The sequence below is a fragment of the Miscanthus floridulus genome, unplaced genomic scaffold (genome assembly GCF_019320115.1).
Source record: "Miscanthus floridulus cultivar M001 unplaced genomic scaffold, ASM1932011v1 fs_477_4, whole genome shotgun sequence".
Lineage (NCBI taxonomy): Eukaryota > Viridiplantae > Streptophyta > Magnoliopsida > Poales > Poaceae > Miscanthus > Miscanthus floridulus.
In genome coordinates this window covers 1-60,000 of record NW_027096816.1, presented here as the reverse complement: position 1 = coordinate 60,000, position 60,000 = coordinate 1, and the positions used below count along the sequence as shown (strand labels likewise).

Below are 60,000 nucleotides of genomic sequence, written 5' to 3'. Positions count from 1 at the left end.
TACCTAGTCCATGCCGGTTCATCAAGTTGCGGCTCATCCTGGTTGTCGAAGTATTTATTCATCATAGTTGTTTGGTACATGTGCTTTCTAACGAGGAATCATCTGTGCCTCGTGTACACCATCTTGTAGGATCCCTTAAGGTAAGTGTAGTAGGTACTGTCGATGCAAACTACGCAATCGGTCTTCCCTTTGATTTGCCCCGACGGTGAAAAAAGATTAGGGTAATCGGTGATGGTGACAAAGATGATGGCTTTTAGAGTGAACTTCTTCCTTAGGGATGCATCTATCATCTCGACCCTTTTCTCCCATAGTATCTTCATGTCCTCCATGAGCGGCTCTAGGAACACATCTATATCATTATCGAGCTGCATTGGTCTAGAAATAAGCATGGTCATTAGAAGGCACCTGCGCTTCTGACATAGCCAGGGAGGCATGTTGTAGATGGTGAGGATGACTAGCCAAGTGTTGTGCGAGCCGCTAAGGTCATCGAACGGGTTCATCTGGTTGGTACTTAGCTCTAACCTAACGTTCCTTGCCTCTTTGCCAAACTCTGAGAACGTGACATTGAAATGCTTCCACTACTGGCCATCGAAGGGTGCAGCAGCTTGCCATCGTCCTTCGTGCGATCACACTAGATGCATGCCATGACATCAGTTGGGCATCCTTGGTGGCCCTGATACAGGATAAAGTGGTTAGGGCAGGCATCGAACTTTTTAAGTTTCAATGCCACTGGCCGAATCAACTTCTTCACCCGATAGGTATTGGCATGTACCTTGTTATCCTTTGGGTATGTGGAAGTAAGGATACTTAAGAGCTCATTGAAGCTAGTGTTAGACTAGCCATGCTGAGCCTTCAACATCAACATCTAGAGGTTAAAACATAGTGCCATCCACTGCTTCAAACAATCCTTATAGAGCGGATGAATTACTGCTTGCTTCATCTCTCTGAAATTCTCCAACCACCTTGGGCTCCCAAACAGAACATCATTGTGGTCGAGATGGTTAGCTATTTGCTCAAAAAGCTCCGCATCCTCAGGGTCCCTCATAGTAGCCTCCTCACCATCCCCATCGCCGCCCCACCACCGTCCTTGGCCATGTCTTGGAGTAAATCCTCCACCGTGATGTAATCATAAGTAGCATTATCGCCAGCTGATGCTATTGCTGATGATGATGAGCCAAGTTGTCCTACATGGTATGCATTGATTGTTGTCGATGACGAGGAGTTTCCTCTAGATGCATCGGTGCCACTCACATCTACTTTTTTGCCGTGAAAAGTCCAGGCCGTGTAATCCTTGATGAAACCAAACCTGATCAAGTGAGATTGCACCACGCTGTCTTCGTGGGCTCTCATGTTCATACAGTGAGAACACATACATATGGTTGTCATCCGATTCAGACTCTCATAGTGAGTTTTCGCGGCAGCAACAAACTTCCTCACATGAACCAGGTACTGCGGTTCTAGTCTCGACCACCGGTACATCCACTCGGACCTATCCATACCTGCGAACCTTACACGTACAAGCAGCGAAAAAGCAGTATTAGAAAGAAATAGCAGTAGAGAAGAATAGATCTAGACCTAAAGAAATAGTAGTTTTTTCTCTCCTCCATGAAAAGGTGGATCTAGATCTAGATCTAGAACCCCAAATGATGAAGAAGAGAGGAATGAGGATGGGAGAGCATGTATCTACCTCTCGTAGTGTCCTCCTTCAACAAATCCAAGGGCAAAATGTCTCCCCTTAAAATTTGCTCAATTTTTAGGGTTTTGGAGCTCAAAACCCAAAAAATTCGAAGAGGAGCCATGAGGAAGAAGAAGGGGGCGTGGTTGGGTGCTATTTATAGCTAGCCACAGGAATAACAGAGGTGAGCAAATTAAGTATGACCGCCTCTGTTAATAACATATTAATGGAGGCGGTTGAAATTGTCGCCCACCTCGGTTAATGGCTTAACGACCGCCTCGGTTAATGCCTATTAATCGAGGTGGTTGCGTTACGTGGCCCACCTCCATTAATTAGTTAACAGAGGTGGTTGATGTAAGGCAACCGCCTTAGTTAATAGGTGATTAACTGAGGTGGTCACCTTAAGGCGACCACCTCCGTTAAATATTAACCGAGGTGGTCGCTTGGTAGGCGAGCCTGGCTAGGAATAATGGAGGCTGGCAAAATGGATGCCCACCTCCATTAAAAAAGGGCAATGCCACCTAAAAGAAATCATGTAGTAGTGGTCGTTGGTGAACTTACTACCACTCGAACAGTGCCGCCATGACATCCCAGGACCGTCACAGTTCCGCCACGATGCACCATGCCTTGATGAGAGGAGCAAGAACCCAGCGACCATTCTTGGACGTGTCCATAGGAGCAAGGACAAGACATGGAGGGCCCACTAGCTGAGCTCACTAGCTTCTCCCTCCCCTCGGGCTCTCGACCACTCAGGTCAGGAGAATACTTCTCCTCTCGAGTTATTGCCCGGCCCCCACGATTATATAAGGGGAGACAAGCCTTCTTTTAGAACAATCGAATCCTCCTACCTTGAAACATTTCTCCCTGTAGAACCCTAGCTTGTGAACCCCTAGTTGTAAACCTTTGGAGCACTTGAATCGAGGAACACAAACTCAGCACGTCTCCACACTAGATGTAGGGCTCCGTCCCGAATCAGTATAGTTCTTTGTGTCTCAGGTGCCACCATTGACTCCCTTGAGCAGCGCGGCGCTAAATTTACTGGTCGGTCCACAAAACACTGACAGGTCTAATGGCGTAGACACAGGGTTGGGTCGGCGGTACACGTGTGGGTCGCGCGACCAACGACGATGCGCGCAGGGGAGCAAGCCAGTAGGGTCAGCGACCAATAGTGGCATCAGCAGGAGCAGGACATTGTTGTCATGGAGAAAAGCATGGGAAGGAACGAGGAAGAAGATAACTATTAGGGTCCACATGTCAGTGAGCTAAAGGGAGAGAAATGTAGAGGCGTAGTTTTGTCTATATGGACATGCCATGATGTCGTCATCGAGTACTGCAGCTGGGCCTAAGGCCTTTCCGAACATATACCATGGCATATTTCAAAGGGATAAAGAATTGTAATGGTAGGCTTTAGAATAGCTAAATAGTAATGATAATTTTCAAAAGTTGAATTGTAATGGTGTTGAGAAAGTAGGCAATTTCCAAATTAAACCAGAAATAAATCATAACAATCTCAGATACTAGTATAAGCATTGCTTGCATACTAGTTAAATTAAACAGCATAAAAACAAATACTAGTATGAGCATTGCTTGCATACTAGTTAAATTAAACAACATGAATAGATGTACTAGTATGAGCATTGCTCGCATACTAGTTAGATTAAACAGCATGAACAATGATATTGGATCACTGTGTGCCTTTCATCTGTAGAGAGAGACGACATTACTAGTGATGGAGACACTGTTGTTGATTGTGGTACCAAGTCATCCATGAGTGGTGGAGCAAGAGATCGGAGCAATTGACGACGAATATGCCAGGACGTAGCGCCGCTTGACTAGGATGACGACGACCCATCATGGAAGCTAGGAGCAGTCGCGCGAAGAGCGCTTCCCAAAAACCTTATTCGTCCTTTCCCGGTGCAGGATCACAAGGACGAGGGTTTCGGAGACCTGCTCTCCCGATCACCGGTGCACGTAGCCGCTCGGGATGGAGAGTGATGAGGACACGCCTATGATGTCCAATAAAATTGCCCAATCTTTCATGGTACTGATAATTGTTTTCGGGCAGAAGTTCTAGTCTTCTAAATATTTTATCTCTAATTAAAATATTCCGGAGTAAAATAATGTGTGCTCTTGTTCGATCAATGAAACCCAGAAATAACTAGCTTGTGCCGAAGGTACTCGCTGAAAACGTCCGTATCACTCACGTTCAAGCACAAGCACCAAATCTCAGATTCAAACTCAAAGCAATGATCCGATTGAATAAATAGCAGTAGTGCTCCTCAACGACACAGTAAATAATCTCCGTGTAATCAATCACAGCATTAAGAATAAGATAGGAGCAGCGACACAAAGCAATAGATGCAACAGCACAAACCACAAATTTGATATCCGGATGTCTCGGCAGCACCAAATATTTTCTTCTGATTAAAGAAACTGAAACGATAGCAATGCTAGATAGAGGGAACGTCTTACAATTAGATGCAATCCAAACCCTAGAAAATCCTTCCACCCATGGACATGACAGAACCACGGGCAGAAAACGAGGAACTCCAACATTCCAAGCGACGCACCCAGCTGGCAGCAGCTCGGTCAGGCACTCCACACAAATCCACGTGGATCCGTCAACACCCACTAGAGTTTCTTAAGTGACGGCTCAACGAAGAATAACTTCACGAATAAAATCCAATCTAAAACGTTACGAGGTTAACCATAGGCCATATATGTGCACGCAGGCTCACTACTGGAATCTCGTATTTTTTTGTGTGTGCAAAAACCCACGGAAAAATATAAATACCATCAGAAAAATATTTTTCTGACGGTGTACCCTTAGAAAAATACCCACAGAAATATAATAACAGAAAAATCGAATTTTTCTGTGGGTTCACCGTCAGAAACAATTTTTCTGTGGGTCTCACACGCACAGAAAAATTATGTTCGCCCAGATTAAAACTAATTTTTCTGTGTGTTAATCCACACAGAAAAAGAAATAAACGCATAGAAAAACACCCGTTTTTTTTCTGTCGGTCTAGGTAAACTCACAGAAAAATTTATTTCACCCAGATTAAAAATAATATTTCTGTGTAACCAGCCTCACATGAAAAAAGAGTTAAACACACAAAAAAAATTATTTTAAAATAGTAGCAACAGCATATTAAAATATATATTTTCCATACAGTAATTTATGTGCATGACCAACAAGGTTTCATTCAAATAATACACAAATCAGTAGTTTATCATGAATGAAGTCAACACTTATGTCAAAAATAGAATCAGTCTGATCTATCAGCACATATATCATATATACAGATATGATATCTGGTCATCTACATGTTCAACATGAATACTACAATGAATTCACAAATATGGATATCAAAAAAGAAACCAAACTATTTTTTCTTGTTCAACCAATTGTAAATTGCTTCACCTTGCACTCCATCTGATGAGGACATGCCTACTATGTCCAATAATATTGCCCAATCTTTCACGGTACAAATAGTTGTTTTTGGGCAAAAACCACTAGGGTTTTACGAGCGGCAGCTCAACAAGCTGCATAGATGAATTAAGTCCACGACCCCATAAAAATTTCTCCATGTCATCTTCCCAATCATAGTACTCAGCCGGAGATGAACGTCCATAAAGTTTTAGGACATGTTTAATATCTTTATTGGCAAGACTATAATCAGCCAATGAAAAAAAATCCATATGCACCATGAGCAACCCAGAAGCCGATACCAACTGATGAGGACACGCCTACTATGTCCAATAATATTGCCCAATCTTTCACGGTATAAATAGTTGTTTTTCGGCAAAAACCACTAGGGTTTCATGAGCGGCGGCTCGACGAGAAATAACTCCACGAATAAAATCCAATCTAAAACGTTACAAGGTCAACCATAGGCCATATATGTGCACGCAGGCTCACAGACTTTGACTCGACCACGACGCAACCAGAGTCTAACATGTGCGTGACTCAGCCCAACCCATATGAATTAAAATAAAGCTAATTAGTACTAATGCTGGCAAATATCTAAATATACATTAAAATATCCGGCCACAATACAAATCAAGTTGGTCCCTCGCGCATAGAGACAATCTGCACAGATATATCTTACCATGTTTCTTCCGAAAATTAATTCCTTCAAAAATTAGCTTACTTGGCAGGATGCTATCCTACACCTCCTTGACGTGATTCAGATCAATATAAAAAACACCGAGCTTCATAAAAGGCTGGTCTCTCATATTTTCCTTTTTGATAAATCAATTGAAGTAGAAATGTTTGACACATTGGAATTCTTCTTAAAAATACTAGTTGAATCTTTTTTTTTAAACCAAAAATACTAGTTGAATCTTGAGGAGCCAAGGGCTCATCATCCTCCCCTTTAAACAAAGCCGCCTTCGGCTTTGACACAATTCTAGCATCTTCCTTCATCTGATCATCATAAGCATCATTATCTTCAGACTTACATTGGGTAGCAACAAGCATGTTTTGTCCATTGCCCTTCACGTCAGCAATATGAGAATCGTCATGATACAAGACAGTCTCTTCCTCCAATATTTCCTTGGGTTAGCCATTATTAATTGAAACATCAGACAAGTCAATCTTAGCTGCAAATAGCATACCTTCTAGACCAACCAACTTGCCATTATCAGAAATAAAGAGAGAACCAAATTTGTTAGAAGCTTGTTCCGGAAACTTGCATGCAGATTCGGAATCAGAAGAATGCAAGATCTGATCATCTTCAAAAATACTAGTAGCTACTTTAGGGAGATGGCATGAATTCACAGGAACAATAATTTGAGAACCAACATTCACATCAGAGAGATTATACGGCAGCAGCGCAGCAGCGAAAAGAGGCAAAAACCCTAGCTCCGATTAGATACATTTTGGCATGGCCGGTAGGCTATTTATATAGGCCTGTCCAATCCAATCTCGTGTCGCGATCATGATCTAAACCGTATAGGACTCATATCTACAAACTTAGAGGCCAAGTAACCTAAAACCAAAACTGCAAAAAAGGCTAGCCGAATTTTGGTAGACCATTCACGCAGGAGCCGTGCGCCCGCGCCCTTCGCCCCACCCCGCGAGGTGAGACGAGCGGCGCATGTGGGCTTCCTTTTCTCCTCCTCACACTAGACTTGAGAAAAGTGAAGATGACTTCCATATTTAAGCATGGCTACCTCCACTTCCCCAAGCAAGGGAGGACTAAATGTTCCCATTCCTCCTCTCTTGCTCACATGAATGGGTCTATGAGATTTCTTCATGGGAAATTTTGAGTTTCTAATGGGTCAAGACTATTTATTACAACAATCCCCCACTAGATCTCAAATGCCCATTTAAAGATTGCATGTTATCGCTACTAGTACTGTTTGATATACTAGTGTTTCAGCAAAAACTATTAGTTGAACTTCCGCCTAGACCTTCAAATTACGCCCATCCACAACTTGAACAATGGACTACGGCTTGAATTCGCATGTTTTATGTGAACGAGTTTCACTTAAAGTCAAACTAGTATCTAGCTACCAGTAGCCTTCTCCGTATGTGGAGCATATAGGTCGTATTCCCTGGTCGCTTCAAGAACTTACTAGAGATCACCCAAGTCCCATAGACTGCGACGTTATACAATCAGGCTCAACAAATATGCTTTTCAAGGATACTTTGTAGGACAGCACCTTCACTTGTTAAAGAGAACAGAACACATTAAGGCATTCACCAACCTGCCTTATAGCGCCTCATAGCTATGAGAGTATTACATCTTCACTTTGAGAGGGTTATAGGTTACTTTCCTCAGTTTACTGATAGCCTGTTCTTCCCATGTCCTTGGTCACGGGATCTCCAATCAAAAAGGTTGGGTTACTACTACTGTAAACTCAGATGGGTCTCATACCCATCTCACTGGATGCATTTTCTATCACATTTCATGATAGTCCTTTTGTAAAGGGATCTGTCAGGTTTTTGTCTGTTTGAACATAAGCCACAGCTATTACTCCGGAGTTTCTCAATTTTCTAACAGACTTCAAGCGGCTTTTAACGTGTCTTGTTGACTTTGCATTATCCTTAGCATTGTACACCTTAGTAATCACCATTTGGTTATTATAGTTCATAATGATAGCCGATATTTGTTTTTCAACCACCGCCAAGTCCAACAAGAGCTCACACAGCCATTTTGCCTCTGCAAAAGCTGTATCCAAAGCAGTAAGTTTTGCCTCCATGGTTGACACTAAGCCACCTCGAAGAGTAAAAACATACCCAGTTGTGGTGTAGATCTTATCAATATCACATATCCAGTTTGAGTCACTATATACTTCAAGCATAGCTTGGCTACCCCCACTTCCCCAAGCAAGGTAGGACGTTCCCATCCCCCTCTCTTGCTCCTATGAACGTGCCTTCGAGATTTCTTCATAGTAATTTCTAAATTTTTATTGGACCAAACCCATTTATTCCTTAAAATGGTACAAATCCAAATATTACAAAACAATATTACACCAGAGCCTCTACAGATAGCATCATCGACGGGGAGCCGTAAATTTTTCTCAAACCAGCGATTGTTGCCTAAGCGCCAATCGTCACATCCGTCTCGCCGGGTGCGCGCACTGGGGCAGATCCGTCCCCTCCGGCAGTGACCGTCACATCCGTGTCGCCGGGTTTGCGCACTGGGGCAGAGCCGTCCCCTCCGGCAGTGGCGAGGGTTATGAGGCCCTTCTCCCGGCACGCCCGGATGGCGCCGTCGTACATGTCCTCCATGGTGTACTTGAAAGTGAAGCCATGGTCTAGGAGCTTCTTGGACGACATGCGCACTGGCTGGAGGTCGTCCTCGATCCCAGGGAAGCTCTGCGGGATGTCGTACTCGGGGTACCTATCCCTGAGCAGGGCGGCGAGGCCGTGTATGGTGGCGTCGTGCGAGGAGCAGACGTAGCGTCCGCAGGCGGCCGGGTGCTCGAAGAGGAAGATATGGGCGTCGCAGAGGTCGTCGAGGTGGACGAACTGCACCTGCTTCAGGATCGAGTAGTGGGCCTCGTTCCCCGTGACGAGCGCCAGCGCGGTGATCATGCTCGGCGGCATGCCCGCGCTGAAGAAAGGGCCGACCACGAGCGTCGGGATGATGGTGATGAGGTGCAGGCCGTGCTCCGCCGCGTACGCCAGTGCCGCCTTCTCCGCCAGGGTTTTAGACACGAAGTACATCTGCCGGGTGGACACAACACAAAACGCGCTGTCAGCGCGGTCGCCATATATATATGGGCCATGCATGGCCGACGAGCGACGAAGTTCAGTTGAATTGGGCGGCCGCCGGCCGCTGGGCAGAGAAGTCGTTACGTACGTACCCATCCGGTCATCTTGACGCGACGGCAGAAATCGACGTCGGTCCAGCTGTCCTCGTCGTAGACGGGCTTCCGCCGCTCCTCGACGTTGACCGTCCCGGCGGAGGAAGTGAAGACGATGCGGCGCACGGTGCCGGCCACCTTGCAGGCTCGCAGGATGCTTACCATCCCTTCCACCGTCGGCTTGATTACCTCATTCTGCAATGGAAACCATATGTATGTATGTACATATGTGCAGGTGCATGCAATGACGAACGTTGACTTGTGCAGCCAGAGCCAGAAAACTGACCGTACCTCAGGATCTTTGGACTCGAAGTCCATGGGCGTGGCGACGTGGAAGACGCCGGTGCAGCCTCTGATGGCGTCGTCGAAGCTGCCTTCCACCGCCAGGTCGGCTTTCCATAGGGACAGGCGCTCCGTTGCTCCGGGAAGGTCCAGCAACGGCTTCGCCTTCTCAACGTTCGCTGGAGGACACGACACGACACGACACGGAGCGAATCAAAGTTTGGCTGCTGCTACGGATGGAATTGGACGCACTGCGACGTCGATGCAGGACACGAGACAATGCAACTCACTGGGATCGCGCACCGTCGCCCGGACGGTGTAGCCGGCCTGGAGGAGCTTCATGACGAGCCAGGAGCCGACGAAGCCCGACGCCCCCGTCACCACTACCGGCCCTTTCGCGCTCGCGCCTCCGTTCACCGCCTCCCGCGTTGCCGCCGCCGCCTCCGCCATTTCGGTTTTTTCTCTGAGCTCTTGCAGGACTGAGAGCTGACTTAGCTTGCTTCTTGAGCTGCTCCTCCAGTAGCCCCGTCTGATGACGATTTATAATGCCGTAACAACATTGTTAAGGTTGTCATATATAGGTGGCGGTGCGGCACCGGCACCTGCGCCGATGACGACCGCACTGACAACACGTACGTTTTGTGTTCTGTGTCCTCCGGTTTTTTTTTTTTTTTCTGTGGGTGGGGGGGTGAGGGGGGAGAACAGCGCATCCTCCGTCCAAACACCGCACGCTGCACCTACCTCAGTGTCTGTGGGCGTTTGGACACAGCGGTTCCTCCGCTCAACACCACACGCTGCACCTACCTGCAGATCTGGGCCGTACATTTCGTTCCTTCCTCGTGCAGATCATGCTGCGAACATGCTAGCAAAGGCTTAAATCGTGTCTGCCTACTAGGTAGGGACCGATCTCCACTGCAGCAGATCGATGAAACCCTTTTTTTAGATCGATCAGCGTAACTTGGCAGGTGCTGTGCCTTTTCAGTCTGCATTCAGTAGTGTAAACAAAGGCAGCTATTTATTACATGGATGTTCCCGTAGTGAAAAGAAGAACCAAAAGAAGAGAAGTAGACAGGAATGAACAGAAAAGGTCAACAACAAAGATTGCAGTTCCTCCTGTGCTAGATTTCTAGAAGTTCACGTTGTGAGCGTGCTTCATTATTTATTTTTTGAAAGCATTTGATGCAGCCTTTTCACAGGAGGCAGGTGCGGGACGGGGATCGAACCCCGCCGGCCGGCTCCTCCCTTCACCACTGGGCCACATGCTCATCCGCGAGCGAGCGTGCTTTGTTACCGAATACACGTGTACTCACACTTTAATTTCCTCTCATAAGTTCCAAACAGTATACAGGATTGCCCGCTCCTTGCCGTTGCTTTGATCCTGCGGTTTGATTAGCAGTGCCCACCAATCCCTGATGTTTCCCCATCTCATTACCGCCCCTTGTTCACTACTCCATTCCTCCATAGTCCTTTAATTTGGCATAGCTGCAGTTCACAACCGTATGCAGATGTGATTCTTGTCTGCAGTGGCACAATTTGCATATTGTTATTTGCCTGTCCTCCTCGCTTGATGATTCTGTCTTCTGTCAATAATTTGGATTACAACAGTAGCAGCAGATAAACCTGGTGGGCCGTCCACAGGAGCATCTATCGTTGTTGTGGAATTCATATTTTTGCTGTGGCTTGCAGTTGGGAGGGCTTCTATTCGAACTAGTGGCAGTGACTATGATATGCGAACGCAAAAATTGTACCCTTTGTATTCTAAAAATATCATTAGGGATGAAAACGATCGATAGGAGGCCAAATCACTTTCATTTTTACATTTTTTCTCGAAAACAAAATCGATATGATATTGTCGGAGACGAATACAACACCGATATTCCTATAATTTCGAAAATGAGAGTAGCCAATCGGAAAATACATCGATAATGATCGGAATCCATAAGAGCAATATCCTAAAAAATGATAAACACACCAAACCGTAGAACATGAGAAGAGCCATAAAACTCAACCTATCTCACATGACAATAGTAATAAATAAAGCCATAATTGACAAGACCACAAACTAAAACCATAGTTCACACCATCTTAGATCTCAAACAAGCTAAACCCCATATTTCGTTCGTGTTCGTGGTGACTGTCTAGGGTTAGGTAGGGTGGTGCAGTACGTGATTGGCTGATTGCCTTATTGTTCCTATACGGATGAAATACTTGCCCTATAGTTCCTTTCCACAAAAATATTTGCCTTATGTGCTTGCGTGTGCAGATGGGATACTTAGATATGGGCCAACTGGACCTAAAGTATATGAATTACATAGTCTATAAATAAATTAGGATTCAAGACCTTTGAATTGGTAACTGCTGACGGTAAATTATCGGCTAAATACGACAATCTTCGAAAACGGTTGGACGAGGACAAAATCATTTTCGCTTTCGTTTCCGATTATTTTTATCGTTATCATTTTCGTTTTTTGTTACCGCTACCATTTTCATATAGGCCTAGAAATCAGAAAAAAAACTCAAAAACTATTTCCAAAAATTTAAAATTATCATTTTCGTTGTCATCCCTGAATATCATGTATATTAGCATAAACATGGGTCTGCTATCCTTCATGTGTCTGAATTTTTTATTTTTTGAGACGATCGATCTCAGCCGTTGGATCTTGATCCAATGCCCTAGCTGAACCGTGCCTGTTCATCTTCTTCCTCATGTCATCATTCTTCCAGCCCGCCTCCCGCCTCTCGCTGTTTACACCAAAATTTGGCAATTACTCTAGATAAGAAGAAATCAACTGATGGTGTCAAAAGCAAGAAAATCTCCTAATTAAAAAGATATTTGCGAGCCTGAAAAATATTCTTTAATATATTTGGAGATGTATTTAGAAATGCTTGACGTCTGAGAGCTCTTCACCGGCCAGGAAATGTTGTTTAATATATTTAGGAGAAGCATTACTGTCCAGGAGCTTATCACGTGAATAGAAAAGATAGACAAGCATGCACGTGATGAAGCAAAAAGGAAGTTGTATTCGTACTGGACTCAATTGGCATGACGAAGTGAATTAGGAATATTATATTCCATTTGCTTAACAAGCAACGACATGCACGTATCCAATTCATCAGCAAGGACTCCATGCGAAGGAAATTAGAGTCAATGTATCTTAATATTTATTTTTTATATATTTATTATTAGACAAGTTTGTACGGATCATTGGCGTAGTTTGACCAGGAGTCATTAGCCTAGGGTATAAATATGAGGGGCTCTTGCGTTTTTACCATTGTTTTGTATCGAAATTGTGATTTTGCCCCTATTTTTTTAACTTTGTAAATTTACCCCTATGATTTCAAAACGAAGAACCAGTTTGCCCTTGCTCCGTCATCCACCCATAACGGTGTTAAACTTTGTACAAAAGGATATGAATGCTCATACGATTTTGTCCCTGTTTGTTATACCTAATTGTGATTTTACCCTGATTTAGAATTAGACTTTTTTATTGTATGCTGATAATTGATTAAAAGGAATCCGACGAGTGCAGGAAGGCGAGGCCGCGCGCCGCGCCCGTGGCGATCTTGAGCCTCCGGCTCCACGACAGCGCCTCCAAGTTTCCACCCCCTCCTCACACAGACATTTTCAGTTTTTGACTCCCAGCAAGTCAGACTGCAGGACGCTCAATCTCATACAGGGTGCCATGTGGCGTCGCCATTGCCAAAACTTGTAATTTAATCTGACCATGAACAGCATGCATGACTTGTACAAGCGACTTGCTCAAACTAGTCAAACTTGGGCGCCTATGTATCCAAAAGTCAAATGCGATTCTAGAAGGCAAAGGTCAGACAAAATCCATGCATGCATTTTCAAACTATGTTAGGCAGGTGATCAGTGACCGGGAACACACTCCCCAGAAGTAAAACCATACTCTACCATTGCAGTTCGTCAATCGTATAGAAGTAAACTGAGTGGACCGGCAGGTTTATTGCCAATCAGAATCTGCTGAAAAGTAGAATGTCAAACTGATATTGTTGGCGGTGGCAGGCTGCTTACTTCTGAAGAGATGGTTTTCCAGGCTGGCTTTGGACATGAACTCGTACACCAGGAGCAGCTCCCTGTCCTCGCCGCAGTAGCCAAGCAGCCTCACCAGGTTGGGATGCGACAGTCTACCCAGGAAGTTGACCTCCCACTTCACTTGCCAACACAAGGAACGGACATGTAGAACTGATTAGCTGAACCACAAATTTCATCAGGATTCTAAAGAAAAGACGCGATTTCATCAAACAAAACGAAAGAAGGGGGGAGATTTTTCCATGTTTTAGAAGCACACAAACACTGATGGAATGGAACGAACATCCAGACGAAGAAATGGTGCAGAATCGATCAAGAGGCGATCGATGGATGGGATGGGATGGATCACCTGCCACTCCTGCAGGCCCTGGACGCTCTCCGGGTTAAGCTTCTTGACGGCGACGATGACCCCGGCGTTGCTCTTGGCCGGGTTGAGCGTGCGCTCGTCGACCCAGCCCTTGTAGACCCGGCCGAAGCCGCCCTCCCCGAGCACCATCTCCAGCTTGAACCCGCGCGGCTATCTCGCACCTTGACGCCCCTCCCGTGCCCAGAAGAACCAGAGGTGGGGGAGAAGAACCAGAGGCGGGTGCCACGAGCCACGCCGAGAAGAGACCCACCGGGAGCCGCAGACGGATGCCGCGGAGACCCGCTGCCAGGCGCCGCCGGGAGCCGCGTACAGGCACCGGAGCCGCCCGCTCTGCCCGCCCCTACGCCCCGGCCCGCTCCGTGTCCACGTCGCCAGGCGCCGCCGGCAGCCGCGCCCAGGCACCCCCGCCACCCGCCCTGATGCCGCGACGCCCGCCCCCGCGTCCCGGGCCGTTCCGCGCCCACCGCAACGCCTGCCTTGTCGCGCCCGCCGGCCATGCCGCGACGCCCGCCCAGCGGCACCCGCCGCGCCGCGAGCTCGCACGGCCGCAGCGCCCACCCAGCCGCCCCCCATCGCGGCCGCCGCACCCACCACAGTGCCCGCCTTGCCGTGCCCGCTGTGCCACGAGCCCGCCGGCCGTGCCTCCCCCGTTGATGTCGCGCGCCCTGCCCAATAGGCACCAATGGACACGGTGCGGGCGGGATAACTGTGATAAGGGCATTTCAGTCATTTCGCATCTGATTTTATGTATTTTATTTTTTTAATTGTTTAATCAGCCTCTAAATAACGGACATCCAAACCAGGGGCAAACTGCTCCTTCGTTTCAAAATAACAGAGGTAAAATCACAAAGTTGAAAAAATAAGGGTAAAATCACAATTGAACTTCTGGACAGGAGCAAAAACACCGTTTTCCCTAAATATAAACCCCGACCATTGTATCAAGGACATCAATCACAATCAATACAAACCGGCTTCTAGCCAAAAACCTTAGGAGTAGTAGTAGAATAGAATCTCGGCAAGTCCTTTGGTAAGCATGGCTGCATCGATACCGATCTCCGGTTTGCTGTAAGTACCATCACGACTAGTGTTTTTATCTCGTTAGGCTGCATCGATACCGATCTCTAGCGTGGTTTAAGCTCTGGTTAGTTATCGATTTGTCTCTAGATTGAGTAAGGTTGCATCGATACCGACCTCTTGCCTAGTTTAGATATCAAATCACTAGTTATCGAATCTGTTAAGGATTAGTAAGGATTCCTTACTGTTTTTAGTAGATTCACCGATTATCGATCTTGTTATCTTTAGTATCTTTACTAATTTTAGCAACATCACCAATTTACCTGATAAAGATTGAGACAGATCAGCATCTTATCGTACCAATCTATCGTCTTTTGTGCTATACCACGATCAAATCTTAATTTGATGGTAAATTCTGCTAGATCATCTGTTTTATCTCAATCTTGGTCAAACATAATACGCGTTCAAGGCTTATTTGGCTATAGGCAGGATTATTGGCTAGTAAATTCTAATCTATTATACGTTAGCTTAGAATTCATTAGTTAATGGATCCGTTTATGGCTAGATATGACCTTGTCCGTTTGCTATGCTTCCCATCAGCTATATAGCCGATGGCCTATGCCTTCACTTATAGTATGTTTTCATGATTATGTTGAAGTATAAATAGATCTAATCGACTCATTAAGCTTTAGTTTGTTATGTTTACCAACCGCTGCATCAATATTGAACTATTTGGTAGTGATAATAGATTAGATCTGATCTGTCTATAGATTTATGTGTATTAAATAGTTGACCATTTGTATAGCCGATAAGCCTACGTTTTTATGACTTACTCTTTTTACAAGTACATCGGCCCTTTGATGATTGTCTTGTTTTTGTCTTGTTTAATAAGCTGATGTTGCTAAATTTCACTCCTGCCAACCAATCAATGCAACTATGTTTAATCATACGATTCATTTTATTGCATTCTTTCATGTTTCATGATTATCGGCCGTCAGATCTACATAGTTAGCACTTGATAATAGCCGATAGCACTTGCCTTAGATATTTTATATCATGAACATACCAGATATCAACTCTCTAGTCGATAGCCTTTCTCATCGGCTCTTTAGCCATACATTGGAACAGTCTAGGACAACACCGACATGTTCCACCTTAAATTACTGATGATCTTTCTCTCCTTATCAGTTGCAGGGTCAAATTGACTGGCACGCCAACGAACTCAAAACCGGCTTGTCCTGCTGGAGCCAAAGCACATCTCCCAGGCTTGTCGTGTGTCAGTGCGGTCAGATTTTCGCGTCGACACCTGTCCGCCTCCTCTAGCCCGTTCTCGGACGCCCGCCTACCCCCCGCCTCCTCCAGCCCCTGCGGCGTCCCCGCCACTAGGACTACTAACCGCTGTCCCCCGCCGTGACAAATATAAGGGAAACGTCAAAGTTCACCGTTGTCGCCCCTGCCCTAACTCTTGCCATCCGGTTGTCCGGCCCCGCCCGCTTGGCGGCGCCCCCGCCACCGAGCTCACCGCCAGTCACCCAGCCACCACCACCACCGTGTCTACTTGCCACCCCAAGCCCTCCCTTCTAAACCCGAAGGAAGAAGAAGCCATCACCTGAACACACTCCTCAATCTCAGTCGACTGAGATGGAGGAAACGTGCATAAAAAATAATGTTCCCTACATAGATAGTTTTCATATAAGAAGTTTTGTTGGATTTATGAAGAATCTGTCTACCTAGAAACTGGTTGTTTTGGGCCTCCCCAACAACCCGTTGTTGGAAAGCACCAAAATAACCGGATTTGTAATCAAATAAAATCCGGTTGTTTTGGCTCCATCCAACAACCCTGTACCTCAGATCAAAATCTGATGGTCCAAATAATAGACACTAAAATCTAATGATCACTATAACCAACACTCAAATATAGATACAAATATTATACACATAATGCAAAAAAACAAAAAAATGGTACATCAACAAAGAAATAAATTTACATCAATGTAACACTAAAATTACAATGAACAAATCACAGTAAATATAGAAATATAAGACTGTAAATACTGTATAAGGAGAATATAAACACATGAAATTGAAGACCTGTGATCTAAATCCACCAGAAAAAACAAAAAAAAGAACCCGCCTAACATTAGAATCTCATATGACTACAAGCTGAACAACAATGACAAAGGATAAAGATAACTCCAAAATCTAAAACCAGGGTAGGCATGGGCACTTGTTGGGCTTCAACATCTTGTGGAACCATAGGTGCATGCTGCGGCCACACCGGAGCACCGATGTCTCTCTCAGCGAATCAAACATTGAGTCCCTTGCAACAACAGCAAAGGTTCCAAATGATGAGCAATCAGAGGTGTACACTTTGCAGCAGCAGCCAGAATCACAGAAGAAACTATGAATTGAAAAAATGATATCTTAAGGGTACTATTGCCATACTTGTACATGCACTCAAAAGGTACTATTGCCATACTTGTACTGGCACAAGAATGAAGATTGAGAACTGCATAACAACTAATACATATGTCAATGAATTAGTCTATTGACTACATGAAGAGAGCAAGCAACCACAACAATTCACATAGACATATACCATACGCTTCAGAAAAAAACAAAAACAAAAAAGATAGAAAAATACCAGACACATATTCTAAAATTTAAAAAGCTAAGTATCTACCATACGAAGAAAATCAGAAAAACAAATGACAAAATCTTCAGAAACAAGGGGGATGAGGGGGTCAATGGGAGCCTATAAAATTATTTGCAAAAACTTAGCCTATATTTGAATTACTATCCAACGCGCATCTTTTCTAATAGTTAGGATCACACAAGCCGTTCCAGGATACTATTGTGTCGGCATCGCGACAATTACAGCAAGTGTCGAGGGATAGTTTTACCCAGGTATATGGGTGACGATCTAGTCTTAGAGTTGAATGTCACTGGAGTATGCTCATAATATTTTTAATCTTTAACTGTGTGCCTATTACTTAGAGGATGAGAGGTTGTTCCAGGTTGTGTATCAACTCAATGTACTGATCTTGGGATGAAATAAAATCTTCCTTTTTTTTAAAAAAAAGGATCACACAAACCAACCTGTGACATTTTGATCCTTGGAGCGATTAGGACTATTTAAAAACAATATAGAAGTAAACTTTTCGTAACCTTACAATAGCACGAAAAAACTCTATGAACACTTGTGATATGACCGTGACCTATGGCAAATTGTTTGCAACCTACAGATAGGAACCACCCAATTTAAACAGAGCTTCTAACACAAGCTTCAAAGCCGTCAATAGCTGAGAACACAATAGTGTACACTTGATCAAGCTAAAATTAATAAATTAATGTTCCAAGAAATAGCTTTGCTTGAGTAGTGAACCATTTGTGTCTGAAACTGATACCGCACAAGATGAAAAACAAGACAATCTGCTCTCCTGAAACTATCTGGACAAAGACTGAACTTTAGGCTACTATAGATCAATGGACAAGAAAACAACAAGCCCAAGCACGGTTACCAATTTGCAATGAATGAATACTAGATAGAACTGTACACACTAGAAATATCCACTTCTATGACAAAAATCTTAATGGCGAATCTGAAACCATCGTAGAAGATCGTTTTTTATAATGAATACTTCTGTTTCGTCATAGATCAGTGGTGACGATCCTGCAACGCTCCCTTTCTATGACGAAATCAGGCATCGTCACAAAAAACATCATAGAAGAGCGTAGGGTTTCGTCACAGATCACTCGCGCATCTCATCTGTGACAATCTCATTTAAACATATGACGAACAGGGCTTCATCATTGAACTAATTACACATCTGTGACGAACAATATTTGATCTGTAACGAATGGCTTCGTCATAGATCTCCACACTGTACTTTCTCCATCCGACGTGTACCTTTGGGACCTGTAGTTACTCATCCGTGACGCTTGCAATTCATCATAAAAGTCTCCGCTCGATCCTTTCTCCATACGACGTGTACCTATGGGACCCTTCTCCATCCGACGTGTACCTGTGAGACCTACAGTTACTCATCCGTGACGCTTGCAATTCATCATAAAAGTCTTCGCTCAGGCATCCTTTTGGAGGCTAGGCGGCGGGTCTTTCCGGTGGAGCACGCGGCATTGGCGTCCATGTCCATCATGTGCTGCGGCAGAGGCGACAGATCCGATCTGCAGGTCTCCTTTCTCACCTTTTCCTGTTCACTTCACTGTTTTGGTCCTTACTTGAACATGAGGTATATAAGAAACATTGTAGCATTGCAGATCTGGTTAGGCCAATGCTAATGAAAAGAACTAGGAGGTGGCACTGGTTGGTTTTCTGCCGGTGTCTTGGTTTTCTGCATATGTTCAGTGTTCTTACTGTAAATGCCTAGGCCTGTTAATTGTCAAGTGCTTGCTTAATTATACCTATCTATCTAGGCAAGCATACAAGCCCTTCGCTTCTGCCTTAAACTATTTTTTCTGTCCAGTGCTTACTTGATTCTATATTTCTGTTTTGTATGCTCCAGTGCCACCAGTGAGTCCTTATGGTATTTTGAACTTGTAACATATCTGAGGCTACATTTCTATGCCAATGATGTCTATATGGTTGTTGGATGTATTATGATGCAACTCATATGTTTGCTTTATGTGTCTTCTCCTTGTTGACAACCAAGTTATCCATTTGGTTCCAAACAAGAGGAAGGCATCGAAAGCAAATCAAGGCTTTGTGCCCATCATTCACATCACTAAGGATAATAATGTTTAAGCTACACATGTTGCTACCGATGCCAATGATGATCACTACCACTTGTTCACTAACATTCTACTTGTGAAAACTGAAGAAGCTCAATTAACTGCTGAAATTGTAATAGTTACATCTCCATTAACTGCTACTATATATATATATATGGTGCTACTTTAAATTTACATGAGGTTGTACCATGAAAATTATTAATAGTTGCACTTTAGTATGAGTTGTGGACTTCATTGATGGATCTTTGTGGGATTATTTTCCTCTTTAGTGATCTCATTACTGAGGAAGCTCTCATCATACTGCATACTGACGAAATGGAGGAGGCCCCCAATAAGAGGAATGCACTGGCCAGCCTCACGGAGGATGTTGTTTTTGAGATCCTCCGCTATCTCCCTGCCCGCTCCTTGTTCTGCTGTAAATGTGTCTGTCGCTCCTAGAAAGACCTCATCTCGGACCCCCAACAACCATAAGAAGCTGCCCCAGACTATGGTCAGCTTCTTCTACGATAGTGAAAATGGTAATCGAAACTTCACCAGCGTCGTCTATGGTGTACTCCCCCCGCTCCTTGGAATTCTTACCCTTCAACATTGACAATCTAGCTCTCTCAGATTGCTGCAATGGCCTCATCCTATGCTGGTGCCTTGGGGCTGATGGATACCGCTATGTTGTCTGCAATCCAATGACCTAGAAGTTTAAAATTCTGCCGCCTAGCACCCATGATGTTGGCCATGCTGTTGGTCAGGCTCGCTTGGCATTCAATTCGACAGCCTCCTTGCACTTTCATGTGATTGAATATATGGATGTCAACATTGTGTACGTAGGTGTAGATCTACTCATCTCAAACTACAGCATGGATCTATAAGGAATCTGAATGGGGCGAGCATACTGATGTGACATTTTATAGACAACCAAGTGTGTTTCTTAACGGTTGTCTACACATTATGGGGCACTTTGGGAGGTACTCTATGATATTTGTTGTGGATATGGAGGGAAACACATGGAGGAAAATTGATAGGCCAGATGGTCTTCACCACTCCATGCATCAAGCTTAGGGTCACTTGTGTTTATGTACTGTTGATGGTCCCAATGATTCCAAGCTTTCAATCTAGATCCTTGAAGACTATGGTACTGATAATTGGACATTGAAGCATACGATCACCACGCTGATCCTATTTGGAAGGATTAATATTAGATTTGGTTGCCTAGACTTTGATGATGAGGACATAGTGATTACAGTTCACCCAGAATGGAATTTGATTATATTTGCTAGGGAGGATGGAACAATCATCGCATATAACACGGCCCGCAAAAAAGTTCATGTCATCCATGTCCGTGTCTTTCGATATGGTAGACGTACCATAAAAAAAGAGTTCATCTGCAGACCATACTATCTTCATTATGTTCCCTTGTTCTTGGATTCATTAGCAGAGCAGTAAATAAAGCTGCATTTGATGTATCTCTCTGTCATGCATTTTAAATGGACCAATATTATTTGCTTGTCTATGGACATGTTAATTTCTTCAATGATGGATGTTGTCATTATTTCAGCTAAGCTAGTATGTCATCTTTATTTTGTTTGCAAACTGAATTATTTGTTTGGTTCGCACATGTGTTATGGTGGTGTTACAACTTTCGTCGCTGTTTCATCCATTAATTCAGCTATAGTACAATACTTATATTGATTTCTAATGTCATGGGTACTTGGGGTATGCTCATGAAGGCACTCCAACATACAAAAAAATGACACTTCAAAAGCACTACAATGCACCCACCATATTGTACTACTAGGCTATGCTACTATTAAGTTAGTCAAACTTAAAATCATAGACAACACAGTAACAAGCATCATAGGAAGACGAGAAAAACTATGGAGGATACTGTCAGACGCGTTCAAATGTACAGAGGTCGGACTTTCTTACATGTGCAATAACATTTCAATACCAATGGCTCCTCTGCTCTGCATTAGACTGAGGCGAGACTTGCGGTCGGACTTTCTTACGTGTGCAATAACATTTCAACACCAATAGCTTCTCTGCTCTGCATTACACTGAGGCAAGACTTGCTCCTCGCTGCAAGGTTCTTGCAAGTTCAATAAAGATTGACAAAGACACCAAGGCAACAAAAAAAAACAAACAGAAACCAAACGACCTGAGCTACACCACGCTCAACATATTATAAGTGCAAGACTTGCTCCTAGTGGTGAAATTGTAATGGTTGTCGCATGTACCTTCTTTAGATTTGTTTCCTTTAAGGAGCCACATGGGTATTCAAATTTATTGCGCACGCAAGAAAGTCTCAGCATCGTAAATCTAATCAGGCCAGACACATCTCATGTTATACATGGAAACCTACTTCGTACGAGTACTTTCGTTTACTCCCTAAAGGAAACAAACAAAATTGAAACAAAACAACAGAAAAGCAAAAGCAAAAATAATATTCTAGACTTATTCAGATGAACTCCTCACTGCATGATTTTTTCAAGTTCAACAAATTTTATCAAAGACACGAGTTGGTTTCAACAGAGATCAGAGGCACTCATGAATGTTTAGCATATTATAGATCAGATCAAAGACAACTAGCAAGAAATCTGCAGCAAAAAGCAACCAATAGGGGCTACAAACCAGCTACAAAATGACCAAAGGACCTAAGCTACACCATGCTCAATAGAGTTTAACCCACCTAAGGCCTTATTTGGATGCGCATGTATTTATCAATCCACATGTGTTGAAGTGGATTGGAGTGGAATTAAACTAAATTTCATTCCATTCCACTCCAACACATGTGGATTGAAGTGGATACACATGCATCCAAACAAGGATGTCCATGTATTCATCTCAATCCACATGTGTTGAAGTGGATTGGAGTGGAATTAAACTAAATTCCATTCCATTCCACTCCAACACATGTGGTTCGATGTGGATACACATGCATCCAAATAAGGCCTGATACAAAGTTCAACAAAAGTTAACACCAACATGCAAATAAGAGTTCACATATTTTACAAGGGCGTCCCGCAGATCAAACTTATTCATGACTACTAATACTACTGATATGTTCCACAGATCAAGGCTCAAGGTTGGCATGCAGGATCTTGTCCATGTCCACCTTCGGTAAGACAGTGTTGGCGGATGGCTTGAAACTCTCAATCAGATTGGTGATGCATCGTCCATGGAACACGGCGGAAAACCCTAGTTCACCACTCTAAGGTTCACCGTTGTGCCAATCTGAAGCTAGGCAGCAACCAGCGCCGTGGTAGCCCCCTGAAGAATGGCTTCGGTCACCATGGATCAAATTTGGGATGGTAGGGCTCGGAGGTGCTCCTCTGTGACAAATAGATTATCCACTTTTCCAATGGGGAAGGCCGCATTACAGGTGGCTAGCATGAACTTCTACAGGGTGTTGTCTCACGTGTTCAGTACCACAACAAGGTTCATCATGTCTTAGGCCTGCTGCTGGGCGATCGCCAAGTTGGCTCGCACCTGGGAGGCTAGATTCTTGAAAGCTTGAAGTGCGTCGCGCGTGGCATCTAGCTCACCGTGCAGCATCTCGACGTTCAGCCTGGTCAATGACAAATCCACTTCGGCCTCATGATAATCCTTCAATAATTGGCGGTAGTTTACATCATCTGAGGATTCACGCTCTTCTGATGATTCACCCACTTTAGAACCAGAGGGCTATGAGGGGACATACAAGCTCGATGGTGGCAAGCGGCGACGGGATGACTCTCCGGCACCACCGAGGGAAAGCCCCATGACCTAGGATGGCGCCACCATGGAGGAAACATTGCATAATGCAAGCCAAGTTCAAGCCCATATAGGATAAGGGGGAGAGCGATCTGATTGAGAAGGCAAATGACTTTTACCAAACTGACCGGTGCAGCATGGCACGGAATTGCGGGTGGCTGCCTCCATTGGGGGATGTCTCGTGGGGCCGCTTTCTGAGCATGACCAAGGATGAAGAACCGGGCACCGAGTCCAACAAGGCTTGGGACGCCATCACGCCCATGATCAATTCCAAATACTAGTTAAATTAAATAGCATGAACAAAAATACTAGTGTGAGCATTGCTCGCATACTCTGGTTAAATGAATATAAACAACATGAAGAGCGGTGATGATCCACCTCTAAAGGGGAACTGGTCAGTTAGAGAGCAGGCCATCGAGAGATCCATCTGACGGTGGAGGATTGCTAGCGTTGAAGACCTCCGAGGACTCCACATCAATAGACGACCTCATCCACTCTACCATGGTCCTAGCAGGAGGCGTCGGTGGCGTAGTAGGGTGGAAGGCAAAAGCATTGGGATGGAATTAGGAGCTCTAGAGAGAGAAGGCAGCAGGTATAACCATGCCAAAGAGGAGCCCTCTGAGCAAACTCATGTCTCCACCCACCCGCGGAACAATGAAAGTTGCCTAGGTTGGTATTATCTTACAGATGTCTATCAATCAATTTGCACTAGCTATTTGATATCCATGTTACTTTTCTAACAATCTGAATGTATGAAAACTGTGCAGTACCATTGCTGAGAAGTGAGAGGAAGCCGAGGCCTCGAACTCATGGATTTTTTCTTGACAAAATGAGTAAATCAATGGGAGGATTGAAGATGCCCATCTCTGTTGCTGAGGGGAATAGAAGGCCATATGATCTAGTGCAAGCTGCCAAGTTTGCCTCAGAGGCAGGTGTAGTAGTCAGGCATCAAATACTAATTTTGACACATTGGAAACATTACAAGAAGCCCTCTGGTGTCATCCATTACAAGAATTTTGTGGAGAGGCTAACTATATGTATGGGTATCCTCTCTTGACATTCAACTCTGCTTTAAGCAACTTTAATAGATTTACTTTTCATTCACACTACTGCATGCAGTCAAGGCTGGACATTGACAAGGCTCACCCACCAACACAAGCAACTTGATGGAATGTATTGCAGAGTGGGGTACGGTAGGCATGCTACAGGTTGAAGCAAACCTACTTCAATGGTGTCCCTACTAATTAGATCCATATGACCTCTCATATCCCATGCATGAGCAATGCACAGTGGTGTGAACTTGTCAAGACTTGGTCTAGTGCTAAGAACAAGGTGTGTGTGAACCCATCAATTTCCTGTCTACTCTTGCTATGGTCTACTTGTGCTGCAATCTAACATAAATGAAGCTATAGGAAACATATGAGACGAACAAGTGAAACCGTGCAAAAGTGAAGTACCACCAGTCTACAGGATCTCGCTCCTATGTTGTCCAGCTACAAACATTTGTAAGTGATGGTTGTGTTTTATTATTACTCTTGCCTTTGTATAAATATAAACAAAAACTCATGTGTAATGTGAACGGAAGGAGAGCAACAGGAAGGTCATAGAACACGATCAAGGACTTGATGAACAACATGATGATCTAGGACTTGAACAACATGGTCGACCTAATGAAGATGTTAATGCTGTGGAAGTCTTCAAGGACTTCCATACTAGTATGAAAAAGGGCCTGAGTGATGCTACAAGAGCAGCAGTTGTAAGTACCTTCATTTGCTTTCCTTGAAATCTACTGAACTCATTGCCATAAAAGAAGGAAACGCAGCAGGAGCCTAATATGCCAACATCATTTAATTTTGTAGTTGCAATTTTACACCAATCAATATGGTACCTGTATATTGTGCTTATGTAATCTCTATTGGCAGTAGGCTGCAAAAGACCTATGCATTATGCTTATGTAATCTCTATTAGCAGTCATCTGAGAAAGTCCTATGCATTACTTATTATGAATTAATCTCTTAGGTTTTCAGTTGAAGTCCTCTTCCACTATCTATAACCTAATGTTTTGCTGATTGAATTTCGCAGGAAGCTATGGAAGCTAAGCAAGTAGAACCTATTACTGACGGGTAGCAACCAATGACTAGTACTGATGTTGTTTTTAATGTCCTCTGCCTCTACCAGGGCAAGTGCCCCTCCTAGGCAAGCAGCAAAAACCTTTTTTGGAGAATTTTGGTATCCTAAGAAGCTCCACCAGAGCAGAGACATTGGCAGAGATGACACTTCGAGAGCAGCTTGCTGGTGAATAGGAAAGTACATCTGAGATCGTTGAACTAGTGGATGAACTAAAGGTGAGGATAGAAAAGGCTGAAAGAGAGCTTGAGGAATTCAAGCAATAGCAATAGGAGGAGTACAATAGGCTCTATGAGCTAGTCTTGCGCTTAATCTCTCTTGGTAATTAACTCTCAGTCTTCAACTCCTGTGGCTTGATGCGGTGAACATTTGTGGTCTATTGTGTGGACGCATGTGATGGCTTGATGTTGTGATACTCTGTTAGTGGTTCACTGCTGAAGTGTGAAATGTTAATTGTGGTTATTTGATTGCAAGGCTGAATTGTTATGTAGTCAATCTATGCAGTAGTGTCGATCTTGAATTACTTCTATGATGAATTGATTGTACTCCACGCGGTAGAACCAGAATAGGCCATGTGATCAAATAAAAATGTGACACATGGAGGAACTAGTGCATGACACGTGAAATAGCTAGAGCATGACACGTGGCTATTAAAAATCCAACACGTGGAATGATGTTGTCAAGCCACGTGGCCAAATAAAAATGCAAAACATGGATGGACAGTGTTGTGATGCATGGTCGAATAAGGAACGAACACGTGGACCAATAAAAATAGGCCACATGGTCCAATGAAGAAGTGACACATGATCCAACCGCAACATGACACATGTGCCCATAAAAAACTAATATGTGGAACAACAGGAACCCGACACATGGTCCAGTAAGAACCTGAAACATACAAGAACCAGAGATGGCCATGTTGTGAAGTAAGAAGGTGACACATACCCGAACCATCTCCAATGCAACTAGCTATAGCATGTACACATGGAAAGCATCTCCAACGGAAGCACCCACCAGCGTGGCAACCCCCCTGCCATGCATGCCAAAATAGTTCTATGACATTCTGTTTTCGTCATAGATCAAGCCACTTTTATGACGATTTGTGAAAATCGTCATAAAAGTTCAAGTATGACGTGACTTCTACGATGAACCGTTTTTGGTCATAAATTCATCATAGAACTAAAATTATGTTGAATTTGGCTCCTTTAGTGATGAAAGCTATTCATTATAGAAGTGGATATTCCTAGTAGTGGTAGCAAGAAAGGGACATTGCATAAGTGACGATTTATGAGTTGCTAGTTTTCTAATTCAAACCTGATGACCAACGTTGTACTATGCTGGTTGTTGCTACTGGTATTTGGTACCTGCAAAACAGATGGAGACAGAGGAGATAGGAAGCAAGCTACATCAGATTGTCGATGAAGCTGGGCCAATGCAAGGTAGAAACTCCTTCAGTCAAGCAGAGCAAACTGTTGCTAAATCAAAAAAAGATTAAACTAAAGCTGATACACTGAACTGAAAGAGAAGCTCTGAAAACCAACTGCATGTGCTTCAGGTGCTACTAAAAATATGGTGAACAGCCTTAAGTGAAAAACTTCACTTGAGTATGCTAAATATTCACCTCGTAGTCATCGGCCTTGAGGCACTCTCAATAGTATTAAAAAAAGTATCTACAAAGGCAAATACTTACACTAAAAATACACTATAAATTAAAAAACGAGAATCTAATTCCAAGAATTTGAGTCACACTGAACCTAGAAACCAGAATTGGTACATTCAATTCAAAGCTTGAATAACAAATTTAGAGAGAAACCAACTAAAAGATCAAGCAAAAATATCAGTGAGCTTAATTTTATAAGGAAATCATGAACAAACAAATGCGAAAAAAACAACCTTGAATCTGACAACAACAACATCCTAATAAATCTTCACTCATTTAAGCTGAACAACAAAAGAGAGGAAATAAATATGTACCTCGGCATACAAGAGCTTGGTTACCACTAGTTGTTAAACAGCAGCTGACCCCAAAAACTGTAGCAAAGTCTCAATCTGCATGATAGATCACACATGATGTGTATGGAAACAAAGCAACCCCTAAAGAAAATAAACACTCCAAGAGTTACCTCTAGGTAGGCAAGCACCCTCAAACCAGCAGCTGCAGTGAGACCAATTGTCACATGATGTATAAAGACAATGTAAACACATGAATTTCAAAACCTGTGATCTAAATCCAACGATCAAACAAACATAAGCCAAAAAGATAAATCAAAACACTACCTAGCACTTGAATATCAATATGACTACAAACTCAACCAAAAAATGACAACTCACGCTACATAGAGTTCAGCACACATACTACTTAAAATCTTAGGTGTAAAACTTACACTAAATATTCAAATAACAGATTACATCGACAAAAATAAAAAATTACATCACTCTGACAAGAAATTTACATTGAACAAATCATTGTAAATATAGTAATATGACACTATAAATACAGTATAAAGATAATGTTGTAGTAGAACCTCCTAAATTATAGGACCCACATGCACTTGTCACTGTCCAATGACCTTTGACAACTATGTATATATTCCTGGTAACTTAAGAAGTCTGTCGGGTGTCCTCGGGGAACCTCAAATCATCCACGATTTCTGAGCAGGATCACGTTACAGAGTCATTGCAGTATTAAAACATTTATGCAAATATCAATACCAGAGTAAAAATAGCGGAAGTCTTACGATAACATAGTTTATAAACCAGTTGTTTCAAACCTTACAAACCAAGTTCGATAATTATTACAAACCATAGTAGTAGTGGAGTGGCATAATTAACATATACATAACACACAAAATAAACATCCTGCCCAAGGATCACACAATTACTTCTCATCGTCAGAACGAACAATAGTCATGTAGCACGATCCAAAACAGATCTGCTCATGAGGCTCACCTGCAACAAGGGTCAACAAACCCTGAGTACAAAAGTACTCAACAAGACTTAACCGAAATATTAACTGATAAACTTAGGAATGCAGGCTCAGGGATTCAAGGTATAGCTTTAACAATAATCAAAGTTCTTTTGCGTAAAAGCTCTTTTAACAAAATTCTTTATATAGAAAACTTCATAAAAATTATATACAAAGTTGACACGATCCGTGTTGGGATCATGAAACTTCATATCCAACACCTTCACAAGCCTTATTCGAGTTCTAGTTATTAATACTACGATGATGAACAGTGAGTTGAGTCTCTATGACCGAGGAGCAATGACGATTCGAACCAATTAAACCCAGCTAGGAATTCTAGACCACACGACATATGCAGGTCCCTAACCTACATATACCAACCTGCACTTAGATCCTCTAAAACAAGAACGGGTCCGCGCCACCCGAGAATACAGTACTCCACCAATCCAGCCCATTGCCACATGGGTACACGCTATTCCCACCATCTCTCCACTCCCAGTGCGCGAGTAGCCATTCTCATAATAGAATAGCCGAGTAAAGGCTTACCGGAGTATGTGGTTAGTACTACAAATTCTCACCTCATGCAATTCAACAACGGATGTGCCTTAATCGACACAGGCGGAAAGAACCCGCTCACAAGACCTCCATGTCTTGTGGCTCACACACACTGAGTCCGCCCGGTCTAGATTTATTACTCCACATTCCCATATCACATGATAACATAAGTTAACCAAAATTCCATTTAAAGTTCGTAGATGACAGGTAATCACCCGACTTTCATCGTTCTAAGCATAGCTAAGCAAAACAAGGCATATACGAATTTAAAAGGGTAATATGGTAATTATGGAATAACAAGGTTGGTAATGCACCAATTTGTTTTTCACTTGACTCCTAATCACTTAATGCAGTAAAGAGAAGCAAAAGCGAAATCAATTTGTAAAATACAAGGTAGGGTTGTATGCATCTGGGGCTTGCCTTCGTTGACGGAAAAATCCGGTTCCTGCGACGTTACACAAGTATTCGATCCGACCTCAACAGATGGATTAACCTCCTCAACAACTTGATTAACTACCACGTGTTCACCTTCGTTCACTACACGTAATAATAATGCCATGTTTAACATGATGCAGAATACGAAACATGATGCTCGATGATGGATGCAAAATTTAACAATTTGAATACAACTTTCCTTCGCGGTACAGTTGCAAGTCAAACAAACTAAATCTTTTTCGTAACACATACATCAATGGCCAAGGATCCTTATCAACTAATGACCCAAGGTCATCACTTAATCCAAAATTTCAAACAAAACCTAAATCATTAAAGGTTACTATTTGCTTTTATGAATTAATTATTTAATTCAAAATTATGAAATAAATCAACTTATTCTAATTGAGCTCAAAATTTTAGTAAATGATCATTACATGATAAGTAAGTGGCAAAACAAATTTCATATTTTTTGGACAATTAAATAAGCCTAGAAAAATCATGGAAATTCATTTATTAATAAATTGAGCAATTTTTATCACATTCAAAAAGTGCTGAAAAACAATATTTCATATTTTTCTTAAATACTATACATCTCAGAGAAGTCACAAAAATTTTCAAAATTTTTGGAGTTTTAAAATAAATCTACAAAAAAATAACAAAAATAGACACTATTCATTCAAATATGAAAATAGAAAAATTCATTTGAACGCTGAGTCGTTGACAACCCGACCCCACCTGTCATCCCTAACCTCACGCGTTTGACCACGACGGCGACGGCGCTGACCGACGTAAACTTGTCGACGGTGAGTCCAATGGCGACGGCCAAAGTACCAAAATGATTACCAAGACTAGGCGCATCGATTTACATCCCTATCAGCACTGATTACGGCCCTATACTAGCTCGACGTCGGACATGGCGGACGCGGTGGCACAGCAACGCTACACCGGCAGCGTGCAACCGGTAGAGCTCAAACAAAGGATCCAGGAAGCACCAGTGGCTCACCCCGAACGCGTTGAAGCAAGGAGTGAGGTCGGAGAAGCAACGGAGAGGCGTGGCGACGATCACGGTGATCATGGCGGAGCAAAGATCATCAGTGAGGAAGAACCGGCGACTGCAGTGGTCAAAATGAGCAACCAACTATAGATTAAGTACCACAGCATCGAGACGAAATGGAATCAACCAAAACCAGGGACGGAGATGCACCGTGGAGCTCTGGCCGCGGCGAATCGTGCTCGGCGGAGGAGTTGCCGGCCGCGAGGAAGAAGACGATGCAACTCGAGTTCCCGACGAAGACAAGCCGAATTGTTGGGTCGGCTGGATGCGCAAGGAGTAAGCAAAGCTGGAACTAGCTTATCAGCGATGGTGGAGCACAACAACGACGGCGCGGGCTCGCCGGAGATGAGCAAGGCGACGGGAAAAACAGAGCAAGGAGAAAGGGCAAAGACGACGGCGGCTCAGGTTATAAAGGGGGCCAAGAAGCTCGAGGAAGATGCGTTGTGGCCTTTACCGCGCCAGCACGATGCCAAAATGGCCACGACCGCGCCTGGAACGCCGAAGAAGGAAACGCCGGCAATGTAGCTTCGGCGGTGGACACTGTTCACCAAAATTACAAATTTGCCATTCGCTAAATTTCCCAAATTACTCCCAAATTTTCATAACAACTCAAAAATCTCCAAAAACAAAAGTTGTTCAAAATCAAAAGTTCTACAACTTTGCTTTTATAACCAACCCCTAATTCAGTCTACATTTTGAAATGATCTTTTAAATTCAAATAGGGGATATTTAGCGAATTACGCCTTTTTGAATTACTCCAAATTTTTCTAAACAACTTGAAAAACTCCAAAAATAAACTTTGTATAACTTGTCAAGCTCTACACTTTTGCTTTAAGGCTCAACCCCAAAATATGCTTAGATTTTAAAATGGATTTTCAGGGTAGGATTTAAATATTGAAAATCAGGGTTTTCGGAATTTCAAATCAATACAAAGGTTTCAAACTTGATTCAAACAATACCAAGCAATACTTAACACATAAATATAAACTTGTTTTAGTGTGTGCATACAAAGTTTTTAATATGACCAAATGCCTTGCAATGCATATGATGACATGGCAGTTTTAGTATTTAAACACCCGGGGTGTTACAATCCTTCCCCCTAAAAGAAATCTCGCCCCGAGATTCAAAGCCATAGAGTAAGTAATGGAAAAGGAAATGTGTCAGTCCAAAAATATCCAAAACTTGTCCATAAAACAGCTGAGGTCCCTTTACAAAACATAACTTGTACAACCAAACTCAACTAACATTACTCTATTCTATATTAACGCTAGAAACTCTAGAAACTTTTCTAACAAGTAATCTTCTAATTCCTAAGTAGCTTCCTCTTCTGAATGTTGATTCCATTGTATTTTATAGAACTTGATTGTCCGTCTTCGAGTAACATGATCTTTCTAATCCAACACTCGGATAGGATATTCGGAATAAGTTAAATCCGGTTCTAGTTCCACTCCTTCAACTTCAACATTCTGTTCAGGCACTCGGAGATACTTCTTCAATTGAGAAACATGGAACACATCATGCACAGCTGCGAGATGTTTAGGTAATTTCAAGCGATATGCCACTTTTCCATACCTTTCCAAAATTTGATATGGTCCAATATATCGAGGTGCCAACTTGCCTTTAACACCAAAACGGGTAACTCCCTTCATTGGTGATACTTTCATATATACAAAATCTCCCTTGTTAAATACCAATGGTCTCCGTCGTCTATCCGCATAACTCTTTTGGTGGGACTGAGCTATCTTCAGATTACTCTGTATTTGCCTAACCTTGTCTTCTGTTTCTTTCACAAGGTCAACTCCAAAGAATCTTCTCTCTCCAGGCTCAGACCAACTCAATGATGTTCTACATCTATGACCATAGAGTGCTTCAAATAGAGCCATTCTAATGCTTTCCTGATAACTATTGTTGTATGAGAACTCGGCCAAAGGTAAGCACTCATCCCACTTATTGGAATAGTTAAGAACACAACATCTTAACATATCTTCATGTACTTGATTGACTCTTTTAGTCTGTCCATTAGTCTGCGGATGATAAGCTGTACTATACAGAAGTTTGGTACCTAACGAAGCATGTAAGTGTTTCCAAAAGCTAGAGACAAACTATGTACCCCTATCTGACACTATGGTCTTTGGTACTCCATGTAAGCTCATGATTCTTGCTAAGTACATCTTGGCATATTGGATCGTAGGATATATTGTCTTGACAGGAAGAAAATGTGCTGACTTAGTGAGTCGATCTACAATAACCCATACTGAGTCAAATCCCTTTGATGTCTTGGGTAGACCAACAATAAAGTCCATACTTATGTCCCCCCACTTCCAAGATGGAATAGGTAATGGTTGTAATTCACCAGCAGACCTCAAATGTATAGCTTTCACCTTTTGACAAGTATCACACTTTGCTATATATCTAGCAATCTCTATTTTCATTTTAGTCCACTAGAATCTTTGCTTCAAGTCATGGTACATCTTGCTGCTTCCCGGATGGATAGATAACCTAGTAGCATGTGCCTCTTCTAGAATTGACTGCCGCAACTTAGGAACTTTTGGTACCACCTGGTGATCCTTGAACCATAACACATCTTCATCATCTATGCTAAAGCATTCCGCTTTTCCATTCTTGACTCTTTCCTTGACATGGGTGATACCCTTGTTTTCCTTCTGAGCAGCAATAACTTGATCTCAAATAGTGGCTTCAACAATTATGTTGTTCAAACTTCCTTATTGAATTACTTCTACATTCAACTTTTCCATTTCTTAACATAAATTCAAACCCATTGTTCTCACTATTAGACAATTGCAATAACTTTTGCGACTGAGGGCATCTGCAACCACATTTGCTTTACCAGGGTGATAATGTACTTCCAAATCATAATCCTTAATCAGTTCTAACCATCTTCTTTATCGCATGTTCAACTCTGACTGAGTAAAGATATACTTTAAGCTCTTGTGGTCTGTATACATATGGCACGTATTACCAAGCAGGTAATGCCGCCAAATCTTCAGAGCATGAACCACAGCTGCTAACTCTAGATCATGAGTCAGATAGTGTTCTTTGTGTTGCTTAAGTTGCCTGGATGCATAAGCAATGACTCGACCTTCTTGCATCAACACACATCCAATACCAATACCTGAAGCATCACAATAAACATCAAACGACTTCTCGATATCAGGTTGGGCTAACACTGGTGCAGTAGTCAACAGCCTCTTCAAAGTCTAGAAAGCCTCTTCACAAACTGATGACCAGACAAACTTGACTTGGTTCTTCAACAACTCAGTTATGGACTTTGATACTTTAGAGAAATCTAGAATAAACTGACGGTAATACCCCGCCAAACCCAGAAAACTCCAAACTTGATGAACTATGGTTGGCGGTTTCCAATCAAGCACATCCTTCACTTTGCTAGGATCAACTGCAACTCCTTCGGCTGACAAGACATGTCCAAGAAATTGCACTTCCTTAAGCCAAAAATCACACTTGCTGAACTTGGCATATAGTTGATGTTCTCTCAAGCGGGTCAGAATAATTCTGAGATGTTCCGCATATTCTTTCTTATTCTTGGAATATACTAAAATGTCATCAATAAACACCACTACAAACTTGTCTAGCTCAGGCATGAATACTGAGTTCATCAGATACATGAAATGAGCGGGAGCATTTGTCAAACCAAAAGACATTACCAAGTATTCATATAATCCATATCTTGTGGTAAATGCCATTTTGGGAATATCTTCCGGCTTTATCTTGATTTGGTGATATCCTGACCTCAAATCTATCTTGGAGAAAACTTTAGCTCCGGCCAATTGATCAAAAAGCAAATCTATCCGAGGTAAGAGATACTTATTCTTGATGGTTACTTCATTCAACGAACAATAGTCAACACATAACCTTAGGGTCTCATCTTTCTTTTTCACAAATATTGCCGGACATCCCCAAGGTGAGGAACTAGGTTGGATAAACCCCTTCTCAATCAATTCTTGCGACTGAGTCTTCAACTCGGCCAATTCCTTAGGTGGCATCCTATAAGCTCTCCGAGAAATCGGAGCTGTTCTAGGTTGCAACTCTATATTAAACTATACATCCCTATCAGGTGATAGACCAGGTAAATCTTTAGGAAACATGTTCGGAAATTCACACACTATCGGAATATCTCTAATCTCATTGACAGCAGTTGCACAAATCTTGCCCACTGATCTTTTTGGGGGTTGGAAGTTGGATGAGAAGTTGATAATTACTATCAGGCAAACTTACCCTTAATGTCCTATTCAACGCATCTATAACAGCCTTATGCTGATACATCCAATTCATTCCCAAGATTACATCTATATCCTGATCCTTAAGGATAATCATGGTAGTGGGAAAAATATGCCCACCCAGGTTTATGGATACCTGGTATACTATTTCCTTAGTACACAGACGTCCCCCGGGCGACTGTATAAAGAAACTTTCCTTTGTTGCCCTAATTGAAATTTCATACTTCATGACAAATGTTCTATTGATGAATGAATGCGATGCACCAAAATCAAAAAGTATAACTGCAGGGTGATTGGCAATAGGAAACATACCCATCATCACTGGCTCTCCTTCCAGAATTTCTCCAGCTTGAATATAGAACACCCATCCTGTCTTCCTCTCATCTTTGCCCTTCTAAGCATTCTGATTGGGGTTCTTATTTGGTGCCTGACCCTGTTGTTGATTGGTAGGGGACTTCTGATAATTTTGATTAGCCTGCCTAGGATATGGACATTCCCTAGAGAAATGATCAGTCCTTCCACAATTGTAACACGTATAGTTGTGACCTAGGATGTTGGAACATTGCCACCAGGAGCATTGGTTGACTGTGAATTCAGATAGGTTATAGCAGGACGGACATTTGACTGTTGCCTGGCTTGAAACTGCGGCGGACGATAATGAGGACGATTATGATGTACTGGATGATAAATCACCCTCTGCCTCTTCTAATTTCCCCCAAAAGATTTGGACGACATACTCTTTTTCTTTTTGAGCTCCTTATGCTGTCGATACTTTGACTCTGAAGCAATTGCAATATTTACAGCCTCATGATAAGTGACATTGGTGCAAGTTGTCATCATTATCTGTAGCTTGGTATTCAAACCTCTCATAAACCACCTTTTCTTCTTTGCATCAGTATTGACATGTTCTGATGCATATTGGGACAGGTGATTAAATCTTTCCACATACTGCATCATAGTTTGATCTCCTTGCTTCAAAGCAAGGAATTCATCTAACTTCATTGTCATCACTCCTTTAGGGATATAATGGGCTCTGAAGGCAGTATGGAACTCAGCCCAAGTTATTGGAATGCCAGCTGGTTGCATAGCCACTAAGTTCACCCACCAAGCACTTGCTGCTCCTCTAAGTTGCTGGGCAGCAAACATAGGTTTCTGATATTCCGTGCATGGAATAAGGTCAAATTTCTGCTCCATGGTTCAAAGCCAGTCATCAGCCTCTAATGGTTCATCTGCCTTGGTGAACACTAGTGGTCTTGTGTCTGTAAAATCAACATATGTAGCCTCCTGTCTATTATGGTGGCGACCACGGTTTCCTTGCATCTGATTCTAATTACTTAGAGCGATCTCATGAAGCAAACGAGAATTTTCAGCCATCACATTGATAAGTGCGGTTATAGCATCAGCTAAATTTGTTGGAACTGGTGGCGGATCTGAAATACCGTCCTCATCTTGTGAAGTTCCAGGAACATACGAACCCCGCATACGACGCATCTACTCATAACAAACCAAACTTTATTCACAAGCCTTTATTGAATTGCACAAAAGCTTACTCCAGACACATTACATAGGGTTTACTAATATAAACACCAGAACTTGTAAGTACCAAAACAAAGATACATAGCTTAACTATAACTAACTATTATACAACTCTACTCTTTTTCGTGATTACTTCAAACTTCAGGCTCGGTGTCCATTCCGGAATTATTACCGCCTTCATCATCACTTTCATTGATCATTACTAATTCTTCAGGATCTTCTTCTTCCTCTTCCAATTCGTTATCATCGGCAAGGATGACACCGGGGTCCATTGCATCAGCTTAGGGCTCATGATTTGGATTTAGTAGATTGCTAAGCCTATGAACTTCCTCTATATAGAATTCTAGCTCATGAGTTCTAGCTCTAGCTACATTTTCCCTATGACATGCTTCATTCCTTCCCTCCACCGTACGAACTAACATGCTTTCGTAGTTCCTGTGCACGGTGGTGAGACGCCTCAATTGATCCTGTAATTCTCCTACCTGTATAGCATCCAAAGCCCTATCTCTAGTATCTCGTGCTAACTCTACAGAAATCCTCTGTATCTCTACCTGGGGATCAGGCCTAGAGCTGCTACTGCTAGCACCATCATTCCTAGGGGCAAGTTGGTGACGAGGAACTCCTTTGGGTCCAGTGGACTTACGGGGCGTCATCTTGGCACGAGCCATACTGTAGGAAGCCAATTTAATCCAAGTAAGACCATTTGATCAAAGTCTAAAGAGCAGCTAAGATGGATTACATTCCTCAAACCAGACTCACTACTCAACTCCAGACTAAGAGGTGAAGGAAGTAACTAGTGAATTAATCATGATGCATGAATCGTTCTTACGAACAAAAACATCAAAGTTTATAATACACATAAACAACATTTATTTTTATATAGGGCATAGTAAAATTACTACTCCACCACACAAAACCTTTTAATCAAATACGGAATGGCGAGAAAGAAATAAGATAAGTCAGAAGTAATTTGGACCAAATTATCAAGTTAAATTTAGTCATCCCAAATTATTTTGAAGTTTTTATAAAACAATACAACCAAAAACCTTATAACAATCACTCTGATACCATTCTGTGGCAGAACCTCCTAAATTATAGGACCCACATGCACTTGTCACTGTCCAATGACCTTTGACAACTATGCATATGTTCCTGGTAACTTAAGAAGTCTGTCGGGTGTCCTCGGGGAACCCCAAATCATCCACGATTTCTGAGCAGGATCATGTTACAGAGTCATTGCAGTATTATAACATTTATTCAAATATCAATACCAGAGTAAATATAGCGGAAGTCTTACGATAACATAGTTTACAAACCAGTTGTTTCAAACCTTACAAACTAAGTTCAATAATTATTACAAACCATAGTAGTAGTGGAGTGGCATAATTAACATATACATAACACACAAAATAAACATCCTACCCAAGGATCACACAATTACTGCTCATCGTCAGAACGAACAATAGTCATGTAGCACGATCCAAAATAGATCTGCTCACGAGGCTCACCTGCAAATAGGGTCAACGAACCCTGAGTACAAAAGTACTCAACAAGACTTAACCGAAATATTAACTGATAAACTTAGGAATGCAGGCTCAAGGATTCAAGGTATAGCTTTAACAATAATCAAAGTTGTTTTACGTAAAAGCTCTTTTAACAAAAGTTTTTATATAGAAAACTTCATAAAAATTATATACAAAGTTGACATGATCTATGTTGGGATCATGAAACTTCATATCCAACACCTTCACAAGCCTTATTCGAGTTCCAGTTATTAATACTACGATGATGAACAGTGAGTTGAGTCTCCATGATCGAGGAGCAACGATGATTCGAACCGATTAAACCTAGCTAGGAATTCCAGACCACACGACATATGCAGGTCCCTAACCTACATATACCAACCTACACTCAGATCCTCTAAAACAAGAACGGGTCCGCGCCACCCGAGAATACAGTACTCCACCAATCCAGCCCATTGCCACATGGGTACATGCTATTCCCGCCATCTCTTCACTCCCAGTGCGTGAGTAGCCATTCTCATAATAGAATAGCCGAGTAAAGGCTTACCAGAGTATGTGGTTAGTACTACAAATTCTCACCTCATGCAATTCAACAACGGACGTGCCTTAATCGACACAGGCGGAAAGAACCCGCTCACAAGACCTCCATGTCTTGTGGCTCACACACCGAGTTTGCCCGGTCTAGATTTATTACTCCATATTCCCATATCACATGATAACATAAGTTAACCAAAATTCCATTTAAAGTTCGCAGATGATAGGTAATCACCCGACTTTCATCGTTCTAAGCATAGCTAAGCAAAACTAGGCATATACGAATTTAAAACTGGTAATATGGTAATTATGGAATAACAAGGTTGGTAATGCACCAATTTGTTTTTCACTTGACTCCTAATCACTTAATGTAGTAAAGAGAAGCAAAATCGAAATCAATTTGTAAAATACAAGGTAGGGTTGTATGCATCTGGGGCTTGCCTTCATTGATGGAAAAATCCGGTTCCTGCAACGTTACACAAGTATTCGATCCGACCTCAACAGACGGATTAACCTCCTCAAGAACTTGATTAACTACCATGTGTTCATCTTCGTTCACTACACCTAATAACAATGCCATGTTTAACATGATGTGGAATACGAAACATGATGCTCGATGATGGATGCAAAATTTAACAATTTGAATACAACTTTCCTTCACGGTACAGTTGCAAGTCAAACAAACTAAATCTTTTTCATAACACATACATCAATGGCCAAGGATCCTTATCAACTAATGACCCAAGGTCATCACTTAATCCAAAATTTCAAACAAAAACTAAATCATTAAAGGTTACTATTTGCTTTTATGAATTAATTATTTAATTCAAAATTATGAAATAAATCAACTTATTCTAATTGAGCTCAAAATTTTAGTAAATGTTCATTACATGATAAGTAAGTGGCAAAACAAATTTCATAATTTTTGGACAATTAAATAAGAATAGAAAAATCATGGAAATTCATTTATTAATAAATTGAGCAATTTTTATCACATTCAAAAAGTTCTGAAAAACAATATTTCATATTTTTATTAAATACTATACATCTCAGAGAAGTCACACAAAAATTTTCAAAAATTTTGGAGTTCTAAATAAATCTACACAAAAATAACAAAAATAGACACTATTCATTCAAATCTGAAAATAGAAAAATCCATTTGAATGCTGAGTCGCTGACAACCCGACCCCACCTGTCATCCCTAACCTCGCGCGTTTGACCACGACGGCGACGGCGCTGACCGACGTAAACTCGTCGATGGTGAGTCCAACAGCGACGGCCAAAGTACCAAAATGATCACCAAGACTAGGCGCATCGATTTACATCCCTATCAGCACTGATTACGGCCCTATACTAGCTCGACGTTGGCTATGGCGGACGCGGTGGCACGGCAACGCTACACCGGCGGCGTGCAACCGGTAGAGCTCAAACAAAGGATCCAGGAAGCACTAGTGGCTCACCCCGAATGTGTTGAAGCAAGGAGCGAGATCGGAGAAGCAACGGAGAGACGTGACGACGATCACAGAGATCACGGCGGAGCAAAGATCGTCGGTGAGGAAGAACCAGTGACTGTAGTGGTCAAAATGAGCAACCAACTATAGATTAAGTACCACAGCATTGAGACAAAATAGAATCAACCAAAACCAAGGACGGAGATGCACCGTGGAGCTCTGGCCGTGGCGAATCGTGCTCGGCGGAGGAGTTGCCGGCCACGAGGAAGAAGACGATGCAACTCGAGTTCCCGACGAAGACAAGCCAAATTGATGGGTTGGCTGGATGCGCAAGGAGTAAGCGAAGCTGGAACTAGCTTATCAGCGATGGTGGAGCACAACAACGATGGCACGGGCTCGCCGGAGATGAGTAAGGCGACGGGAAAAACAGAGCAAGGAGAAAGGGCAAAGACGACAGCGGCTCAGGTTATAAAGGGGGCCAAGAAGCTCGAGGAAGCTGCGCTGTGGCCTTTACCACGCCAGTGCGATTCCAAAACGGCCATGACCGCGCCTGGAACGACGAAGAAGGAAACGCCGACAATGTAGCTTCGGCGGTGGACACTGTTCACCAAAATTACAGATTTGCCATTCGCCAAATTTCCCAAATTACTCCCAAATTTTCATAACAACTCAAAAATCTCCAAATACAAAAGTTGTTCAAAATCAAAAGTTCTACAACTTTGCTTTTATAACCAACCCCTAATTCGGTCTACATTTTGAAATGATCTTTTAAATTCAAATAGGGGATATTTAGCGAATTACACCTTTTTGAATTACTCCAAATTTTTCTAAACAACTTGAAAAACTCCAAACATAAACTTTGTATAACTTATCAAGCTCTACACTTTTGCTTTAAGGCTCAACCCCAAAATATGCTTAGATTTTAAAATGGATTTTTAGGGTAGGATTTAAATATTGAAAATCAGGGTTTTCGGAATTTCAAATCAATACAAAGGTTTCAAACTTGATTCAAACAATACCAAGCAATACTTAACACATAAATATAAACTTGTTTTAGTGTGTGCATACAAAGTTTTTAATATGACCAAATGTCTTGCAATACATATGATGACATGACAGTTTTAGTATTTAAACACTCGGGGTGTTACAAATGTAAATGCAACAATGGTGTACAATATACATTTTGCACTAGCTATGTTGCAATAACACATCAAGTAGAGTGCTGAACAGAAATCAATGAATCAAACCAAAAAAACATGAACCAAACAACAAATAATACTTAAAAACAAGGGAACATCCAACATAACACTAATTTTGTCGACTCCACGGCATAATCATGAAAACGTGGAAAGAAAATCGATCACAAAATGCCTACCAAGTTACATCTTACAACAGATGACCAACTTCCACTAGAGAATGGCATCTAGGTTTCCACAATAAACCAAACCAAACGAAGATCTTTACTCAGGGAGATGAAAACATCATAAAAAGGGAAAGAAACAAAAAACATATAGTATCACTCCGTGGAACTCCAATCCAAGCTGATCTATTTATCCATCCACACATTACGTGATGGGTTCACCGTAATCATGATCGGGCAAGCACAAAACCTAGGAAGAGGTAGGAGAGCAAGATGGGTGTTGGTATTTATAAATGCAAATAGAATATGAAGAATTCCACAAGCGCATAGGATACCGTTGTAGTATCTTATCGGGAGTATTCCAGGTATCGTTATTTTTATTTTACCACAGGGAAACAATGAAATAAAGATTTATTGGGTAACAAAGGAGTATCTATTAATATTCCAATATAGCTAGAGCAGGGGATAAATGTAATGACAGGAGTAATGCTTAATGACACTTAGGGGATAAATCTATAAGATAATGTAAACTAGTCAATTCGGGAGAACAACGGGTGAGGTAGATTCCTATGATATTCTTATTACAGGATCAAAGTATATATATAACCGACTATAGCTAAGACTAACTCTACTCTTGTGCACTTTGGGATGCCGCTTAGATGGTAGAGTACCTACAACAGATAACTCTACCGATGTGACTATGGTCCTACAATTTAAGAACCTGCTCAATTTGGAGTGGACTACAAAGGATAGATGGGGTTGTCACCTCCTGCTGCTACCACACAACTAAAGAATAGGGTGTACTCATAGGCAGAGCATCGTATAAGCATCATGCTTACACAAGGCTCGGCTACTTAGCCCAATCGATAAACTAGCATGCTAAGCGCTCTATGAACCCGCACACAAAAGTAATGATAACCTCAACTAAGGAAGATATATATTAAAAGTAAGCATAGCCATGTAGATAGGAATATGATGAATTTATAATAAGTCTTACAATGTGTGGAAGTGAAGATATAAGGCTTTGCTGAGCCTCCAAGATTAGATCCGAAACTTGAGCATGAGCCCAACTCGACCCTCGCTCCCAAGCTACTAATCTACTACATTAGAGAGTATAGACCTAATCCTCCTGGTGTATCTTGATCTCTGAATGAGAGGTATGAATTAGGGTTTTAGGGATGCTCTAGGGAGGGGGGTAGGGGCTGCTATATATAGGCTAGAGCATCAATTCTGGACCCTCGGATCAAACCGACTTGAAAGAATAGCGTAGATGAATCTAGGAGGTAGTGGAGAACCAACATTTGAAGGAGGGGCTGATAGGTGGGCCTAGGGGGCCGAGCGGCCTATAGGTGGGGCCGGTCGGCCTCACATGGCAGCCACCTACCCTCCGCTTTGGTGGTTTGCCTTCTAGAGTCTTCCCATGTCAGTTTCACTATGGATAAACATGATTTGCTTTGATGAATAGGCCCTCCTTGATGGTTTTCTAAGTAAATCCTCCTGTAAACATAGATTCACCAAAACTTGTGGAATTTATTAGTTTAAACCCCTAGACCTATATTGGTGATCCTTTTTATGCATTCATATAAGTTATATTGATGGTTTAAGATGAATGTTAACTACCGCCAACAAGTTCCCCCACACTTAACCTTTGCTAGTTCCTAAGCAAAGCCAAACTCAGCAATGGATCAGGAGTTGCTATAATGCTTTTACTCCTCAAAAGTACACATGTGTTCAATCAAAAATTCTTCTCCGAATTAGAATAAACTGATCTGACTTTCAAACTTACCCATATTATCTTCAACCATGGGGCCTCTTAGCCTTCACTTGGGTCTTGAGTAATTAAAAGACAGAACAATCAAGTCAAGCACTATGTCTCAAGGTCTTTGTTCCACCATTTTTTTGGAGTTTTTATAAGTTTTCAAAATAAAACTCAGAGTTTCCATTGTATGACACTCTCAAGTCTCTTAATATATGTGGTATTTGTGGATCCTCACCAAGGCAATAAATATGTTATGTCTTTTCTCTTCGTACCACTAAGGCTTATGTGGAGTTCATAGGTAGGGAGAAAGCTAGAGCATACTTGCAATACATATATTGTAAAGTCAAACATTGGATCCAATGAGAGTTAAGTCATACAATCAAATCAAGATGTGCATGTGTTAGGATGTATATGGTGGATATATGTATGGTGGCTAACCTAATTCTACTATGCTCCTTGGAAACGTATCTCTCTTTTGAAATTTGGAAACATTTGCTAGAGAGCAGGGGCTATCTTATTCATCTCTTCTTCTTTTTTAGGCAAACATCTGAGTACCCATTGTTTTAGATATCTCGAACACTTTTGTGTCCATTTTTTCTCATCATCATTTTTCTCTCTCTTTTTTTATGAATAACTTTTACATAGCCCATGCCTCTTTTCTGCAATAAAACTTTGAGAGATAGCAACAAGAACTTGGATCATTTATTTGGTGGATGGAAAAAACCTTTCAAACATGTTTTTGTGTTCACTTCCAGTGTAGGAGTAGAATATTTTTGGGTGGATCTAGATGGAAAGCATGTTTTTGCGCCTACCCCTTGTGTAGGAGTAGTGCATATTTGGGTGGTGCATACGTGATCTTGATTTTAAGAGCATGACAAACCTCTCATAAGGGTCAACAAAGCTTGACAAAATTCAATGCAAAAGCAAGTAGCATATATGTGGAAGTTTTCCTAGCCTAAATAACATGTATGGCTCTGGTGGGAATTCAAGCTTTATCATACAGGAACTCATCATGTAGCATTTTTGTGTTTTTCAAAAGATAAATCTCTAGAACTTTAGTGTCACTTGGAACAAGATAAACAATAGCTCAGACCTTCTCATATCATATCCGTCAATTACATAGACTTAGATCAAGCATATGCTACCCATAAGTTTCAAGTTCAGAGTAAATCCTTATATCAAAATAGTTTTATCCAAAACTCGGAAGAATTCAAGGCTAAAAACTAGGTACTTGAAAGGAATTACAATAGAGCAACTATTCATCATTTCCATTTTAAGAGATTATCTTCAGAGTCCCTTTTTATTTTATTCAGCTCTTAAAACAAATTAAAGCAAACTGGACATACACTCTCTTTATTTTGTTTTTATTTTTTAGATCACACATTATAACTATATATATTTCTATAAAGATAACTTTTACTTCATTTTTAGTTATTCATCTTTTTTCTAATATATATAAAGCAAACTAAGAATAATAAAAGGAAAGAAATACTTATCTGGATACATGGGAATGCCTTCTCTCCCAAGCTGGTTGTTGTCGTGGTACCTCAACGAGGTGGCCGGATATGGAGGTGCTAGAACAGAGCCTCCCAATTTTAATTTTGTTGTTGCTGTTGTTGCTGGAAGCTGGCCATCTCCTGTCCCATGCTTACCTGTCCCATGCTTACCTGCCATTGTGTATGATTGTGTAACGTACCTTGAATGGCAGGTGTCCTCTCATCAATGGTTGTGAGCTTGTTGTTGAATTCAGAACATCCACTTGTAGAATTTGGGGGATCGACTCCCCCACACTTTACTTGAAGTGTGTTTTGCTCATAAAGACAAGGCAGAGATCAATTGCATGGGCTCTATTGGTGGAAAAACACCAATGAATCAAAACTTTATTTACTCTTCTCTAGCCTTAGGCACATTGAATCATGATAGAGCTGATGTTATGTGGATTATTTATTCTTATAACATGGGTGATAAGATCAGAAGGATGTAGCATTTTGACTGTGACAAAAAGAGTGGAGTTGCTTAACCTATGGAAGGATTGTCCATCTTTATAATGCATCAAACTTTACATGATTATAACTATTATCTTCCAAGGGTAAGATATGGAAAATTTTAGCTCATTTGGTTAAGACTATGAGATTAAGAAAGTGGTGCTATGAACAAGCTTAAGGAACAAAATATGTTGAGTTAATCAGGTTGGATCAAGCAAAGTTGTAACTCAAACATGTTTGTTTCTTCATTTATGGGAATACCAAGATCAAAGGGAAGCTTTTTAAATAATGACCTTTTACCTTAGGATGTTACCTTCATCATTGTAGCGTGATGACACCATGTGATGATGGTAGATGACTTTGGTGGTCTTTTCTTTGTGCTTGAAGCTTTCCTTGTTTGAGTTGTTCATGAACATCTAGTCTCCTATATTGTATTCCTTTCTCATCTTTTTATCATGCCATCCTTTTGTCCTTTCTTTTGTGGATCTCAGTACTTTGTTTGGATCTTCTGCTCTACTCATTGTTTCTTCTCTACAAAGGATTAGTGGACAACACATACCCGAAGAATATACAAATGATTCAAAGCAAGGATAGTGCTTGTCATAGAGCCAAAGGTCACCTTCTATGCTACAGAAAAGTTGGTTTTAACATTTTAATTTGCATAGAATCTTTATCCCATGTTTTAAATAGTGTACCTTGATTGTTCACCACTACTTCAAATTTTCAACAAGGTTAAGGCAAAGATGTGTAAAATCATTTTGAAAAATACCTCAAACCTTGATCTATTTCTACGAATGATCTCCTAATATTCCCAACAAAATTTGAATATTTTCCTGAAAGGGTTAGTCCATATATACAACCAAATTCTATACAAGTATGTTTTGATTCAATAATCATGTCTGAATAATATTCTAAAGCATACTTGTAATAGAACAAGGAAGCTTAAAAGACTAAAGAGATTCATTCAAGTAAAAACAAGAATATGTATGATGAACCAAGGGAGCATGATTATTTAGATTTTTATTTGTTAGTGATTTAGCAAGTCGAGCACATCATAAAGGTAAAGATGACCAAGACAAATTAGCAACATGGCATGAGATGTTTTAAAAGAACTCCATCCCCCAGACTTGAATTTTGCAGAATGCAAAATCTAGCTTGGATGATAGAATTCTCCTATGAATGTGATTCTATGTTGCGTAATGCTTGGTTGAATATACCTTATGTTTTCCTTCTTTTTGTTGAAATGATTAGTGACAAACATACCTGAAGGAAACTTGTCCGATGTACCTATCAATGAGGGCTTCATGGCTTATTCGATTTACCTGTTGATGAGAGCTCGTAGTCCGTTAAGCAGGACCTTTCCTTGTATTAAGCCTTGATCCTAGAGATAAGGATACAAACAATTACATGCTCTTCTTCCATCAACCTTTCTTGATTTTTGTTGATTCTTGGTTGACGAATTTGGGTTCATTAGAGATGCAACTCAAGTTCCTCCTTGATTGTCTAATGGTGTGGCGGAGAATTGTTCTTCTTTGTTTGTTAGCGATATGCTAGCCGTCTTGATGATCAAAGAAAGATCTCATTGGTACTCGCATGGAAGCTTCATCTTCAATGACTAGGGGATGTCTTTGGACGACCATGGTCATTTACGGCCTTACGAGACACAGTCGTCAAGTGAACCATTGATTGATGATGCTTGTTGACACAATGATGCACGCCATGATGTAGTGGCATCTCATTGTCTTGGTCCTTGTTGCCAACGCGCGAGCTGGTCCCTTTGAAGATGATGAAAGCAGGCACATTCTGGTTAATACAAGGTGGGTTTCATCCTGCTTCTCATCAGCATCCTAGCTTGAGTCTTGGGAAGGCTCAAAGCTAGGTTGTCTTTCATGTTGCTCATAGCTTATCGATCTGTTCGTCCACTTCCACAGCTATAGTGGTGCTTTGGTTTAGGGTTTGTGGATTCATACCAAACCTTGAATAGGCACTAGCTTCTATTCATTCTTTCCTGCAAAATGTTAATAGACACATACCTAAGGGAAATAATGAATTTGAAACACAGGGTTATGTTGTCTATTTTTTTGTGATTTTTCTCTATGCTAATGGAAGGATGGTTTTAGGATTGTTTAGCATAGATTTTGTTTATCATGCTATATGTGTTTGCTGCATTCTAGTATGATTCAAGGCAAAGATAACTTGTAACAAAAGATAAGTGAATAAACCTTGATACTCACAGTTCTTCCTTCCATGAAGAATGAGTTGGGTCTTCTTTGCACAAAGTTATTGGAGTTCATCGCATGCCTTGATTCATCTCCGATGTGAATTTATCTCAGGACTTACCCAAATTGAATTTGAGAGTTTTCTACAGGGATTAGTCCAACAAAATAACCAGTATATACTAAATTATACTATCGGCTCAAAATTAAACTAGACACCATGTCTATATTAATTTAGGAAAGTATTTTAACCTAAGCACCATGCTTAATTTAAAAAGCCTTTGGAAGTAAGATCAACACACCTCTTGGTTCAAAAATCAAACTAAAAACCATGTCTAATTTGATTTAAGAAAATAGTTTAAACTAAGCACCACACTTACTTTAAAAGGTGTATGAAGATACTCCAAACCTAAGCATACTATAGCAAACAAAAGGTAGCATGAAAGCATAAAAGAGATTTATTCAAATGGAGATGAAAGAGCATGATCATGGTGAGATTCTTTATTTTAATAAAAGATGCAAGTGGATATAAATGTATGCAAGGAACTAAATATGTTGTGGATTTGATATGAGAGAATTTAAACTAAACGAAGTGGATGCATGAATCATTGAAAATAAACATACAATGGAATGCAAAAATTAAAAGATAACTACTCATCAAGTTTAAAGTCCATGAGCAAGACTATCTCACCTTTCTTTATCATACTTACCATGACTCACATGATGGAATTTGTGAGTAGTGCAGCAGTATGTATTCGTCACTTGAGATGTGATTTGTATTCTTGTGACGTCGACCTTTTTTCTCCAATCTACACATGGTTAGAGAATATATATGTCTATACAAACCTGTGAGATGGTAGGGTTCCACTATCAATGGATCTTGAATGTTCAGGCACCCTGGAGTTCTTCAATGTTTCTTCTTTCCTTGTGGAAACTTGCCAGAAGGTCAAAACAACATCTGTTATCCTATCTATTCCGCAATATAATAGAACAGGGGTAATCCTACTAAAGCTAGCGGTATGTTAATGATCTAAATCTTTACGCCAATTGTTTCCCTGGCAACGGTGCCAAAAATGCTTGTTGGTATTTATAAGTGCAAATAGAATATAAAGAATTCCGCAAACGCACAGAATACCATTGTAGCATTTTACCAGGAGTATTCCAAGTATCGTTATTTTTATTTTATCACGGGGAAATAATGGAATAAAGATTTATTGGGTAACAAAGGAGTGTTTGTTAACATACCAACATAGCTAGAGTAGGAGATGAATGTAATGATAGGAGTAATGCTTAATGACACTCAGGGGATAAATCTATAAGATAATGTAAACTAGTCAACTCAGGAGAACAACGGGTGAGGTAGATTCCTATGATATTCTTATTACAGGATCAAAGTATATATATCCGACTATAGTTAAGACTAACTCTACTCTTGTGCACTTTGGGACGCCAGCTTAGACGGTAGAGTACCCACAATAGATAACTCTACCGACGCGACTACGGTCCTACAATTTAAGAACATGCTCAATTCAGAGTGGACTACAAAGGATAGACAGGGCTATCACCTCCCGCTGCTACCACCCAACTAGAGAATAGGGTGTACTCATAGGCAGAGCATCGTATAAGCACCATGCTTACACGAGGCTCGGCTACTTAGCCCAATGATAAACTAGCAGGCTAAGCGCTCTATGAACCCGCACACAAAAGTAATGATAACCTCAACTAAGCAAGATACATATTAAAAGTAAGCATAGCATGTAGATAGGAATATGATGAATTTATAATAAGTCTTACAAGATGTGGAAGTGAAGATACAAGGCTTTGCTCGAGCCTCCAAGACTAGATCCAGAACTTGAGCATGAGCCCAACTTGACCCTCACTCCTAAGCTGCTAATCTACTACATTAGAGAGTCTAGACCTAATCCTCTTGGTGTATCTTGATCTCTAAATGAGATGTACGAATTAGGGTTTCAAGGATGCTCTAGGGAGGGGGTAGGGGCTGCTATATATAGGCCAGAGCATCAATTCTAGACCCACAGATCAAACCGACTTGAAAGAACGACGTACATGTAATCTAGGAGGCGGTGGAGAACCAAAATTCAAAGGAGGGGCTGACAGGTGGGCCCAGTGGGCCGGGCAGCCTATAGGTGGGGCCAGCTAGCCCCACATGGCAGCCACCTACCCTCCGCTTTGGTGGTTTGCCTTCTAGAGTCTTCTAGAGTCTTCCCACATCGGTTTCGCTGTGGATAAACGTGATTTGCTTTGACGAATAGGCCCTCCTTGATGGTTTTCTAAGTAAATCCTCCTATAAACATAGATTCACCAAAACTTGTGGAATTTATTAGTTTAAACCCCTAGACCTATGTTGGTGATCTCTTTTATGCATTTATATAAGTTATATTGATGATTTATGATGAACGTTAACTACCATCAACAATGGGGACACTACATGGCTGTGACCATTTGTCATGCGAACACAAGGTTGATGTGCCCTTGTGGTTCGGATTTGTGATGAGCGATTGTTAATGTGATTTGCATCTTGGGTTGAGTTTGTGAACTAACCATGGTGTGAGTTGGGTTGTGCAACATGTCTCTTGGCTTATGGTGTGTAGGTGTGGAGCTCAAAGGCGGTGGTCGATGGTGAGGTGAAGGTCAAGTAGGGACATGCCATGCCAATGGACCAGGAGTGGTGAAGGGTGGACATGAGGCTTGTACTGAGGGACCAAGAGGCCAGCTGACCAGCCATGGTGGCTGACATCTAGGGACATAGACAAGCGCAAGTGTGAATGGGAGTGACCATGTTGACCAAGTCAAGACGGCGGACGTGCAAGTCGAGCAGAGGCTCTAGAAGACTTGGTGGCCAGGCGGTCATGGACAGAGGTGACACGCGTTGAGTTGCGAGCGATGCGTATGGAGTATGCTACTCGTGGGTGGTTTGGTGGGTAGAGCCTCAAAACCACCGGGTGGATGGTTTTTGGGTTTGGGCCTCAAAACCCGGGCGGAGGTTCCTGTCGATACGGGACCCATGGGGTTTCCCACAGAGAAGAGAGAAGAAGACCTAGTCCAACTAGGATTCCCTACATGTAATCCTACTAGAACTAGTTACACGTAATCCTACTAGGATCTCTACTTTGTAACCGACTAGGACTCCCGCCTCTCCTAGACTATATAAAGGAGGGCAGGGGTCCCTAGATCGCCACTGGCACATAACCGATAGAACTCACAACCACGACATACCTTGCAACACAACAAATAGCGTAGGGCGCAATATACTATCCACACCAGACTGGATGTAGGGTGCCGTGACTTTCCGACATGCTGAACCAGTATAAATCGTTGTCTCCCTGCATTTACCATCGAGTTCCTGCAAACGCCGATACCCCTCCGAACAAATCACCGTCCCAGGTACCCCGTGATGGGTTGCCGGTGGTCAAACATTGACAGCTAGCATGCCAGGTAGGGGTTCTCGGTGCTTTGCATTTGAGAGCTCAGTGGACCTCAAAGATCAACATTTGCCGCGGCACTCGTCGGCCCCATCAACAACTCTCTATGGCTCTCATCAGCTTCGTCAACAACTTGCCGCACTCACGTCTCAAGCAACGATGGGACTCCCCTGGACTTCTGTCAACTTGAGATCCATAGTGCGTTCACAAAATAGGGAGCCATGCAGCCACACACGTTCCTCCATCAATATGCATCTAGTAGAAGACGTCAGCATAGTCCGACCGTACAGCAAGATTGTCTACAAGCACCCTAGATGATACAGACGTTCGAGTCTAACTCCAACTGCTCCCACTAAGTCCGATTACAATCAGAGTATTGCTCAGTTTCTAGCACATGATCGAGATTCGACCAGGACAGGGCAGAGTACAACCACGACATGCACATATGACGTCCGAGAAGCAATAGCAAGCAAAAGATTAAGATATATGTATATATACACTGAATACACATGCACATACGGATCTGCATGCAAGCAAATGAGGAAGCCATCAATTTACTGGATGCATAAATCATGATGGGATACGAACGATCCAACAAGGTGCAAGCACACGTCAAGTCATATACAGGCTGACATCACATCTACAACTCTGAAATATCAAAGCCAAATCAGAACCAAGCCACGAGCAGCAAGCCGTCTGAGACTAAAGATAGCAACCTGTCTGTTCGAGTGTCCGACTACTTTGAACACACGAGATGTCCAACCGTGCATCAAACCAGATAACAAGCAAGCCAAGATTAACTACTCGGCCGAGGAGTCCGAGTACTCGGATATGATTTAAGCAAGAAGAACACACGATCTACATAACAACTCGGATATGGAAGCCAAGCCAAAAAGAGGAAGGCACACAAGAAAACCCAAAGCTGTAGGCTAGACAAAAGTACACCGAGTCTGCACGAACGCAAAAAGTTAAGATGAACTTGGATACGAAGACCTCAGCATGAACGGTACAAAATCAAGATCAACTCGGATACGGAGGACTGACCATGAAGCAAGACGAACGACCAAAGAAGCAGGCAAGGCCAAGGCATTTGTGCACTATTTATGTATGTGCACGCACGTACATATCAAGGCTCGTACATGATCCGTACATTCCTGTCGACAAGCTATTCTAGCTGGCCAACAAGCAAGCCATCCGACTGGAAGCAAGCAGGCCACTACGACAACCCAGTAATAGCGCAACACTCTCTGAGTACTCCACGACGACGACGGATTCCGGCTACCACTACAACAACGCACCGACTCCACCGCGATGCTCAATGACTACCTCGACTACTACTCAGAACCAACAAACTAGTTGGTGATGAGTTCCGGATGCTCGACATGTCTACAACCAACTGCTCGGACGTGGTATCCAACTACTCGTCCGAAATACCCAGCAACTTGGCTGCGGTGATCGACAACGTGGCCACGAACCAAGCTAAGTCATGTCTCATTTTTTATATATTTCGGATATTATTCGTATGCCTCTGTGGCCATATCATCTTCCCTTAACGGCTGTTAATTTTCTTGAATAGTAAGCCTTAATTCGTGAAGCTTGTTTTCTCGAATGGATGGTCACGTCAATGAACCTCTGAACCATACGGATGGTCATGTCAAAGAACCTCTGAACCATATGGGTGGTCACATCAATGGACCTCTGAACCATATGTGAGATTCAAGTGCTTAAACATAACAGGCTACTACCCAGGAAATTAACCGACCTAGCAAGGGAAGACACAAAAAATCATCATACGAGCAAACATAGTGCTCTAAGTCTTCTCTTAACGGTCGCTAAAGTCCTCAGGTAGAACAGGCCTTAATCTGTGAAGCTTGTCTACTCGAATGGATGGTCACGTCAATGAACCTCTAAACCATACGTGAGATTCAAGTGCTTAAACATAATAGGACACTACATGAGGAATTTGCATGGCCTAGCAAGAGCAAGACACGAAAAAAGTTTATATGCATTTTATGATGCCGGGGCCCACCCCTGATTGATTATTCAAATATGGGACATGCTCCCGACTTCATATCCAGAATGTCATTTACAACATATTTTTATGTTTAACATGCAGGGGAGCTACATCTGTACCATGAGATCAGGAAAAACACACTCCTGAGAGCTAGTCCAGAAACAACCTGGTTTGATAAAAAAAGAACCCCAATAAGGTGCGGTAGGTACCAAGACAAATTCAAAAAGAATCCAGATTGATCATAAAACAACCTCGAAGAGGTGCTGCAAGTACCAAGAAAAATTCAGAAAGAACCCGGATTGATCAGAAAACAACCCGGATAAGGTACATACAAGTTCAGAAAGAACCTGGATGAAGTGCAAACAACCTGAAAGAGGTACATCAAGAACCAGAGAAGTCTAGAAATGACTTGGATGAATAAAAACAACTTGGAAGAGCATCACGGCTCAGTCAAATTAGAAAACAACCCAGATAAGGTACATACAAGTTCAGAAAGAATCTGGACGAAGTGCAAACAACCTGGAAGAGGTACATCAAGAACCAGAGAAGTCTAGAAATGACCTGGATGAATAAAAACAACTCGGAAGAGCATCACAGCTTAGTCAAACACTAAGCTCGGGGGCTCGGCATTCACTTCAACTACGCCCGAGGGCTCGAATTCAAGGATGAAAGACCAAGAATACAAGTACTCAAGACTACAACAAAGACAACACATCAAGACCCTTCATCCGATTTCTATTCTAAAGAAAAGTACTCGGAGAAGGCTCGGGGGCTGCGGGATACATAACCCCAAAAATTTTTTGAAGACAAGAATCTGGACCCTCCAACTTTTACAAGCAAAAGCAAGAGGCTCGGGGGGCTACACTCACTGAGTGCACTTTTGTCCAAAAGTGCACATCAGTCGAAGAAAAGACAAAGAAGACCATCTCAAGGTTTCACTTCAAGAAGAACCTGGAACGGATTTACAACAACTCAACGAAGACCAAGAAGAACAAGAAGGCTTCCGAAGCTCATCCATGAGATGCTCGGGGGCTTATCGATACAGGACCCATGGGGTTTCCCACGGAGAAGAGAGAAGAAGACCTAGTCCAACTAGGATTCCCTACATGTAATCCTACTAGAACTAGTTACACGTAATCCTACTAGGATCTCTACTTTGTAACCGACTAGGACTCCTGCCTCTCCTAGACTATATAAAGGAGGGCAGGGGTCCCTAGATCACCACCGGCACATAACCGACAGAACTCACAACCACGACATACCTCGCAACACAACAAATAGCGCAGGGCACAATATACTATCCACACCAGACTGGACGTAGGGCACCGTGACTTTCCGATGTGCCGAACTAGTATAAATCGTTGTCTCCCTATGTTTACCATCGAGTTCCTGCAAATGCCGATACCCCTCTGAACAAATCACCGTCCTGGGTACCCCATGATGGGTTGCCGGTGGTCAAACATCGACAGTTCCAAGGAGGAATGGACGGCATGTGGTGGCATCGAGGAGTTCACGTCGATGTGAAGCTATCTCATGAAGAGCACGGTGGTTGTCGGATGAAGAATACCTCAAGATGGACCATAACGCCCTCGGGTTAAGTGGTTCAACTCAAAATATCTGGGGGTGTGTTGGGGATTGTGTAATAGCCCTGATAAATAAGGAAGTGGGAGCCCCAATCTCTGTCACCTCTTGCCACTTCGTTCTTCCACCATTCTCTCTAGGTTCCCCCCTACTCTAGGTTCTTCTCAAGTGGTCCACCAAAGAACTAGTGTACCGATGTAATTGAACCTATGATTTTGGTAGGGAATGGAGGCCCTAACCTCCTCGTGTCCTCTGAGATTCGATTTGTGTGGTATTTTTGTGAATCGTGTTTGTGTTCTTCGCGTTCTTGTTTTCCCCCTTTCTTTTTTGGCTTAATTTGTCATTTTGAGAGCGTTTTGACTCATTATTTTTTATCTGAGATGGACTAGGACGTGATTTGATCCCTTCCACTAAAGGATTTCATCTAATTCCTCCCGAGTTCATAGATCGGGGCGAATCAAGTTCTAGGGTTAAAAAACTAGAGTTTGTCGTATCTTCTTGTTTTCCTATTCATTGGGTTTTTCTTGGGTGGTGATCTTCTAGTAGTAGCCTATCAACTCTATGGTAATCCTCTCTGCAAAGTTTCAAGTCATTCCGAGTTGATTTGATCAAGTTTTGCATGTTGAGTCGATTTTTCCCAAGAACTGCTCGTAAATATCAGACACGTCCGGTGTGAATATTGGACGTGTTCGGTAGGTCAAACTTTCCTGTTTGGAGCTCAAACTTGGTGGAGACCAACCTCAAGGTGTCTAGAGGTTGTGGTTAAAATTTCATAATTTTTTGACATAATTTTCTAGGATTTTCGATTTTTCTTCCAAAGTTGCTCTGTGCTGTTCAACATACCAGCCGTGTCCGGTATTTGCTAACTGTGCTCAGTTCAGTAGGTTTTTTGAGGTCGTGCTTACCGGACATGTCTAGTGCAGTTCCCAAACAGGTCCATTGTGAGTTGCTAGCGTACTATTTCTTCCATGGTTTGTTCGTTTGAGCTCCGATTCATTTAGCGTCTGTTGCATTGGCTTTGTGGTGTCCCGCTGTGTTCCTAGGGAGCATCCACCCAATCTTTTGGGTTGTGGATATCACAGTGTTTTGGTTTGCGTGTTTGTCGGTGAGTTTGGGATAGTGGTCGAAAAGTTTTGAAAGAAATTTATGTCTCCCATTCACCCCCCCCTCTGGTCGCCTTTTTGGTCCTTCAATTGGTATCAGAGCCAGTTAAGAATCATTCCATCTTAATCAATCCGTGATTCATGAAGGCGACATGGAGCGAGGTTCCAGCAAACTGCCATTCTTCGATGGAACAAACTATCCCTGCTGGAAGATCCGCATGTCTATGCATCTTCTAGGCATTGATTGGTGAGTTTGGGAGACTTGTGAGGATCCCAACTATGAGGTGCTTGCTGCTCGTATCGGTCAGGAGCAGATCGACCAACACAATGCAAATAGCAAGGCTCGTAGTGTTCAATTTTCAAGTCTTTCGCTTTCTGAGTTTGAGAGTCTCTGATTGTACTACTGCTCGAGACATCTAGGTGAGGCTTCAGAGCTATCATGAGGGAATTGCACAGGTCAAAACCAAACTCTTTAAGATGTACAAGCGAGAGTATGAGAACTTCTTTCAGTTGGATGGAGAGTCTGTCGATGCCATGTTTTCTCGCTTTCAGTCGATTATGAACAAGATGTGGGCAAACAAGCCACAATTGCCTTATGATGATCATGAGAGGGCTCTCAAGTTACTATACGCCCTAGATCAGAAGGTTTGGGATGTGAAGACATCGGGTATCATTGAGTTCGCTAACTGCAACACCCTCATCATGGATGAGCTTTTCAGCAAGCTCAAGTGCACCGAGATCGATTACTAGACCCAAGCCAAAATCAAGAACACATCTGCACCTACCATGCTTTGGTCTTAAGTAATGGCTCAAGTTCTTTAGCTAACCCTTCATAGATCTCCTTTGCCTTGTCTTCTTTGGTGTCTGTTATAGAGGAGCAGATGGAGGCACTTGGGGATGATGAGCTAGCACTGGTCATCAACTGGTTCTCGTGATTTCACAACAATCGCATGAATCGCTAGCACGGTGGTGGTCCGAAGGATGGTTGCTATGGCTATGGAGACCCCAACCACTTCATCACCCACTGCCCTAAGAAGAACAAGAACTTCTTCGACAAGCATGATGCTAGAAAGCACAAGGACAAGCACGAGTACACATCCAGCAAGCACAAGTTGAAGGAAGGATTTGATAAGGAAGTGCTCAAGAAGATGTACCTTAAGAAGGCCAAGGCCTAGGAGCGGGCCTTCCTCACCTTGCTCAATGACCTCGACAATGACTTCGATGATGACTACACTTCTTCCACCTCGAGTGATGATGAGTCTGAGAGGAAGCATGAGGACAAGCTGACCGGGCTATGCTTCATCGTCGGTTCCACCCACGAAGGGTTTTGCACCATGGCGGTCAATGCTGAGGTGAAGACCAGCAAGGATGAGGCTCCTATCAATGACAACACTTCTAAGGTAACCCCGTCCATCGACGATCTTGTTGCTGAGCTTGAAACCATGAACGACACCTTGTTTAGCCAAGATAAGCTGCTAAAGCGTGCTGCCTATGAGAGGAAAGAATATAAGGACAAGATAGAAATTGCGTTGAAGAAGCTTGAGGCTGCTAAGAAGTGTGCTATTGTAGTGTCTGGTGAAGTTGAGTGCGATGAATGTGCTATTCACATGTCAAGCCTTACTTCTTTGCAATCCAAGTATGTTGCTTTGCTAGACAAGAATGATGAGCTGAAGTCTAGGTCTAGCTTGTTAGGTGTGTGCAAGTCCTACTCGAGCTTGCAATCTGAGCTGGCAGAGAAGGTTGCTAGGATCTCTTTGCTTGAGAAGGCCAGTTCAGATAGCACGACTGCTAAGTATGTACGTTCTGAGGGTTTGGAGCTAGAGATTGAGTCTTGCAGGCATGACAAGATGAGAATCAAGGAACAAAACACATACCATTGGTCCATCTTGAGTTGGGTGTCCTACAGTGAGTCACAGTTGGGCATGATGATGAGCCAGTTTAGGCAGGCAACTGGTGCATCAGGTGTAGGCTTTGCTTTAGGTGGGAAGGGTGAAAATGTCTATGGCAAGGTTGGTGAGTGTAGTGGTTTGAACCCAAGTGAGAAACCTTCCACCATTCCCAAGTTGATCAAAATCACTCCACCTAAGCCCACTGAGCCCACTATCAAAGATGGGGTGTTTGAAGAACCTCCAAAAGCTCCACCCCAGAAACAAGTTTGGGTTCCAAAACCTAATCATCTCAAGAACCCACTTGACACTCTACCAAACATCTCTGGCAATCCCCTTCTTAAAGCCAAATAGCCACCAAGAGTGAACCATACCCACAAGAGAGTGAGCCAACAACCACCCAAGATAGAGGTGAGGTATCACTATATCAACTACCATAGGGATGGTCACCTTGCTGAGTTTTGCTTTAGGAGGAAGAGAGATGAGCAATGAGAGTACGAGTTGAACAACTAAAACATGTACCGCCTGCCCCATGGCATACATGTACCGCCGATTTAGAGGCATAGTGATAGGCCTAGAGGTGCAATGCCTCAAGGTGCTAGGCCTCAGGTTGTGAGACCACACGGTGGTCGTGCCCAGCATGGTTCAGGTCATGATCAATATGACTTTGGACCTCACAGTAGTGGCTTTTAGTCCTACAACTCTAGCGGACCACATTTTCCCCCACATGGTGATCGCTTTCCTCAAATGGGACATGGTATGTTTGGTGTTTTTCCTAACACTTTTCCAGGGCAAATGAGCCAAAACTGTGACAGAATCGCCCAATTTATACAAGATCAAGTATGGTTCTCCCCGCTAACACGTTGACACGCGCATACTTTCACTTATATAAACCCAGTAGTCCATCGAGTGTCCTGAAAGACCTCGGTAAATCAACATCACAACCAAGATCATGTGATTAAGCAAATACACATCACATACATAGAGTTGCAGCGGAAATAATATGACAAATGAGTTCACAAATAATAGTACAAGTTTGGGTTTCAAAACCAATTAGTAAAAACAACATAGCTTTCGAATAATTACATTAATATAAGTTCCAAATACATTGCTAGCATAAGTGACATCCTCAGATAAAAGCATATAGATGAGAGATAACATAGAGTCACCGAGCCCACCGGCGGTTAGCCACCATCTTCAGCAGGCCAAAACCTCACCTGCAACATGGTGGGATAAACCCTGAGTACTCGAATGTACTCAGCTAGACTTACCTGTCATAAACCAAAAATAAAATTGACTCCAAGGAGTATGCAAGGCTTTATAAGTGGAGGTGGCTTGACAACATTTTGCATCAAAAGCGATTAACTCAATTATACAATTATAATTCCATCATCAAGTTAATTATAACTATCCATCTCTAGATTAGAAACTATCCTATGCCAAACATGTGGTATATCATTTTAGAGCATACAATAGTAACCATAGCAGGTGTAGAAATTCCATATTTATCCAAACCATCAACTTCCATAATACAATTACTACGAGGTTGGAGCTAGCCAAGTTTCTCACTATCCGGGAGAGACGACGATTCGAATCGATTTCAACCAGCTAGGAATTAATTCCTAACACAAACCCAGGTCTACTAGCCCCGATAGCCTTAGGTCACCTTTGGTACAACTCAAGTACACATTTCGTGGGTTTGCCCAACGCCGCACAATCAAGGACACCAAATGCCAGGACGTTTAGGCCCAGCCTGCCCTTGGGCTCAGTCTGGCTCCCGACACATCCTTACTACCATCCAGAGTGGGCACTCTTACAGAGCGGGCCCCGACCTAAGTTGAGCTACTCGGCTTCGTGGTCGGAATGAGTTATCTGGCCAGCTAAGTGATAGGTATGCGTTCAATCTTGTCAAAAGGTCTAACAATGGTATGGTCCTTAATCAGCACAGATGGAATCACATGAGTCAAACTACCATAGACTCTGTCCGGCCTCGATTTATATTACCCCATGGTTCTTTTCCATGATATCAAATAGAGCCAACCGTGCTTCAGTGTCCACCTATATCTCGCAGGTGATAGGAAATCACCTGACTTCTACCGGTCTAAGCAGGGCTAAGCATATATTCGATCCTGGACCTACATAGGGTTAAATGTGTATATATCTGGACAAGGTAGTTCCATGCATCGAGTGGTTCTAATCAACTCTTATAACCTAATGCATCAATCATAAAGGACTCGAGTAATATTTTGTAAAACACTGGGAGACTTAGAATGCTCCGGGGCTTGCCTGGGATGCAACACTAGGTTAGTGCTTGTTAGATGATGCTCACTTGGTGAGCATCTCCTTTTTAGGTATGTACTCCCGGGGTCCTTCCATCTTCAGGATAGGTCCATCATACACCATCTTCAGGTTCGGTTCCAACCACACGTCCTTCACATGGTTCATCTAGCGTACCTAGATGAGATGCAAGATGCAAGTGCATGAATATAAAGAATGATAATATGAGATGCAGCACATAATAGCATTCACGGTAAACCTAAGATCATGCAAGACATAGGCACCTAGAGTTATTTAACTAGATATCACACAACCTATCATAGAGGAATAGCAAGCATATTAGGTATTGCACACAAGTAAACTTAAGTTCAGATATTGCACACATGCATCGATCAAGAACTAACCAACATGTTTAGCTAAACAAGAGCAAGCTAAAGCAATCACTTAGCACATGTATAGAAATCTGGATAGCGGCACAACAGTAACTTGTTTTATTCATAACTAGAGATCTAGACATCCAAATAAGGTGATCCTAGACTTTCTAGAAAGCTTATTAAATTGTCTAAAATATGTGTATTATCATCACAAGGTGATTCCTCAACTAACAAGGTCAATCAAGCACAATTGGGCACCTTTGTCCAGACTTGGATAGATTCTGCCATGCAACTTCACAAGCTTATAACTGGAGTTGTACTAATCCAAAAGATATTAAACAAGACAATATAAAATATTATG

At 42.2% G+C, this 60,000-nt stretch overlaps 1 protein-coding gene and 1 pseudogene across 1 annotated transcript; both read right to left on the bottom strand.

The window, feature by feature from the left end:
• Positions 1–7,993: 7,993 nt before the first annotated feature.
• On the bottom strand, positions 7,994–9,821 carry LOC136531932 (dihydroflavonol 4-reductase-like). The gene is made up of 4 exons (XM_066524589.1): positions 9,568–9,821; positions 9,287–9,456; positions 8,996–9,190; positions 7,994–8,855 (listed from the first exon to the last, which is right to left on the bottom strand). The coding sequence occupies exons 1-4, from the start codon at positions 9,725–9,727 to the stop codon at positions 8,226–8,228; spliced, it is 1,155 nt and encodes a 384-aa protein (XP_066380686.1). The 5' UTR covers positions 9,728–9,821; the 3' UTR covers positions 7,994–8,225.
• A 2,890-nt stretch (positions 9,822–12,711) lies between these two features.
• On the bottom strand, positions 12,712–13,827 carry LOC136531931 (probable serine/threonine-protein kinase PBL4; annotated as a pseudogene).
• Between the last annotated feature and the right edge of the window lie 46,173 nt (positions 13,828–60,000).

What these genes read in the sequence shown, in the direction of transcription:
- LOC136531932 (XM_066524589.1), bottom strand. Translation starts at nt 9,727, where the DNA reads ATGGCGGAGGCGGCGGCGGCAACGCGGGAGGCGGTGAACGGAGGCGCG. An exon ending in GGCGACGGTGCGCGATCCCA is followed by an intron (nt 9,457 to 9,567) that starts GTGAGTTGCATT and finishes CGTGTCCTCCAG; the next exon opens with CGAACGTTGAGAAGGCGAAG. An exon ending in GCGTCAAGATGACCGGATGG is followed by an intron (nt 8,856 to 8,995) that starts GTACGTACGTAA and finishes TCCACCCGGCAG; the next exon opens with ATGTACTTCGTGTCTAAAAC.